The sequence below is a fragment of the Numenius arquata genome, chromosome 16, assembly GCF_964106895.1.
Source record: "Numenius arquata chromosome 16, bNumArq3.hap1.1, whole genome shotgun sequence".
Classification (NCBI taxonomy): domain Eukaryota; kingdom Metazoa; phylum Chordata; class Aves; order Charadriiformes; family Scolopacidae; genus Numenius; species Numenius arquata.
In genome coordinates, this window is record NC_133591.1 from 17385759 (window position 1) to 17453085 (window position 67327).

Sequence of the window (67327 nt, forward strand, 5' to 3'; positions counted from 1 at the left end):
GGGGGCGCAGGGGGGCTCTGCAGGCAGCGCTACACCCACGCTCGGGGGCTGCTGAAAGCTGCCGCGAAGGGCGGCGCCGGGACGGCCCCGCGGGGGAGCGTCCGGGTGCACCGTGGCCGCTCAAGGGGGCCAGGCCCGAGCTCCACGGCGCGGGCGGGCGGGCCTCCTGCGGCGGCTCCCCGCGGGGCGGGAGGGAGCCGGGCGCCCGGAGCCCGCGGCGCGGCGGCTGGGCTGGGCTCCGCGGGGCCGGGGCCGGACCGGGCACCGGGACCCCCTCTCGTGCCGCCTCGCGCGGGGGTGGGCGGGGTGGGGCCGGACCGCCCCGCCCGGCGCGAAGAGCCAATGACGGCGGCGGCGGGCGCGGGGGTGGGCGGGGCCGGGCGGCGGGAATCGGCGGGCGGCCGCGGCGCTGCGGGAGCTGGGACGGAGCGGGGGTCGAGCCGAGCCTGAGCGCGGGGACGCTCTGCCCCGGTCGTCTTTTGTTGTCTGAGTTCCCGCTGGCGGCGGCAGCGGGCTCCGGCCCCGGCGGGGCGGGCGGGATGTCCCAGGAGAATCTCCTCGGCATGGATGAGGGAGCGCTGCGGAAGCTGGTGAGTTCCCGCGGCGGGTTGGGCCGGGGCACGGAGTGCGCTGCCCGCAGCCGTTGCTCGCTGGTGGCGGCTCCTGGGGGGAGCAGGTCGGCGTGTGCCCGGTGGTGCCCCGGCTCCTTGCGCCCCGCCGAGGGCGGGGAGGTGGCGGCTCTCTGAGGCGCAGGCAGCCTGGCGACTTCTAGGCGCTGAGCGTGGGCCTGCCCGCACCTCCCTCCGCAGGCGGTGGGCCTGCCGCAGCCCCTCAGCTCGGGGAGTGAGCGGGGCCGCTGGCAAGGAGCTGTTGCGGTGCTTGGGGGCTGCCGGGTAGCAGCACCTCAGGGGCCCGAGCTGGCCTGGGTCGGCACAAGCCCTTGTCCTGCCTCAGTGACTCCAGAGACTCTGGCCCCGCTGCTTTGGCCACACTTGGCCCTTTGTGCTTAGGCTGTAGTGTCTGTCCCTTGACTCTATCTCTTTGGCTCCTGCCCGAGATGTGTACTGCCGCCGGACCTGCTCGCTGCTCTCCTGGTGCCGGCCACCATTTGGCCTGAGTCTCTGCTCCGGTGTGGCCTGGGGCTGGCTTGGTGCCAGGGGCTGCTCCCCAGACCCTGTGCCCGCACAGATGGGCATCCCCTCCTTTGTCCGAGTCACTTCCCTGCTCTGTTTGTTCCCCTGGGAACCAGAGGCGGAGGTGAGCCTTGGCCTTGTCGCGGATGAGCGCCTGGGTGTCCCAAAGGTTGAACTCTGGGTGTCAGGCTCTGACATGCTTGGCCAGGGCTGTTTTGGTGGGAAGCCCTACAAAAGTTCTACCTGACTATGGGCAGTCCCACCACCTCCCCTCCAGCCCTGGGGCACCACGAGCTTGGGGCTGGGGTTTGCTGGGTGCTCCAGGAGCTGAGCACAGAGTGGACCGGGCTAGCACTGGGGAATGGTTACAGCAGGAAGCTGAGTCAGCTGGGAAGGCATGTGTGCGTGACTAGGAAAGAGTCGGGGTGCCACGGCACCAGTGGGAAGCGGGAGCTGCGCTCTGCTGTGGGCAGGGGGTTGGCATGGGGCCCAGAGCCAGAGCCTCTTGATGTGCTATCCTTGGCCTGCTCTGGGTGACAACGCATAGACCTGCCTGTTGCTCCTGCACTGAGGAGCCCACTGGTCTTCATGGGATGGCGTCGAGGCCAACAAGGGGCCCTGGAGGTGTGGGGATGGGTGGTCTGGGTTTCTCCCCATCCCCCCAGTGCTCCAGCTCTGCCATGTCCCGGCTGAAGTCTCTGAGCTGAGATGGAGCCCCAGGAGCCATGATGGGGGTGTGTAGGGAGGTTGTGGTGTGGCAGGGTCTCCAGCCAGCTCGGGGAGGTGGATCTTACCCACGCAGCAAATGCTGCTTCTCCTGGGGTCTTCATCTTTAACCAGCTGGGGCTTTGTATCCCCAGAGTACCCTGCTTGTGGCGTGGGTCTCCCTGCGCCTCTGTGGCATGGGCTGGGGAAAGCCTGATGTGAGGCGGGGAAGGAATTATTTTTCTTTCTGGTTAGGTTTTGGCTCTGCTCAGCTGGAAGAGGATTAGCCCATATAAGGGAAAACTGCCTCTCCCACCGCTTCCTGCCTGCTCCTTTGCTCTCCCCAGCCCTCGGCTCTGGGCTGCTTCTCCTCCTCCTTTCTAGCAAGTAAGACCTTGGCAGCAGCATGTGACATCCCTAGGGGTCCTGGAAGAAGGAGGCTGAGGGACATGAGCAGGTCCCTGCAGCCCCCTCGCTGGGACTGTGGCTGGACTGGGAGCTGCTGGGGAGCCTCTGCCCCCCTGCCTCCTTCCCTTAGGTATCCATGTTGTTCCCTCCCCAGCTGCCTGCTGGTACCCTGGTCTTGGGGAGGCCAGCTGGGATGAACCCATGGTGCAGCGTGAAGATGGCAAAGGGCTTGGAGGAGCCTGGGGAGGGAGCTGCAGGGAATGGGGTGGGTGCTGCTGCAGGGTGGCCCTTACCTGGGTGTCTGGAAGCACATGGTGATTTGAGCACTTGGGGCTGTGCTGAGCTCCAGGCTGTGGTCAGCTGGCCCTAGGCTGGGGAATGCTCCCCTCTCCCACCCCCTCTATATCTCAGCCTGATTAATTAAACAGGCATGATGCAAATTCCTTTAAAGGCAGGGCAGGCTTGAGCTAGTAAAGTCATGGCCATGAGGTCCCCTTTGGCAAAGGCTTCAATGGCCCTGAGGAGCATTGCATCCCTGCCCTGTCCCCATCACCAAGCTGTTCTTCCTGCTTTCCTCTGCCTAGGAGGCAGCCACATTCTCCATGGCTCCTTCCAAAGGTGACAGCAAAGCCTGGGGCTGCAGGAAGTTCTTGATGTGCCTGGCCCCTTCCCCAGAGCGGTTTCCCTGTGGCTGGGCTCCAGCCTCCCAAATGCTCTGTGCTCAGCCGCTCCAGGGAGCCAGATGGATGCAGGGCTAATTACAGCCCTCCCAGAGGAGCCACTAGCCATGCTGGGGCTCTGAACACTGCTGTGCTTGGGCAGCATTGGGAAAGCAGCCCACGGGTGCCTTGCCAGCACCCTTTTCACAAAGCCACTTTGTGTGTGTGCTGAGGCGGGCGTTTGCTCGTAACCATTAATTTGCTGCCGACTGGGCAGGGCTGGTGGGGCCCTGGCATGTGCTGATCCCTGGGCCTGCCTGTGCTGGCAGGGTTGGGCCCCTCATCCCCTTCCCACCCCCTGGCTCCAGCTGTGGTTTCCGGCATGCTCTCCCTCGCTGCTGGCCATGGAGCCTCCAAAGCCACTTGTTTGCCTCATCCTGGCTTCCTGCTGATGTGGACTTGGGCTGAGGCTCTTTCTCCTGCCCCTGCTGCTGTTTCTCCTGTGGGGGAAGCCTTCCAGGATCCAGGTGCATGTCAGGTCCCAACTGGAGTCTCCTGGGCAGGGCAGACCCTGGAGCTGGGTGTCACACAGCATGTGGGTGCCAGGGTGACCCCTGCTCTGGGGTGTGCAGGGCTGGTGTCCTGTCATGTCCCACCCTTTCCAGCACTCTTGGCTCCTACAGCTGCTGCTCCCCTGTCGCCCTGAGCCACTGCTGGGACTGAGCCATGCACCGCCAGCAGCTTATTTAGGGAAGGGCCAGGGCTTCAGCCTCCTGGTGTGCAGCGCAGGAGTGTTTTTCTGTCCTCGAGGCCTTCGCACAGCTGCAGGGAGAGCCATGCTTGCCACGGAACCTCTGCCTTCAGCTCCTCGTTTTGCGCTGGACCAGGCTCCATCACTGCCATCCCACGCACAGCAGAACTGGGCTGCCTGGCCAGCCAGAGTGGCCACTGTGTCTGCTGGAGTGGCAGGGGAAAGGCCCCAACTCGGTACCTTTGTCCTGGCAGCCAGCGTCCCTGCCTGTGGGAGCATCCCCAGGGTGCAGAAGCTGCATGGGGCAGGCAGACAGGCATAGCGCAGACAGGAAATGGGAGGTCCATGTGGATGGAGGGACTGGTTTCCTCCCTGACATCACCCTGCCCCGGCAGCACAGCAGCTCTTACTCTTTCCTGCCCTTATGCTGGTGGGGGTGCTGGCTCTGGGTAAGAGCCCAGGGGGGCTGCAGGCTGCAGCTCCAGCCAGGAGGCAGATGCTTGTGTTGCTGTGGCATGTGATAAGCAGCTGCAGCATACTGTGAGGGATGGCACTGCCAGCCAGCATGGTGGGGGCTGCCAGGGTGGGAGGGAGCACACCAGCCTCAAGCAGCTGCCCCCAAGGTTGCACGCATTTTTAGTGCTGGGCTGGCTGGGGAGAGCTGTCTTAGGGGTCGGTTGTCCTGGCTGTTGAGAATCTTGCTGGGATCTTCCCATCTGGGAAAGGGTAATGTTCCTGGCTGGGCCTCGAGGCTGGCAGGGGCTGGAGGATCAGAATTTTGGCCACCACTGGGGTGGTTCGTGGGGGCTCTGTGCCTGCTGGCTTCACTGGGGTGGAAATATCCTCACCTAGTTCCCCAGTCCCTGAGGAGGGAGGGTGAAGTGTGATGGCTTTGCTGAGGTCTTGGTGCAGGGGGGTTTCTGCTTGCGGATGGTGGTTTGGCACCGTTGGCACTGCTCAGCCTGGGTCCTGCTGCGGGACTGACCATGGGTTCCCACTGCAGCGGAATTTGAGGAGCCTGGACGAGTGGCCTGGTGGTGGCCTGTGGGACTGGAAGGAAAGGGACTGATGCTCTTGTCCTGTGGCACAGCTGCAGCTGCTCCCTGCATGCTTGACGCTGACAGCAGCTGCTTTGGGTAACAGGGTTTATTTTTAGCGAGCTCCATGGGAAATCACCTCCTGGGTTCCCAGCACTGTGTTGGTCTTGATGTCTCACAGCAGGACAGTGGGAGGACAGTGGGGCCGTGCCTGCCCTGGCTGGCCTTTCTCCACAGATCCAGCGGCCTTCTGCGCCCCTTCAGTGTGGGTGGGCTGTGCATGGCCCCCTCAAAGCACTTGGGCCGGTGGCAGGGATGGGACTGTGGACCTTATCTGGAAAAGGGGAAGCAGTTCTGGGTGCCCATGCCAAGTCCTGGCGGGCAGCCTTGGGTGGGCTGAGGAGCACCCATGAGATGTTCATGGCAGGGCTGGGGTCATGGCCACACTTCCCACATACAGAGGGTTGGATTTTGATTAAGGACAGATTCCACTCATGGATTTGGCTCCAAGAGCTGGGTGAGGGTGGGGAGGGGTGTTGGGGGAGACCATTTCTTAGTGGGGTGCTGAGACCCTCCCAGTCAGCACCTTCTGGGGGCCACAGGGATTTCACTGAATTTCACTGAATTTTTTTAGAGTTGGAAGGGACCATATAGATCATCTAGTGGGATGGGAACAAACTCTGCTGCTGGAAGGGCTGGCATGGGTGGGAGATCTCGTCCCTGTGTGGGTGGCCATGGGGGGACAGGGCTGCAGGGAACCAACCCTTGGGGACTACATAGACAACCGAGGGGCGTTCATGCCATGTGCCCCTGTCTCCTTGCCCCTCACAAGCCTGGAGGTCTCAGTACCACTGTGGCAGCCCTTCCTTACCATGGCTGGTCCCAGCATCCTGCCCTTGGGGGGGCCATGTCTGCTCCCCGTGGGACCTGGCAGTGCCGGGCAGCATGTGCCGTGTGCGTGGGCCCTGCCAGACAGATGGTCCCATTGTACAGTGTGTGGGCAGCCCAGCGGAGGGTGGCACCAGGGATGAGCCAGGGGGCTGCAGTGGCCAGAGCTGGTGCTGAGCCCTGCCCTGTAACACCCAGCTGGAAGCAACGCTGGATCTGGCTGAGCGACGCCGCATTCGCTCGGCCATCAGGGAGCTGCAGCGGCAAGAGCTGGAGCGGGACGAGGAGGCGCTGGCATCCAAGCGCTTCCGCACAGAGCGTGGCAGCCTCCGGCAGGACGACAAGGAGAACTGGCCACGGTGAGTCTGGCGTGGGGCTGGGGTCCCGCTCACCCCCTGCCTCTGCCCCAGGGGATGGTGGCTTCGATGCCTGGCCCCACTGTGGCTTGGGCACATTTGGGTGGGTGTGAGAGTGGGAGCAGCCTGGTGTCAGACAGCTTGGCATGCGAGAGGGGCCCATTGCCTGAATTTACCGGCTGCCCACAAGGGGACTTTGCTCCCGAGCTCCCACGGCAGCTCCTGGCTGCCTTCTCTCCCCCCTGCGCAGGTCCCGGCGCCTGGAGGAGGAGCAGCAGGCAACCCTGGCTGCCTTGTCGAGGCAGCTCGAAGCCATCACTGATGTGGAGGAGCTGACAAAACTGGTGAGTGACCGTGTGCCGGGGCTGACCGTGTGCCGGGGCTGACCGTGTGCCGGGGCTGACCCTGCCTCTCTCCCGGTTCTTTCCCTCTTGCAGCTGCGGGCGGCGGGTGAGTATGAGGAGCGCAAGCTGATCCGAGCTGCCATCCGCAAGCTGCGGGCTGAGGAGATTGAAGGTTAGGCACTGTCCCCACATCCTGGGGGTGGCTACTCCAGAGAGCCCAGGATGTGGGCAGCTCCTTTCTAAACACTATCTTTGCTCCCATCCAGCTGCAACCCTGGCTGGAAACACACAGAGCAGACGGAAGGATGGCAATGAGCTCCCTGCTGCGCCCGGGGATGTGAAAAGCAGCCAGAGGGATGATGCTGAAACTCCAGCCCAGGCTGGGAGTGGGAAGAACAGCTCAAGAGGCGCTACTGAGCTGCCGGCCCTGACTGAGAGCGGAGAGAGCCATGGCGAGGGCAGCACTGAGCCCTTGGCCACAGCTACAGCTAGGAGTGAGGAGAGCAGCCAGCGGGATGATGCAGAGCAGCCAACGCTGGCTGTGCCAGGCGAGAGTGGCCATCGGGGGGCTGCAGAGCTGCTCTCTGCTCAGGAGCCAGAAAGCTCAGCGGTGAGTGCACAGGGCACTGCTGGGGGGACAGGACCACCAGAGACCTCCTTGCCCTTCCCTTGGGCTCCTGTGCCAGTCTGCCTGGAGCATAAGCCCCCAGGCAAGCTGGGTTCACCCACCTGAGGGGACAGGTGCAGGTGGAGATGGGGTCTCTGGGGACATGGGGGATGTAGCTGGGCTGTGCCAGTGTGGCCCTAGAAGTGGTGAGCTGGGGCTGGGACCTAAGGTCTGGGTGCCCTGGGCTTCTCCCTGAGGATGCAGCCTGGGCAGAAGTGCTGCAGGTGAGGGATCAGCGGTGCCCCTCCGACCGCTTGCTGCACCCCTCCCTGCTGTGACTCTGTGGGGATGGTGCTCTTGGGAGGTGATGAACGCTTGTCCTGTCTGCAGCAGCTGCTTGCATCAGTCCCCTTGTGCAGGCAGAAACCTTGATCCTCCCTGTGCTGATCGTTCCTGCTGGCCCTTGAGGGGCCGAGGCTCGCTCTAGAGTGATGCTGGTGCCCACCAGCCATGGTGGGGACTCTCTGGCTGGGGGAAAGATGAGCTGATGGGCAGGGCTGGAAGGAATGGGTGAAAGCCTGGGTTTCCTGCGGAGCAGTGGTGACCCCACAGGGGACAATGACTCTGGCAGTAGGAGGTCCCTGCAGAGACACTACGCAGGGTTGCCCTTTAGAGGAGAGGGTGGAGAAGGGAGTAGCAGCGGTTGTATCCACAGCTGTGTGGGAAGGTGTGGGTCCCCACATCCACTTCCATTCAGCCCAGTTTCCCCCTCTGACTGCCCCAGGGCCATGGCAAGAGTCTGTGGGGGTATGGGGGACATAGCCCTGTGCCACCTTTCAGCATTGTCTGCCTTCCCCATCTGGATGTGCTGGCACACTACCCCTGGTCCTGGCCGTGCTGGGACATCTTCCGAGCAGCCAGCAGGGCTCTCCCACTCTGGCTGGCTGATTATTCCAAACCCAAGGCCATTCCCCTTAAACAGCAGCTGCAGTGGCACCTGGGTTTGGATCCTGGTTCCCCTGTGCCCCCTCAGAGAGTCACACCAGCACCTGGAGCCCGTGGTGCTCCTAGAGGCACTGGCAAAGCCAGGACTGGCCCCCTGTGCTACTGGTCACACCAGAACACCCTGGCCCTTGTCAGGCCTGTGTCATGGACATATCTGTCACTTGCATGTCCTTGCCACTCTGATGTGAGTGTGTGGTCCTGCACCCAGATCATCCCATTGTTTGTCAAACAGAGCTGGTGGTGCTGTGGGCAGGGACAGGATGATGCAAAACTGGGTGCTTCCTGTCTCGCAGAGCCCTGAGGTGCCTGGGCTGGGGGGCAGGAGGGGGCAGGGGCACTGGGCAGGGGCTGTCCTCTCCTCCCACCTCCTGGCATCCATGCTGGACAAGGCTGTTGTACTCATGGCAGGGGCTACAGAGGAATGCAAGAGCCAGCTCCATGCCCTGGTGCTTATCAGCCCCATACAGAGGAGTGCCAGGAGCCCCAGAGGTGTGCGGGGTTTGCCCCCCCCCCCCCCCCCCCGCCTTCATTAGGCACAGCGTCCCCCTCCCTGCCCAGTGGAAGCAGCAGGGTGTGAGGACACTTGTCCCCCTGCCAGCCTTCTGCAGTGACCCCTGTGCAGGGGTGGTCTGTCCATCCCCAGCAGCATCAGGCAGGGACCTGAGTGTCATGGGAAACTGCAGCATGTCCCTGGCTGGGCAGCAGGGATGGGACAGGGTAACCCAGTCAGACACCGGGGCGGGGCTGGTGCTGCTCTCACCCCCTGCTCTCTGCAGGCCTATGAACAAGACGACGTGGTGGAGCAGGAGCACGTCCCAGCTGGGATGCAGGAGCTACGCAGTCAGCAGGCAGGAGACCCCCAGAAACCCAGTACCCAGGGTGAGTTCCCAAATGCCTGTGGCAAAGCCCATCCAAGAGTGTGCCTGGGGCCAGAGCAGGGCCATGGCCGGCTGTGGGCAGGGGTGGGAGGATGGAGAAGGCAGCATGGCATCTCCCAAAGGTGCAGACAGGGGAGCCAGGCGCCTGGTAGGGCTGCAGGAGCAGGGGTGCTCTGCAGGCAGCCTCAGTCTATGCCCTTGCAGAGCCTCTTCTCTCTCCCACAGCCATGGTCTCAGGGACTCTCGTGCTCCTGGAGCTGAAGCAGGCCCCGGAACCTGGTCTGGAGCTTGAAGATGGTGAGGAGCCAGAGCAGGTCCAGCTGTGCTCCCTGGGCGAGGCTCAGCCCAAGGGGCAGCACCAGGTGGCCTGGAAGGAAGGGAGCCCACGCAGCCCTGCCACTGCCCAGGAGCCCAGTGGAGGGCAAAGCCACTGGGTGGAGCAGTCCCCCATGGGCCATCCCAGTGCTGGCAGCCGGGGCAGCCAGGTACAGAAGTGGTGGCACAGGCTGGGGTCGCCCCTGCCCTCTTCACCAGAGGCTGGTGGTCCTGTGGGTGAAGGCAGCTTGATGGCGTAGGAGGGTGCGTGTGCCCCCCCAGCTTTGCCCCTTTCCCTCCCTGCAGCTTGGTGTCGGGGTGCGCAGCCAGGTGCCAGCACCGGCCAGGAGGCGTGGTGAGCCGCCATCGGGTAAGTGCAGCCCCATGGGGGGAGTGCTGGGGCTGTGCCCCCCCGCCCCCAGCTGGACAATGCCCTTTAGGGGGCCTCTACTGCGTCCCTGCCCTGCAGCACGTGCATCCCAGCAGCATGGGCAAGGGCATCAGCCCTGGGGATGTGACAAGTCCACAAGGGCTGGGGCAGGAATGTGAGGGCAGGACGTGGCCAGGCTAAGGTCATCCCCAGCTGGTGGCCATTTGCTGCCTGGCTGTGTGGTAACAGTGCCTGCCCCAGCTGGGTGCTAGGGAAGCAGGGTGCCTGGCGGGCTGTTTACCAGTCCCCCAGCTCCAGGCTGGGTGGCAGCACGGCCATGAAAGGGAAACGGTGCCTGCAGCAAACTCCAGCCTTTTGCATTCTTTGTCCCAATAAGGCCAGGAGCTGTGCGCTGGCTGGCCCTGACCTTCCTGAGGCTGCACTCGCTGGCCCAGCCAGGGCCCAGTACCCTCTGGGTCCTCCCTGTAGCCTTGAGGGATCACAGTTGCCAGCAGCTGCCTTCTTCCTAGTGCTGGGAAAACCATCCCTGAGGTTGTGGCTGTGCTGGGAGGAAACAGGGGTTAAGAAACCAGAGCAGTGCTCTGTCCCCAGGGTCAAGGTTCCCACTCAGGGCCACCCTTGCAGGCAGAGGCCCCTTTCCTCCAAGAAGCCCTGTGGGTCTGCTGGCTCCTGGGAAGGCAGAAACCCTGGGGAGATGCCATGGGATGGTGGGCTGCAGCACGACACGCCACCGGGGCGGAGGGAAGTGTGCAGGACCCAACCCACTTTGCCTCACCTGGGGGCTCAAACCTGGGTGCTGGGGAAAGGCTGAGCTGCCCTCCCGCTTGGGCATCAGCAACTCCGGCCCCATGCCAGAGTGCTGCCTGTTCAGTGCCTGCCTGCACCCATGTGCTCCCTGGGTGGGGGCTGAGCCACTGGGCCCCCTCACCCTCCTTTTCAGAGGCAATGCTGGGCTAGCCCTGCTCTGCCAGGCCTGGTGGGTGCAGGGGTGATCCCTATCTCTCTGCACAAACCCTGGGTACCACTCACTGTGCTGATGTGCTGATAGGGCACAGGTACTCCAATCTGTGCCTTGCCCTCCCTTACAGTGTGGTTTGGCACTGCAGGACACAGCCGGCATCCTGCAGGTGTTGATGGGTTTTGGCAATGTGCTCTGGGGACTGTGGGGTGACAGGGAGGGGGACCTCAGGGTGCTCTGCTTGGGAGGGGAAGGATGGCAACAGCACCCTGTGCTGCACTCATCCCCTGCTCCCTTGCCCCGTTCCTTGCATATCTGGCCTGTCCCTTCCCAAGTGGCAGTGCCTACCCAGGACCTAGTGGGGACCCCGACTCGCCTGAACACTCACCGGTGGGAGCAAGTGCCCTCCTCCCTATGCCCGACTGGCCGCACAGGTAAGGTCCTGGGCTGTGGCTGCCTCTGCTTTCGCCGCTTCCCAGTGGATGGAGATCTGCGATGTAGCAGCGCTCTGTGGTGGCAGGATGCTGCTGGCTGAGCAGGGCTGGCTGCCCACCTGCTTTACTGCCCCCTGCTCAGCACCCATCCCTCCCCACCCGTGTGCATGAGCAGCCAGACCCCAGCAGAAGTGGAGGGGCAGAAGCTTTGAAGGGCCGCAGGCACCTGGGGTGGGGGAGCATTATCCAGAGGGGTTGCGTGGGTGGTGGGGTGTCTGGGGGACAGCATGCGTTGTGGGGTGCTGCATGTGTGGCAGGGGACCGGGGGATGGGGGTGACGCACATCGTGGTGCATGCATGGTGGGGTGCCCTAGGGCAGGGGGCAGCATGCATTGTAGAGGGGATCCGGGTGGGGGGGGAGCATCATGATGCATCGTGTGGGGCTGGGGAGAGGGGTGCAGCATGCGTGGTGGGGACACCCGTGGGTCGCTGCAGTCCCGGTGACCCCGCCGCGCCTCTCCCCCGCAGAGCCGAGCCCCGCCGGGCCCCCGCCGCGGGCCGCCTCGGTGCGGGAGCGCGCCCAGCGCTTCACCCCGGTGGGCCCGGGGCCGGCCCTCGGCCCGACGGGGGCGGGCGGCTCGGGGGGGCGGGCCAGGCCCGGCCAATGGCAGCGGGGGCCCCGCACGGCCCCGCCGGGACCCGCTCAAAACGCGCGCGGCGGCGGCGGCGCAGAGCAGCGCCCGGCCACGCTCCCGGTCCCTGCTGGCCCCGGCCCCGGCCCCGCTCCCGGCCTCGACGGCATGAAGACCTACTTCACCATCGAGATCAAGGATGGGCGCGTGCAGCACCACGCACCCCGCGTTGTGGCCGCCCCCGGCAACCAGCGGGCAGGTGGGCACCGGGCAGGGAAGAGGGGCAGCGCGGGCAGGGCACCCATCGGGATGTGGGATGAGGAAGATGGGTAGTGCAGGCAGGTGGTGTCTGTCGGGAGACTGGGTAGGGAAGATGGCAGCTGGGCAGAATGGCCGTGAGTGGACATAAATCAGGGAGGTGGGACTGGGAAAGGTGGGGAGGTGGAGGTAAAGGGTTGCCAGCAGACAGGTAGGCACTGGCAGGACCATAAGCACAGTGAGACAGTGCTCCTGACTGGATGACATGCACAGTTGGGCAGTGGAGCAAGTGGGTGCCACTGGGCAGGTGGGTACTGAGAGGTTGGTGGGCACCAGTGAGCAAGTAGAAACCAGCAAGTGTGTGGGCAGCAGTGGGCAGGTGGGCAGTGATAGGCCAGCCAGGCACTGATGGGACATGTCAACAGTGGCATTTGGGTGCTGGTGACCTAGAGGCTGAGCGTGGGCACTGCCAGAAGAGCAGAGGCTGTGGGCAGGAGCATTCCTGGCAGCCCTCACCCTGTGGCAGGGATGCTCAGCCTGCTCAGGGCATCTCAGTACTGGGAGGCCATCTGGCCCTGCATCTGTCCCCATCCCCACCATCCTGTCACCTTTGTGCCCAGGGTCCTTCTCCATCCCCATGGCCCTGCCCCCTTGTCTGCCCCATGTTCATGCTCTGTCCCCACTGACCTGCTGGTCCAGGGGAGTCCACGCTGTCCTGCTCTGTCCCACCCCCACTGCATGGTATCTGATCCAGCCCTGCCTGCCCCCTGGCAGTTGTGGCTGGCTCGTGATGTTCCTGGGGCTGTCCCTCGCACCAGGGAGTCTTGGCTCCAGCTGGAGCACTGCGGAAAGTGCCCTTTCTTGGGGAGAAGGTCGAGCCGGCATGGCAAGAGGGGGCTGGCTTCCCCATCCCTTGGCTGTTCCCAGAGCCCTTCCCCTATGCCAGAGCTCAGTGTCTGCCACTGAGGCAGGATGCGTGCGGCAGCCAGGCAGCCCAGCCGGAGCCGATCCCCAGGCGCAGGGCTGAGCGTGCCAGGCTGGGGCTGGGGCAAACCCCGCATGCCTCTTGCTCCTCTTACAGAGGTGACCCTGGGGCTGCGGGGCACTCCCATCCACATCACCACCATCCCCAGCAGCGGTGGCGGTGTCTGCAGCGTCAGCAGTATCAGCAGTAATGTCACCAAGGTGAGTGCCCAGAGGGGCTGAGTGATGTGGGGCCATGGCTGACTTGGGCACCGGCTCAGGGGTGCTGGGCTTGGGAGCAGTGACCCAGGGTGGGGCGGGTGGGTGCTGACAGTACAGTCCAGAGGCTCTGACTGGTTCTTTACAGCCAGGGGAGACCCCAGGGTCTGTGTGTGGATGTACAGCCCCAGCCACGTGAACCCCCTGCACCCTGGATTGTGCTACCCTGCACTGTATGCCAACATGGGTTGGAAAGGGGGGGGAGGGAGCTTTTTGTGGATCCCCATCTGTTTAAAACACCTCTTAGGCTGGTGGCAGCTCAGGGAAAAGCTTATCACCACCCATTTCTGTTTTCCCTCCTGGGAGTGGACCTTGACCATGGCACTGGGGACCTAGTGTAAGGGGGAATCTTCCTGAAGGTCTCTGACTCACCCTCAAGCCACAGGCTGAGATCCTGGCCTCTCTTGCTTTGCAATCCCGAGCCAAGAGCAGAGCAGCAGCCCCAGCCTGCCTGGCTTGAGGGATTCTTGGGCCCCCTGGGTGCTGGGGGCAGGGGTGCTGGGTGTGCATAGGAGGCAGCCCCGTGCATGCAGCCCTTCGAGTGCTTTTATCTTCTCCTGCCCATCTAGGGTAATGCGAGGCGCTCGCACACGGGGCCTTGGCAGGAGCTGGGATGTCAGTCATGGTGCTGCCTCGCTCGTGGCCCTGCACGCGCCCAGCTGCCTTTGTGGGCACGGCACCGCCGGTGGCCATGGTGCTGCTGGCTCGCTCCGTCCTTGGTTCAGCCCCCGCCAGCATGAAGCAGGCAGTGCCTGCAGCCTGGCAGGGCTGCCCTCCAGTGCTGCCTGCGCTAGCTGGCGGGTCCCACTGCCCATGGGCAGCTCGCCGCATGAGAGGGGTGACTTCCCCACGCTAATGCGCTTGGGCAGGCTTGGCCCAAGCAGCCCGTCAGCTCTCATTAAGGTATTAGCGGCACTGCCTGGCGGGGTGGGGGGCTCAAGACCCATTGACTGCCTAGCGGGAGCCACGGCTGCCAGGTGTGTTTCCAGCGGGCAGGGAGGAGGAGGAGGAGGAAGCAGCAGCGGTGCTGGCAGCCCTGCCAGGTAGGGTCGATTGAGGGACTGGCAGGGTGTGGGGATGTGGGGACAGAGGTTACTGCATCATGGCCTCTTGCTGGTGGGGTGCTGCCTATGGCCATTGTGTGGGGACCTGGGGAATTCATTGGGCAACACAGGGGGACAGGGGCCCCCAAAAATCATAGCTGGTAGCTGAGGCCTTCACACCGGTGTCAGCCTGGGGCTGGAGATGTTGGTGTGTTGTGGGTGATGCTGGCCAGGAGCAGAAGGGCACTCGGATGAAAGGGTGTGTGGGTGGTCCCTGGCCCTGGAGTGCACTCGGCATGACGATGGTCTGGGGCTGCTCCCGCATGGGGGCTTTACCCCACCCGTTGTGCCCCACAGCCCCCCCAGGCTGGCTTCGAGGGCACTGGCAGGTGTCCAGAGCAGGGGGGGGCGCTCGGCAGGGCTCCCCCTCTCCAAGCCTCCTGGACCTGGAAGTGTTGCCAAGTGTCAGTGTCTGCCTCGGCACCCCTGTGCGGGACCCCCAGCTGCTGCGACAAGAATAGCCCAGTGGGCGCGGAGCCGTGCCGGGCCAGCCTCCAGCCGGGGGTGGTGCCCCCAGCACCCCTATAAAGGACAGAGGACAGCTGAGCGTGGCTCGCTGCAGTGCCTGCTGGCTCCAGCGCTGCCACCATGCCGGGGGTCAGCCTGGAGGGGCTGGTGCAGGCCGGGGCAGCTGAGCTGGTGGAGCTGCGGCGGGAGCTGGGGGCTTTCCGGGGGGTGGTGGATGGGCAACTGGAGCAGGCGTTGCGGCAGGTGCAGCCCCTGGTGCGAGCGCTGCGGGTGCTGGAGGAGGAGCACCTGGAGCTGCAGGCAGAGCTGGTGTGCCTGGGCCGCCACCTCGACCTGCTGACACTGCGGCTTGGGCCCCAGGAGCCCCCCAGGAAGGACCTCAGCACCCTCTTTCTGGAAGCACAGGACCCTTGCGCCCACTTTGAGGGCACTGAGGAATCCACTGGCCCTGTAGCCCATCCGCCCACTTTCTCCAGCACACGCCAGCAATCGACCCTGCATCTCTCCCGGAGCAACAGTGGTGTGAGTGTGGGCAGCCCTGCCCCACGGCAGCGCCTGGCGGGGGGGAAGGGAGGGTGGCACTGGCCCATGGGGCTCCTGGCAGCCCTGAGGGTGTCTGGAGCCAAGGTGAAGCCCCTGGCATGAGGTGGGACCATGGCTGCCATGCACAGGCAATGCAGCGTCTCTGGGATCTGCCACCATTTGGGCTCAGTGCTGCAGTGAACAAATGGTGTCTGCCTGCTCTGCATTGCTGGCATGCCAGCCAGGAGGGCAGGTGGGCTGCAGACAGCTGTCCTGCACCCCCTGTCTGACACAGCGGTGGTGAGGTGCAGGTGGTGGCATAGCTGCACATGGCCGGAGTCACCTCCTGCCAGTGGCTTTGACCCTGCACCTGGCCCATGGCAGGGCACCAGGACGCCAGACAGGGCCAGGTGTGTGGCAGAGCTGCTTCAGCCCAACGCCAGCACCTCCTGCCTGCTGCTCCCTGCCCTATTCCGGGCCTGGCCCGCTGCCTGCCGCACATTGCTGGGGGATCGTGCTGAAAGGGACTTGGCGTCCTGGCTTTGCTCTGGCGGGGGCCAAGCTGGCCCAGATCCTGAGTAGGGATGTGGGGGAGGCTCTTGATCTCCTGCACAAGCTCTTCTCTCTGTTAAGTCCCTTAATTCCCTGGAAATCCCTTGTGCTGCTAACGGTGTGCACTGGCCTTGCCAGCACCTTGCCCACTGCTGGGCAGCAGGCACTGCCCAGCCTGGAACATCCGGGCAGCTCCTGCCTGCTGGAGGGCCCCGTCAGCCTGCCGTGATGGGGGCTGGGGAATAATTGGGGCCATTTTGGCAGTGAGACTGGGAGCAGGTCAGCGACTGCTGGGCCCTCCCACGGCAGGGGTGCTGCAGGAGGTTGTTGCACTCCCCTGCCTGACTCGATCGCCATGGATGCCTGCACTGTCCCACCATCTGTGAGCTCTTGCGTCGCATGTGGCACGTCTTCTTCAGGGTCCCCACTGCCTGTGGCACTGGGCAAGTGTCAGGGCACTGGGGAACTTGGACCCTGAGCAGCATGGGGAGGAGTGGGAGGGTAGCCAAGCTGGCGGGGGCTCAGTCGCACTGTGCTGTCCTTGTAGATGGAGCCCAAGGTGGTGGAGCAGCCCCAGGCGCCGAGGTTGGAGGCAGAGCTGCCCAATGGTATGGAGAAGGTCCAAGTGAGGGAGCTGGAGAGAAGGAGCAAGCTGAACATCGAGGAACTGAGCAGGATCGAGGATGAAGATGTTCTGGATAAGATGGTACCCCTCTGCAGCCGGGGCTCCTGGGGAAAGGCGAGGGGAAGCCTGAGCTGGTGGCAGAGGGGTGATGCTGACCTCCAACTCCTCCTGCAGCTGGATCAGGCAACGGACTTTGAGGAGCGACGACTGATTCGAAATGCCATGCGGGAGCTGCGCCAGCGCAAGCGAGGTACTTGGGGATGGTGACCCCCACCCCGGGCAGGGGCTCTGGCGGAGGCGTTGCAGGTGGAGCTGGCAGGGTGCTGGGGTGGGGCCTGGCTGTGGTGAAGCAGGAGGGTGCGTTGGGTCTTCTGCTCCCCTGGCTGTGTCAGCCTGAGGACATCGTCCTTCCCACGAGCCAGTTCTGGACTGGCAGCAGCCAGCAGGGCCCCTGGCGTAGCAGGGACTGTGCCCACTGCCCCTGCCTCTTGCTGATGCCATCTCCCACCCGTGTTTGCAGACCAGCGGGAGAAGGAGCGGGACCAGCGGCTGCAGGAGACGAGGAGCCAGGCTACAGCAGGGAGACCTGGCCACACCACGGAGACCACCACCACTCAGAGCACCCAGTCGGCTGATGGCTCGGCACGCAGCACCGTCACCAAGACTGAGCGCCTCATCCAGTCTAGTATGGGCTGTGCTGGGGGGGCAGAGGGCTTCCTTGCCCTTTGTGGGGCTGTGCAGTGTCTTTCCCAGTACTCTGCCACTGTAGCTTCTCTCTGCTGCTCTTGACACTTGTCCTGGGTCTGGCTTGACAATGCTGGGAGCAGGACTCTGGTCCAGGGCTGAGTTTTACTGCATCTCCTCTGGCTTGCCCAGAGCCTGCCTGGGGATCTTTAAGGGATCTGCTCTGGCAACTTCCCACCTGATCCTCTGCCACATCAGAGTGGCAGGGGCCTTGTCTGCACCTTGGGCCTATCTCCTGTCCCCTATGCCTCTGCTCTCCCAGTCCTTGGGTGGCTCAAGTCAAGAGTCACTGCAGGGGGCTGAGGGATGCTCCAGCTCCTTGCTCCTTTGCACTGGCCTCTTTGCTCTGCCTGAGGGGCATGTGCCATCTGTCGCCCCTCTGCCACTGCTCTGGCTATGGCTCTACCACCTGGGACTTCTCCCTGTTGCGCTATATGGATTCAAGGGTGCTTGGCAGCAGTGAGTGCTGCTGCCCTCGGCCCCAGCTTATCCCCCATTGCCTTGACCCTGCAGGCGATGGCAGCAAGACCTCCCGTACCACAACCATGGAGTCGAGTTACATGAGGAGATCAGACAGTAAGAGCTTTCACTGCCCTTTCCCCGCAGCATCCTCTGGGCGTAACACCAGGGTTATTGCTGCTGTCAAGCCATCTCTGCCTCTGGCGTGGGCAGAGCCCCCCACCTGCCAGGCACTGCTTCCCTCAGCTCCTGCCCAAGGCCTCTCTCTTTCTCTCCCTGTGCAGATGGCAACAGCACATTCGTTCAAACGAAATCATCCTACAGCTCCTCTTCTAAGAAGACAGGCAGGTGAGCAGCGGTGCCTTCCTGGGGCCAGCCCCAAGGAGTCCCTGTCAGCCATCTGCTTGTACAAGCCCTCTCTGCCCAGCTTGCAGTGTCCTCATGCAGGGATGTCCCCAAAGTCTCCTGGTCGTTGGGGCACACTTGTTGTCTCCAGCAGTCCCCTTAGGTCCCTCCATGGGCATGGAGATGTCTCTGCTAGCTGGGGACCTTAAGCCACCCTGCTTCTGTCTCAGGGACATGGAGGTCTCCAAAGCACCAGGACTGGCAATGAGCTGAGGCCACCACGTGCCTTTCTCCAGGCTGCATGCGGCCCCCTTAGTCTTGTCTGTCTCTCTCCCAGCATCTTTGACCGTGAAGACGAGAGTGCCTCCAGGCAGAGCAGCCTGGCCGCGCTGGAGCGGCGCCAGGCTGAGAAGAAGAAGGAGCTGATGAAAGCTCAGAGCCTGCCCAAGACATCAACCTCGCAGGCTCGCAAGGCCATGATGGAGAAGCTGCAGAAGGAGGGTGGGAGGTGAGGCTGGGCCAGGGACAGGCTGGCTGGGGTGGTGAGTGCCACATGAATAACACCCTGTGTCTTCTGCTGCAGCTCGCCAAACCCTGCAGCAGCACACACTGCCGTGCAGCGCTCCTCCAGCTTTGGTGTGCCCAACGCCAACAGCATCAAGCAGATGTTGCTGGACTGGTGCAGAGCCAAGACCCGGGGCTATGAGGTGAGTGCCACCTCCTCTCCCCCTCCCCAGGGCCAGTCACTCTGCCCCTCGGTAACTATCCTGCCCTTGCAGCACGTGGACATCCAGAACTTCTCATCCAGCTGGAGTGACGGCATGGCCTTCTGTGCCTTGGTCCACAATTTCTTCCCTGAGGCATTTGATTACAGCCAGCTGACGCCCCAGAACCGCCGCCACAACTTCGAGGTGGCCTTCTCCTCCGCAGAGTACGTAGCTCCTATGCCATCACGTGGGCTTAGGGTGGCTCGGGGTGGTTCTCCTGCTCGCTGCCCAGGGTGAGGGGGGCAATGGCACTGGAGGCGGGTGTCCGTCAGCATAATTTCCTTCATGTCATGCAACAAGGTTTGGACACCAGGGGGAAAGCAGTGGCTGTGTGGACAGAGCCATGAGAGGCCAGCGCAGCCCAGTCTGGTGTGGCGAGGGTGGGCATGGGGATCTGTGCTTTCTGGGGGGGAGGCAGAGCACCCAAAGGCAGGGCAGCAGGCCTTCCTGGCCACAGGCAGTACATTCCATCCTGGTGTGCTGGATGCAGGACCACAGCCCCTGGGGAGTAGGGAGTGGGGTTTGTCTGTGCCAGGTGCCTCCTGTCACAGTCGTAGGAGCTCAAACACCATTGCAGCTTCTCCAGTCTCTTCCCTTCCCCTTTTGCTTCTAGTTTTCCTGGGTGCTGAGAGTCGGGAGTGCATCCAGCTGGAGGGCTGGCAGCCAGCCCCTCTCTCCTTCCTTCTGTCTCTCTCCCACCCGCTCCTCCTCCCCTCCAGCACCCTGCCCAGGGGCAGGGCTGGGTGGGTGGGGGTCCCATCCCAGCCAGTGCCCGGGGCGGTGGTGTGAGCTGGGAGCTCCCATGAGCTCCCTGGGTGCTGTGGTGCTGTTCGGTGGAGCGAGAAGGGAGCCATGTGCCTGGCTCTTGGTGCTCCTGATAATGGACTTTTTGCCTTAATTGGGGAACCGGTGCGTGGACTTGAGAGAGCCATCGATCTCTCCAGCCTGGAATCCAGGTGGCCTCTCGTCCTTCCTCCTCCTCCTCCAGCTCTTGTGAGCATCTTCTCCCGAGCTTCCTGCACCAGGACTGTGCCATGCGGTTCCAAGCGGAGCTGGGCAGGAGGGCTGGGCTTACCGCTCCCATCCTCCCGGCGGGTCTATATAGGGGCTATATAGAGCGCCGCTCCACTCTGGAACCCGCTCCCCGAGCACCTGGCGTGCCAGAACACCTCACTTCTCTTCTGTCTGTCCTCCCCTCTAGACCTCACGCCTCTCCACGCTGCTCACCTACCCTTCCCCTCCCTTGCTTATGCCCCCCCAGATCTCACTGAATGGCCTTGGCGCGGCGGTGCCTGGAGCCCTCCTGCCCCTGCATCGTGCATCTCCAAGAGCATGCGAGAGCAGAGCAGCATCTGCCCGGGGCGGGGGACGGGAACTGCATTGATCCATGTCTCTTGTTTTCTCTCTTCCTCCCCTCCCCAACTGGGCTGCGGTCACTGGCTTGCCCCTCTCTCTCCCTGCCCCCAGGAAGCACGCGGACTGTCCGCAGTTGCTGGACGTGGAGGACATGGTCCGGATGCGCGAGCCGGATTGGAAGTGTGTGTACACATACATTCAGGAATTCTATCGGTGCCTGGTCCAGAAGGGGCTGGTAAAAACCAAAAAGTCGTAGCCCATTTTCACCCCCCCGGGAGCGATGGTGAGAACCTTCCCCTCCAAATACCTGCCGGTGCCCCACCACCACCCCTTGGCCAAAGGGCCGGGGAGTGGCCACCACAGCTGGGGTAGAGGCTGGGGGATGCCAGTGGGTGAGGGGCGAGTCCTGGTATTGTTGGCTGGTGGGGCCAGGAGAGGGGTGGAGGTGGCCGGCTGGCCTCTGGCCTTCCAGAATAGCACCCATGGGGTTTGGGGAGGAGGGGACTGTCACCCTGGGGGGCTGTTTGCTTTCCAGCCACAGGGATGGCACTAGCGGGAACAGAGCTGTCGCAGCTCTTCCCTCCCTGCTGGCAGGGGCTGACCCAGGGGATCAGCTGCTGGGGACGCCACTCTGGGTGCTCTGCAGCAGCATGAGCCTCAGCAGTGCTGCCTGGGTGGGGGTGAGTCCCCCCGGGATGCCCCAGCATCAGTGCTTACACTTGCCCCCTCTCAGTCCTTCCCCCTCCCCTGGGGTATGCGGGGACTGCCGGCTGCAACTGGAGGGGAGCTGCAGCCACTGCTGCAGGGCCAGGCGTGGGCAATGGTGCCCTGCCTGTAAGGCGCTGCCTGCTCATATATGGGCAAGAGTGGGGAGCCTGGAAAGTGTGAGTCAAGGCTTGGGTCCTGTCTCGTCTTGCAGTATTTGTGTCTGTCTTCAGGGGCATCCCAGCTGGCGCTGGAGCCCTTGCTCCCCCAGGCTCCACCCAGCACCAGCACACCGGGACCCAAACAATGGCTTTATAAGGGCAGAGCTGCTTTCCTTGTGCTGCTGCTGCTTTGCCATCACCCCCTGAGCTGGGGCTGGTGGTGGTGGTGGGCCTCTGGAGCTCAGGTAGGGGCTTTCCCAAGGCCCCCCTCTCCCAAGGGTGACCAAATCATGAGGTGGGGGCCGGTGCCTGCCAGGCTGTGGGCTCAGAGCTCATTGCTTCCATTGACTCCAGTGCAGCAGAGGCCCCGTGGGGAGAGCTGGTGGGGTAGGGTGCAGGAGCAAGGTCCTGGCAGAGCTGTGGGCCGGGTGGCTCTCCTTGGCCCTGCTGTTCCCCAGGGGGCTGGGATGGGCTGTGCTGCGGGTCTGAGGTGTGCAGTAGGGTTACTGCAGCCTGGGGAGATGGGGAGAGGGCCTGGGGTGGGGTTGGTGGTGGTGTGATGGTGGTGGGCAGACCCTCCTTGTACTCTGAGCTGCCCAGTGCACCCTGTCATTGGGGCAGAGCCCCTGCTGGAGGGTGGCCCTGAGGCCAGAGCAGCTGGGCTAGCCATGGCATCAGCGGAGGATGCTGGTGCGTGCCAAGCAGCCCCTTGGTTCTGGTGCAGCCCCTGTCCTGGGCACTTATGGCTACATCAGCCACTATTGGCAGCAGCAGCCTGGGGTGCTCTGGCACCATCTCTCCCCTGCCCAAGGGGCTGCAGGGACCCAAGCAGGGCTGAGGAGTGGCAGCAGAGGTAGAGTTGTTTCTGTACCTCATCCACCACCCCCCAGCAGAAAGGCAAGAGGATGCAGGTGGCCAAGTCCCCTCTGTGCCCTGGCTGTCATGACTACCCAAACGGTGCTGGCAGCCCCCTCAAGCTGGAGTCCCCCTGGCTGCCCAGGGAGCCTCAGCTTAGGGGGAGAGAGAGAACACCTGCAGCCCAGGGAGCTGGATGATGAGGGCAGGGCTGCCATCTCACAGAAGGGGCAGCAGCAGAAACCAGAGGCTGCAGGGATCAGGGGGACAGCTGTGGCTGCTCTGCCAGGGCCCCCCAAGATTGACAGCTGTTGGGGCAGGCCCTGCACAGACCCCAGCATGGCACCGGTGCCCAGGCTGGGAGGTGGTAGGCATAGGCCAGTGCTGAGCTGGTTGAAGCTGGATGATGCCCACCCCACCAGCGGTACTGTGCTGTGCCTGGGCTCCAGTCTGGGACCAGAGCGGGAACTGGGCTGGCACAGCTGATGCGGGGCAGTGGAGCAGGGTCAGGGCTTGTGGCAGGAGCAATGGACAGCGTGTGACCAGGACTGCCCTGTACTGGCCCTGGACCTGCTGGGAGGGAGCAGGGGAGGGCAGGAGCACGGCACAGACACATATGGGCAGGCAGGTCTCTCCCTACAATGTACCAGCATCAGCTGGAGGAGAAGGAGGGTGGGACAGCCTAAGCAGTGGATGACTGCCAACACCAAGAGCTGCAGCAGAGAGCACCAGGATGGCAAGGGGTGCAGGTGGGCAGCCCCCATTGCAGGCAGCATGTGCTCTTCCCAGTGCCAGGAGGGGCAAGACTGGGGGTGCTGAGGGGTGGGCCAGAGCTGAGCGAGGGTAAGGGCAGCAGTGCCTAGTGTTAACAGGTCCAGGGTGCTGTGGGACCCTGTCCCAGCCCCCATGGTGGGGCAGCCCAACTACACTGTGCTGAAGGCTGTGTCTCTGCAGGATGCTGGCGGACTGCGTGCCTCTGGTGGAGGTGGAAGACATGATGATTATGGGGAAGAAGCCAGACGCCAAGTGTGTCTTCACCTACGTGCAGTCCCTCTACAACCACCTGCGTCGCCACGAGTTGCGCATGCGGCAGAAAGAGTGCTAGAGCCTGCCCTGCCTGCCACCCTGCTGCCCCCTGCTCTCAGGGCTGCTGGTGCACAGGGGAGCTGCCTGCCCCAGGAGGGTCCAGGGGGACCACTGTCCCCCAGCCACACTGGGGACAGGGGGCTCCGCCACTGGGGCATGGCTCTGCCTCACTGGAGTTCCCTCTGCCCTGGCGGGCTGCGGGCTGAACCCTGTGGGCAGGGCCAGGCAGGTGCTGGCAGGGATGCTCCCCAGCTTGGCTCGCCTCCCGTGCTCCAGTGTGTTAAGTTATTTGTTCTTCAGGAGTTGTTTGTCCTATGGGAAGCACCCCTGTGTCCCTGGGGAGGCCTGGGCATGGCTGCACCCTTAGGCCCAGGGCTGGCAGGGGTCAGCAGCTGAGCAGGGTCATGCAGCCCAGCTGGGTCGTGGTATATCCCACAGGCATTGTACCCTTAAGTGGTTCTCCTTGCCACCCTGCAAGGAGGCCCCTCTACCCCCTGCAGGCCCTGCTTGGTGCCACCTCCCTTGTGACAGCTCCATGGCCCTGTGCTGACACCCTGCTTCCCGCTGCACATATGCATCCTGGGGCAATTCCACACCGTGGGGGCTGCAGCACCCGTGTGCCGGGGAGTGGGCGGGGAGGCAAGGGGTCCCAGGGGAGTGAGGGGCCCAAGGAGCCAGGACAGCAGACCCCACTCTCCTCCCCAGCTTGGGGCACCACGTGCTCAGCGCTGCTTGCCCCTCCATCACAGCCTCTACACCCACGTTGACACGTGTACCAACACCAGCCAGACAATAAAGGTTTATTCTATAGGGTGATGCCTCTGCCTTGGGTCCTCCTCCCTGGCTGTACCACTGCTTTGTGCCACCAGTGCAGGGCACAATACAGCACCCGGGGAAGGGATGGCAGCCAGCCCCTCTGTCTGCAGGCCCACTGCTCACCCAGCCCAGGGAGGGAACACAGGGCATATGCTGCTCTTCCTGCTCAGGGACAATGCCCGGAGCTGAGGGGCACCATCCACATCCCGCCCTGACCAAAGGCTCTTGGTTTGCTGCCTCCCCCTCCCCCCCCAGGGCTGGCATAGGGAGAAGATCCCACGTTGTCACTAAGGCTGTGCAGAGCCAGGTCTGCAGATGGTGCAGCCATGTCCCGCTCCCTTCCCTAGCTGAGGGCCAAATGTCCCCACTGGGCCACCAGTCACTGGGCTGTGGCTCACCACTGCAGGACCTATTTGTGGGGTCACACCTATGCCCCTGCACCCCAGTAAGGACAGCTCATCCCAAGCTGTGGTGCTCATCCATCCATCAGGAAAGGGGTGGCACAGAACAGCAAGGCTAGGCCATGGGACACAGTTTGTCAGCTCACCAGTGGTGGCTGTGCACCCAGGGTAACTCTGCCATCCCCTCCCACCACTGTGAGGGGCTCTGGGGCACCCAGCTCCTCCTGACACCCAGTACAGAACAGTGCAGGATGTGCCCCACAGAGCCCCCCGCCCCCACTGGAAAGACAACATAGTGCAGCCCATCGTATGCAAGGGCTTTACTGGGAGCTGGATACAAGACAACCCCGCTGGGGTGTAAAGCCATACCCCCGGGGGGCAGCTCTCCCACCTCCAGGACTCAGCACATCTACCCTCAGCACCTGGGGCTTTCTGCTGAGGGTTTCATCCTGTCCCATGCAGGTAGGATACCACTGCCCAGCACCAGGAGTCAGCTAAGCCTCAGGGCATGGCAAGGGAGCATGAAGAACGCTGCTCCTCCAGACCGACCGGGCTGCAGGGGAGGGAGGACAGCAACAGGCATACAGGACCCCTGGGATGTCCTCAATGCCCAGGGAGTCCCTGCCCAAGGCTAGAGCCACCCAGGGCAACCTCAGGGCAGAGGCTACACAGCCAAGAAACAGCAGGGGCAACTTTGCCACTCCAGGGCACTGTCCCCAGCTGCTGTAATGCCCTCATCCCTGCGCAGTGAGGACTGGCTGCAGGATCCTCTCCCAAGTGTGGCACCCCCTGCTAGAGGTCTGGGTGTTCTCCCTCATCACGTTCAGGTGGGATCTTGCTGTCAGCAGTGGGAGCTTGAGGGGGCAGCAGGATAGAGGGAGGCTTGGCAGGGGCAAACTGGAACTCCTCAGGCACAGGGGCATCAGGTGTCTCCTTGCGGTAGAAGCCCAGCTCCTGTACCAGCTGGTTGATCTCCTCACGGGTCATGTCACTCAGGGGGATTCTCTGCACGCAGACAGGGATTGCAGCCTGGTGCCTGTGGGACACCAACCACCCCAGACCCTCCAGTGGCAGCGGGTGACATGCTGCACACTCACCTCCAGCTCCTCGTATCGGTGGCTGAGGAGCACGAGCTCGGGGTCAGCGCCGGGCAGGTGCTTCATCTCCAGGTTATGGCTGGGTGGTGTGTTAAGGAGCAGACAGTGCTGGACAGGCCCACGTAGCCCCCCATTGCATCCTCTGTCACATCCTATTCCCTCCCATCCCATCCTGTTCTCCATCCAATCATGTTCTGACCTCATCCCATCCCAATCTGTCCTATCCCATCTCATCTCATCTCATCCTCCAGCTCATCCCATTTCATCCTGTTCCGCAAACACCCCATCCTCTACCCCTCATCCAAACCCGTCCTCCAACTCATCCTGTCCCTCATCCCATACCATCCTCTGTCCCATCCCATCCCTTCCCAGTCCTCATCCAGTCTCACTCTGTCCTCCACTGCATCCTGTCCTGTCCCCCATCCCGGCCCGCCCCCATCCCGTTCCCACCGCCCATCCCGGCAGCGCCCCCACCCCGAGCGCTGCTCACGGCTCAGGGCTGTCGCGGCCACCGGCGGGTACTAGAGGGGAATGTCCTGGGTGACGAAGGCCTTCACCTGCGGGTAGAGCGGGCAGCCGGGCCCGGCTCAGCGGCGGGGCGGCCCCGGCGCTGCCCGCCCCCCTCCCCCGCGCCGGTCCCGCGGCACCTACCTCCCTCAGGCGGTTCAGCCGTCACCCGCCGCAGCTCTGGGGGAAGAGAGACCCCGTCACCCCGACGGCGCCCGCGCCGACCCCCCCGGCCCCCCCGTGCTCACCTCCACCTTGCCCCGCGCCAGGTCCCGCAGCTCGGCCCCGCGGGGCCGGGGGGGTCCCGGGCCGTCCCCCGCCGCCAGCGCCGCCACCAGCAGCGACAGCGACAGCGACAGCGGCAGCATTCCGGCCGCCACGTCACGGGCGCGCGCGCGCGGGCTGCCCCGCCCGGGCCGGGCACGCACACGCGCACGCGGGCGTGCGCGTGCCCGGGCCGGGCGGGGCAGCCCGCGCGCGCGCGGAGGCCCGTGCACGCGCAGAGACACGCACACACGCCCTGCGCTCGCTCACGCGCTGTGCATTTACACACACGCTCCCCCCCGCCCCGGCACTCACACACACACACTTTGCACGCCCCGCCTTGCACGCACACCCCCTTGCACACTCACACCCCTCCTTGCACACTCACACCCCCTTGCACGCTTGGCGCTCACACACGCACATACCGTGAACACCCCGTGAACACACTGAAGCCCCGCCCACGCAGGGAGAAGGCAGAGAAAGGAAGGGAGAGGGACCAGTGGGCTGAAAAGAAACCGAATCTACTTTAATGAAATATTAATAGTAATATAAAAAAGTAGTAATATAATTAAGAAAATAATAAAATATATACAATATATACAAACCCAGTATCAAGCTCCTAGGATGACAATTGCACTGGGAAAATCCTGAACTGGATCTGCTGACAACGCTCCTGATGCAGCCCAGGACACACTGAACCAATTGGCCAATTCGATGTCCACCAGAAAACCCAGGGCTTTTTCTGCAGAGCTCATTTCCAGCCAGGTGGCCACCAGCATGTCCCGGTGCCTGCGGTTGTTCCTTCCCATGGGCAGGACTTTGCACTTTCCCTGGCTGACCTTCCTAAGGTTCCTGCCAGCCCATTTCTTCAGCCTGTCCAGGTGCCTCTGGATGGATGCAGAACCCCCTGCTTTATCAGCCCCCCTCTCAGTTTGGTGGCATCTGCAAACTTGCTGAGCGTGCACTCTGCCCCATCATCCAGGTCAGTAATGAAGACGTTAAACAGGACGTGACCCAGTATTGGCCTCTGGGACATACCACCAGTTACTGGCCTCCAACTAGACCTTGTGTCACTGACAACGGCCCTCTGAATCCAGCCATTCAGTCAGTTTTCAATCTACCTCATCATCTGCCCATCCAGCCCATACATCAACAGCTTCTCTAGTAGAATCTGATGGGAGACTGTGTCAAAGGCCTTCCTGAAGCCCAGGTAGACAGTGTCCACCGTTCTACCTGCTTCTGCCAGGCCAGTCATCACAGATCATCACAGAAGGTGGTCAGGTTGGCTAAGCAGAACTTCGCCTTGGTGAAGCCGTGCTGACTTCTCCCAATGACTTCCTTGTTGTTCGTGTGCCTGGCAATGGTTCTGAGGACCAGCTGCTCCATCACCTTCCCCGGGGATGGAGATGAGGCTGAGCAGCCTCTAGTCCCCTGGGTCCTCCTTTGTGTCCTTCCTGAAGTGACATTTGCTCTTGTCCAGTCCTTTCCCAGTTGCTATGATTGATCATAGATTATTGAGAGTGGCCTTGCGGTGACACGAGCCAGCTCCCTCAGCATTCACGGATCCATTTCCTAAGGGTCCATGGATTAGATCCTCTTCCACCAAGTTCCTCTTCCCATTGTGCTCCAGCCTTCCCCAGGTTCTGGGTCTCCTGAAGGCTGGTGTTACTGGTACAGACTGAGGTGTAGGAGGTGTTCAGGACCTCTGCCTGCTCCATGACCTTTGTTGCCAGGTCCCCTGATCCTTGAGGCACACACAAGTGTGGATGCACCTGAAGTGCACCAATGTAACGCCTTCACACCTGCCTGTACAAACAGCTGCACATCAGCACAGCCACATCACCACACACGAGTGCAGCACACACACACTCAGCTGCACGTGTGGCACCACACAAGTCTGCCCCAAGCGTACATGGGCACTGCCAGCTGCAAACACACCCACCACAGAGCAGACAGCCATGGGTGTGCAAACACACAGCAGTCACACAGGTGTGCACACAGTCTCACACACAAAAATGCACACAGAAATATACGCACACAAACACACACGTACACATATGCACGCACACACATGCAGGCACACATTCACGTGTGACTATGTTTCCAGGAGTTTCCTCCTGGAATCTCTGCTAAGACACATGGAAAATAAGGAGGTGATTGGTGACAGCCAACACGGCTTCACCAAGGGCAAGTCATGCCTGACAAATTGGTGGCCTACTGCAACGATGTCACAGCATTGGTGGATAAGGGAAGAGCAACTGACATCATCTACCTGGACTTGCGCAAAGCATTTGACAGTGTCCCACATGACATCCGGGTCTCTGAATCGGACCACTCAATGGATAAGGAACTGGCTGGATGGCCACACTCAAAGGGTTGCAGTCAACAGCTGGATGTCTCAGTGGCAACCACTGATGAGTGGTGTTCCTCAGGGGGTAGGTACTGGGACTAGTGCTGTTTCACATCTTTGTCGGAGACATGGACAGTGGGATCAAGGGCACCCTCAGTAAGTTTGCCGATGACACCAAGCTGTGTGGAGTGGTCAACACGCTGGAGGGAAGGGATGACATCTAGAGGGACCTGGACAGGCTGGAGTGGTGGGCCCGTGCAAACCTCATGGAGTTCAACAAAGCCAAAAGTGCAAGGTCCTGCACCTTGGTCATGGCAACCCCCAGCACAAATCCAAGCTGGGCAGAGAATGGCTGGAGAGCAGCCCTGAGGGGAAGGGCTTGGGGACATTGGTGGATGAGATGCTCAACACGAGCCAGCAATGTGTGCTGGCAGCCCAGAAACCCTCCACACCCTGGACTGCATCCTCAGCAGCACAGCCAGCAGGGTGGGAGGGGGAGATCTGCCCCCCTGCTCTGCTCTGCGGAGACACACACCCCCCCCCCCCCCCCCCCAGTACTGCCTCCAGCTCTGGGGCCTCAGCAGAGGAGAGACATGGTGCTGTTGGAGCAGGGCCACAGGAAGCCATGGACATGCTACAAGGGCTGGAGCCCCTCTGCTGTGAGGACAGGCTGAGAGAGTTGGGGGGGTTCAGCCTGGAGAAGAGAAGGCTCCGGGGAGACCTTAAGAGCCCCTTCCAGTCCCTAAAGGGGCTCCAGGAAAGCTGGGGAGGGACTCTGGATGAGGGAGGGGAGCCATAGGAGGAGGGGGAAGGGTTTGACACTGAAAGAGGGGAGATGGAGCTGAGATGTGGGGAAGAACTTCTTTGCTGTGAGGGTGGTGAGAGCCTGGCCCAGGTTGCCCAGAGAAGCTGTGGCTGGTCCATCCCTGGAGGGGTTCAAGGCCAGGTTGGATGTGGCTTTGAGCAACCTGGTTTGGCGGGAGGTGTCCCTGCCCAGGGCAGGGGGTGGCACTGGGTGGGCTTTAAGGTCCCTTCCAACCCAAACCATTCTGTGACTCTGTGATATGCACACACAGAATCACAGAATGATATGGGGTTGGAAGGGACCTCCAGAGATCCTCTAGTCCAACCCCCTGCCAAAGCAGGTCCACCTAGAGGAGGTTGCCATGTCCACGGTTTGAATGTCTCCAGAGAAGGAGACTCCACCACCTCCTTGGGCAGCCTGTTCCAGTGCTCTGCCACCCTCAAAGTAAAGAAGTTCCTCCTCATGTTTAGGTGGAACTTCCCATGTTCAAGTTTGTGCCCATTTCCTCTTGTCCAATCGCTGGGCACCACTGAAAAAAGACTGGCCCCATCCTCCTGACACCCCCCCTTTAAGTATTTATAGGTGTTGATCAGATCCCCCCTCAGCCTTCTCTTCTCCAGACTAAAAAGACCCAAGTCCCTCAGCCTCTTCTCGTAAGAGATGCTCCAGGCCGCTAATCATCTTTGTAGCCCTCTGCTGTACCCTCTCCAGCAGTTCCCTGTCCTTCTGGAACTGGGGAGCCCAGAACTGGACACAGTGCTCCAGATGGGCCTCACCAGAGCAGAGGGGGAGGATGACCTCCCTCCACCTGCTGGTCACACTCTTCCTGATGCACCCCAGGATGCCATTGGCCTTCTTGGCCACAAGGGCACATTGTTGGCTCATGGTCATCCTGCTGTCCACCAGGACTCCCAGGTCTTTCTCCTCAGAGCTGCTCTCCAGCAGGTCAGCCCCAACCTGTCCTGGTGCAGGGGGTTATTCCTCCCCAGGTGCAGCCCCCTACACTTGCCCTGGTTGAATTTAATCAGGTTTTTCTCCACCCAACTCTCCAGCCCGTCCAGGTCTCGCTGGATGGTGGCACAGCCTTCTGCTGTGTCAGCCACCCCTCCTGGTTCTGTATCGTCAGCAAACTCGCTGAGGGTACATTCCATCCCTTCATCCAGGTCATTGATGAATATATTGAACAGGACTGGACTCAGGACTGACCCGCGCACGCGCAAGGGTAGATGTGCACGAGCACGGGAGACCCCGCACGCGTGGCGGGCGCGCGCTCAGGTCCTCGCGCTGGTGAGGGGGTGTCGGGCGCGGGCGGATAGAGAAGGAGGCGGGGCAGCAGCCGTCACGTGAGTGGGGCGGGGCGGCGGCAGGTGCGCACCGGGGAGGGCAGGGCGGCGGCGGGGCGGCTCCTGCCGCTCCTGCGCCTTTAAGGCGCCGGGCAGGTGGCGGGCGGCGCTGACATCACGGTGCGCGGGGCCGGGCCGGGCAGCGAGGTGAGGGTCGGGCCGGGCCGGGCGGTCGCTCGGGTCTCCCGCGCATGGAGCTGGCCCGGCGCGGCAGCGCTGACCAGGGCTCGGCCGCCGCATCGGGGCTGCGGCCTGGCCCCGCGCGGGGCCCCGCGCCCACCGTCTGCCCCGCACGGCCGGTGCCCTTCGGCCCCGGGGGCTTGGCCCGGCCCCAGCCCGACGGTGGAGCCCCGGCGGCGCCTTTCCTCGGTGGCGGCGTCCCGGGCGCCCGCAGGAGCTCCCGGTCGGACGCTGCCTGCGACCTCTTCCCCTACGGCTGCCCGCAGCCCGGGGAGGCGCAGCGTGGCGGGTCCGAGGAGCGGGCCGCGGGCCGGGCTGCCCAGCCCCTGCCGCTGGAGGTCGGCCGGGCCCAACCGGAGGGGGCCGGCGGGCCCCACGCCTTCCCGCTGCCGGCCCTGCTGCCTCCCAGCCCGGGCGTCCCCCCGGCCCGCCCCGCCGTGTTGTCCCCGGTGGTGCCGGGCCGGCCTGCCTTCCCCGAGCTCGGTCCCCTGGAGCATGCCACCCCCGGGAAGCCACTGCCCGCCGAGCGGAGGGAGATGCTCCCCAAGGCAGAGTCCAGTGACCACATCTCGGCCTGGGCTGGCTCCTCGCCCAGGGCCACCGGCCTGCCCAAAGCTGTCTCCAGCGAGTTTATCGCTGGTGGACGGGTGGGCCTGTCCAAGCCTACAGCCCTCTCCAAACCGGAGCCAGAGGAGCTCTCCCTCTTCAGTAGGTCCCTCGGCCTGCCAAGCCCTAGCGACTCCTGTGACGCACTACTCGGCTGCTCGGGAAGGGTCCCAGAGGATGGCTCCTTCTGGTGAGTGGTATTGCTGTGGGGGGAGTGATGCTGGGTTGAAGCTGCCGTTGCTGTGAAGCCTCTTGTGAGCTGGAGTTGCCCCTTTCTTCCTGTGGTGTTCGGCTGGAGGAGATTTGGGCTGAGGGGCTATGGATGAGCAGGGTTCACGGGAGGGGGGAAGGATGCCCAGTGCCCGATGTCAGTGCCGCACAGGTAGTGTTCAGGGGAGCGGGTAGTGTGTGGGGTGGTGAGGCAGAGGCACAGGCTGTGGAGCAGGTGCCATCTGCCCCTGAGCTCTGGAAATGATGTGGCACCCTTGCTGCTGAAACGTGTACCCTGTGACTGAGACTTGTCCTAGCACTGCTGAAAGAGCCTGCGGGCTGCTGGCGCATGCTGTGTAATGGCATTAATGTGCCATCAGTGTTGTGACTGATGGTGGCTTTGTACTGGTGAAGGACACTGCTGCGGGGCTTGCAGTGCTGCTGTGACATCGCATGCCCTGACCTTTGGGGCTGGCTGTGCTCTGGGGCAGGGTCTGGGGGGCTGAGATCTGGATTTTTTTCATCAGCAGCCCGAGGGATGCATGATTCCTGGGGAAGGGAGAGGAAGCAGTTTTCTGGGGACGCCCTGTCTTGTAGGCTGCCTGCTGTGCCAGCCTGCCTGTGTCAGTTGGTGGTGAGGGGTCTTTGTGCTGGCTTCTAGAATTTCACTGGGGCTTGGGTTACAGTAGGACTTGCCATGTGCCACAGTGCAGACCCTGGGGGTATTTAGACACCAGGACCCATTTCCCTCACACAGGAGTTAAGGACCTGGTGTACCCTAGCTGAGCTTCAGCTCTGTCCACTTCTGTTGCAGACAGAAAGCTTCCTTGGGGGTGGGTGGGGAAGACCTCTGAGCCCCCATATTAGCCTGTTCTTCCTCTGTCCTCCCAAGCATCACAGTGGTCACCTGGAATGTGGGCACAGCCATGCCCCCGAATGATGTGACATCCCTGCTGCACCTCAACACGGGCGAGACAAATGATGTGGACATGATCGCCATTGGGTAAGAGGGTGAGGTGCAAGGCCCCCTCCCCTGCCCTGCCACATCCCTTTTTGGGATCCTCATAGCCTTGGAGGGTGGGGAATGGAAGAGCTGCAGCCCAAGCCTCCCCTGGGCCATGGTGAGCAGGGAGGGGTGTGCATCGCAAGCAGTAAAATACCAGAAAAGGTGATGGAGAATCAGCCCCTAGTAAAATGGGAGTCCTAAGAGGAACTGAAACACTTGAACCCTCTAAGAGCCTGTAGCTGGCTGTGCTGTGCAGAGCTGGGCCTTGGCGAGTGCTGCTCTTGCCATGAGTCCTGGTGTCAGGTCTGTAGAGGCATTTAACTTGCCTGATGGAGTCCTCTGGGAGCATTTTCCTCATCTCAGGTTTTCCCCATGGTATGCATGCCTCACAGGCACAAATCTGCTGTTCTCTCACAGCTGGGTTGGCTTTGTGCCCCTGGCAATACTTAACTGCTGGCAAGGCAGCGCTGTGTTGGTGTGGTAAGGCTTTATTGGTGTGGCTGGCAAGGCAGGCTCTGCCAGAGTCTAAGGGCAAACTGGTCCCTTGAGGTTTGCTGTGGTATGTGTGGATTCCAGGTAAGACCAGGGACGTGCTGCCTTTGTACAGGGAGTGAGAACAGCCTCTGCCCGTGGGCATAGGGTAGAGGAGCTGGATCTGCCTCCAGGATGCTCCCAGGGACTCTCCCAGTGCTCCTCTCCCTGCGGAGAGAGTGGTGTAAGGCTGAGCCTGCCCAAGCTGCAATGCTCTGTTGGAGACATCCACTCATCCTCCAGACATGTGCTCAGCCTGCTCAACCGGCAGGATGAGACTGTCTGGGGCTGTGGAGGTAGACTCAAGTCTGGATGGATGGTGCAAGGGGTGTAGCTGACAGCAAGGGGCTTGCTGGGACTGTGTCCCATGACACCCCCATGATGTCCTGCTGTTCCCCACCTCCTGGGCGTCTCTGCCTGGCTACATCCTCCCTCTAACAGTCTAGTGTCTTTGTGCCCTGAGCACTTGATATTTTTGGGCAAGACACTTCCTGATTCTGCTGTTCTCTGTGGATATTATGCTTCCCTCTCTTTACTAATTTCTGAGCCAGGAGGAGCACTATTAACCTTCTGTTTGTTGCTGCTCTGAGGCTGGTGGCTAGGATGCATCTGGACATCCTGAGCTGAAGTACTGATGAGACCTGGCCTCTCTGTAGAGACCAGTGCAGCTGAAATGCCCTGTAAGCCCCTCGTGCACCTAGAGGTAGAGTGCTGCTCAGCCCTGTGCAGCTGAACTGCTCCTGCGTTAAAAAGGGCCAAGGCCTCGTGGGTTCAGGGCCACTTGTGCCTTCTGCTAGCTCATGGCCTGATACCGCTGGAGAAACAGTATGGCTGGTTTGTGCTCTAAACCCAGGGTCGTCCCTTGAACTGCCGTTCCTGCCCTGGTCCAGCTCCCCAGCATTGTGCTTTGGGCCTTCTCCCAAGGAGCTCCTGCTAGCTGGGATCCAGACACCTCTCTTGTGTGGCTGAGGGACCTGTCCCTTTCCTCGCAGGCTGCAAGAGGTGAACTCTAAGATAAACAAGCGCCTGAAGGATGCCCTCTTCACAGATCAATGGAGTGAGCTCTTCATGGATGCACTCAGTCCCTTCCACTTCGTACTGGTAAGGAGGTCCCAAAGGGGCTGGGCAGCTGGTGTTCCCTCTCTGCCTGCCAGGCAGGTGGACTATGGGGAGGGAGAATTGGACTGCAAGGGTGGAGGGAGGAGGTGTGGTGGGAGAGCCAGCTGGAGGGACAACTGGCTGGAGGGACAGCCTGCAGCCATCCAAGCAGCGTGTAGGGCCTGACCCAAGGGCTACCAGTGCATCTCACCAGTGTGCCATCCTGCTCCCTTTCCTGTGCTTTAGGCTTCCCTTGTGGTGCTTTGGGGACACTTCTTGTTGCCCTCTGCATCGCACCAACGCGAGGAGGTGGATGTGGGAACAAGTCTATGCTTCTGGCAGCAGCCTGCTGGTACCAGAGCACTTGCCCCAGAGCGTACATGAGCCTTAACATTGCTGGGCTTCTCTCAGCTGTCAGTATTCAGGAGGGTGTGCCTAGATCTCTGAACTAAATGTGCTTAGTGATCTGCAAGATGAGGGACATCCAAAGGATGGAGGTGCTGCCCCTATGGCCTGGAGGTGGGGGAAGCTGTCCCTGTCCCTACAGGCTCTGCGGTGGCTACCATCCTGCTTCAGCCCCTGCTCTCATTCCAGGTCAGCACAGTGCGGATGCAAGGTGTGATCCTACTGGTATTTGCCAAGTACTACCACCTCCCCTTCCTGCAGGACATCCAGACAGACTGCACGAGGACAGGGCTAGGAGGCTACTGGGTGAGTGCGGCCCCGGGGGAGGTGGTGAGGGGCTGGTTTCCTGAGGAGTCATGGGATTCTCTCGGTGCAGGGCAACAAGGGTGGGGTGAGCATTCGTCTCTCCATCTTTGGCCACATGGTTTGCTTCCTAAACTGCCACCTGCCAGCACACCTGGAGAAGGCAGAGCAGCGCAAGGAGGACTTTGCCACCATACTGCACATGCAGCAGTTCGAGGGGCACGCAGCCAGTGGCATCCTGGACCACGAGTACGTACCACACCACTTTGCTCCCCAATCTGGGCCAGGGCTCTAGTGCCAGCCCCCATCCTTGACTGCTTCCAGATAGGGTCTGGGGTCTGTCCCCTGAATCCCAGCACAGCTTGGAGATGGGGTTTTGTCTGCAGAGTTGCGAGATTGTCCTGTGGCCCAGTGGGGACCCAGCATGATGGGGTAGGTGTTAAGAGGGGTTCTTGGTCTCCCCTGGAGCACGTCCAGGCCTGCTGCAGCTCCTGTCATACTGGCGCTGTTGGGTTTTGGGAATGCTGAAGTGGGGGGGCCCGGCTCTGCCCCATTGTCTTGGCTGTGCAGTCTGACTGGTAGGTGTCTTATGGTGGAAGTTTCCACCCACAATTTCTGACTGGGAAAGTCAGGCTGGTTAGGTTAATGGTGCATGGTCCTATTTGAGGAATCCTGGCAGGGCTGGCAGCTGGCCAGGCTGTTGGCTGAGTGCTGACCTTCACTGGTGCTCGAGGGTGCCTGTGCTGCAGGCTGAGGATGTTTTTCCCCTGGCTGTGCTGCCTGGCTCCAGTAGCCTTGGCCCTTCCATCCCGTCGCCCTCCCTCCCACCTACAGCCTTGTGTTCTGGTTTGGGGATCTCAACTTCCGCATCGAGAGCCTTGACATCCGCTTTGTGAAGTATGCTATCGACAGCAACATCCTGAGCCAGCTCTGGGAGAAGGACCAGGTGAGAGGGGTGTGCATGCTGCTTGAGCCTTAGTGGGGCTCTGAGTGGCATTCAGCTCTTGCCAAAACTGCACATGCAGCTGTGGGACAGGGCATGTTCCCTTGCTGTCCATGGGGTGCAAAGGGCCCTGGCTCTCCTGACTCTGTGGGGAAAGGGCAGCACAGTCCCAGGATAGTCTGTGTGGAAGCTGAGCACATGCTTCCTTTATCAATGTGCTAGGAGAAGCTGGGCCATTGGGTCTACGGACTTGCTGCTTGCATGGCATGGGCAAACCCCAAGAGGTCTGTGGAGCTGGCAGCAGTGGGGCAGGGTTGACTGTGTGTTGGGGATTAAGAGATCTGGGGGGGGGCTTGCAGAGAGGTCTGGCCATGGGGTCTGGTGAGCTCCCCAACCTGTTTTCTTTCCCACAGCTGAACATTGCCAAGAGCACCTGGTCTGTCCTCAGTGGCTTTCAGGAGGGACCCCTGAACTTCCCACCCACATTCAAGTTCGATGTGGGCACCAACAAGTATGACAGCAGGTAGGAGAGCAGAGTTCAAGCGTGTGCTGGGCCTGGGAGCTGGTGGCATGGCCAGAGGATGCAAGAGTGGTGGGGCTCAGAGCCAGGGCAGTGGCTAGTGCCAGTGTGGATGAATGGGGAAGCCATGCTGGGGCAGGCACAGGCTGTTCTTCGGATGGCAGGCTGGAACACCACTGTTGTTCTGGTGCCAGCACAGGTCTGGCCCTGCAGCCACACTGAACTGTGTGCTGAGGTGAACCACATTCCCTGCCTGTGGGTGCTGTGGTACTAGGGGGAGGCAGTTTGGGGTGGAGCCCACTGCCCCCTGCCAGGCAAGAGATGCCCCTCTGTGCCCTGCAGTGCCAAGAAGCGAAAACCTGCCTGGACTGACCGCATCCTCTGGAAGATCAAATCTCCCAGTGTCGGTCTTGGTGCGGGTGGGCGCCGGCCCAGCCGGGGTGTTCTGTCAGTGAGCCAGCTCTGCTACTGCAGCCACATGGAGTACACCGTCAGTGACCACAAGCCGGTAGCTGCCATCTTTGCGGTGCAGGTGAGCACTGCCCATTGCCACAGGGCACACAGGCAGGAGCTACAGGGGTGAGAAGCCCTGCTAGTATGTGATGGGGTGCGTGGGATTTTTTTTTTTTTTTTTTTTGCTAAGCTTGGCTGTTTTGCCACTGTGGCTGGGGCTGCTGTTGGTGTTATGCATGAGGGCCCAGTCCTAGATGGGTGCCCTGGGCAGCAGGGGCAGTTCTCTTTGGCATGCCCTTGCTCACCATGTACATGTCTCTGACAGTTTGCTTCCAAGGCAGACAAGCCTCCAGTTGAGATTTATGTGGCTGATGAATGGAGCAGGCCTGAGCAAGCAGTTGTCAGGTACAAGATGGCTGCTGGCTTCCACCGGAGCTCCTGGGACTGGATAGGACTCTACCGGGTAGGGGCTTGGGGGCTGGAGGGGGTGGGGAGTACCGCACAGCACTGTGGGGTCCCTTCTGAGCTATCCCCTGCCAGTGGACACAGGTGCATGGCACAGACCTGTGCTCTGCATTCTCCTGTCCACTGGGAGCAGCAGGATTTTGGCCCTGCTTTAGGAGGCTCAGATCCAGCAGTTTCCTCTTGCTTTGTAGGCCCCACAGGGTTCAAAGCCTGGCACTCCCAGGGGCTGGGGGCCAGGGCACCCACGGAGTGGGTGTGAGGCAGCTCTTGGTGCCCTTGTGCAAGAAGAGGGGGCTGAGCGAGAGGAGAGCAAAGGCCAGGTGTGGCTGATGGCACTGAGCAGGGCTGATGTTCCCCCATTCACCTGTGTTCTCTCTCCCATGTACATGCATATAGGTGGGTTTTCGACATCCTAAAGACTATGTGTCCTATGTCTGGGCCAGGACTGATGATGGAGAGCGCTGTCTGGAGAAGCAAATGTGTGCACAGGTGAACTGGGGCTAGCCCTGCTGTCTCACTGGGCGTGTGCCCCATGGTGGGGGTCAGTGGCCCCTTTGTGCCCCTGATGGGGCAGGAGGGCAGTTCCTTATTGCTTTGTCATGAGCCTTGGGTAGGCCCACTGTGCTGGCATCAGGGATTTCTGCTCTCAGCTGGGGCTGGGGGGGCACCCCTGTGCTCAGCCCTGGTGCCCATCAGCTGTCTCTGGGCTGCAGGTGATGTTCTCAGAGGAGGCACTGCCCAAGGAGAAGGGCGAGTACATCCTTGGATACTACAGCAACACCTCCAGCAGCATCGCTGGCGTGACCGAGCCCTTCCAGGTCAGCATGGCTAAGGGTGAGGGTCTGAGGGAGGCAGGGTGTAGGGGTGTCCCACAGCCCCCTGTGTGGATCAGCCAGCAGTGCTGATGCTGGGGTGCAGATCTCCCTGCCCAGGTCGGAGGAGGGCAGCAGTCCCACGGACAGCTCAGGCACCAGCTCAGAAGAGGAGGATGACAGCACACTTGTCCTGCTGGCCCCCAAATCTCGTAGCCCCAGCCCAGGCAAGATGAAACGGCACCGAAGCCGAAGCCCCAGCCTGGCCAAGTTCCAGGGCCTCATCCTGCGGCCATCAAGCAGGGATAGGGGTATGAGCCGCAGCCCTTCACCCCAGAGCCGCCGAGGCCTCCCCGGGGACATTCCCACCATCCACCTGCCCCAGGAGGAGCTGGGGTGCCGTGCAGCCAAAGCCAAGGAGCCAGGGCGGGCAGCTGACAGCCAGGAGGGCAGCTCCTTCTACCAGACTGTGCGGGAGTGGGGTGGCCCCAAGCGTGTCTCTGCTGACAACCCCTTGGCCAGTGCTGACCCCAGGAATCTGGGCCTCCTGCCTGCACTCCGTCTGGAGATGATTGACCAGGCTCTGGGCCGGCGGAGGGAGAGCACAGACCAGGGCTACCCCTGCAGGAGGATGAGCCCCACCAGCCCCCCAGGCTGCAGCACCTCCCCAAAGGAGGGGAGCAGCCCACAGGAGCTGGACACCCATAGCTGTGCCATGGGCAACTGATACAGTGGCCCTCTTCCCTGTAGCACCCTTGCTGTGCACTTTCCTCTGCCACTTTCCTGCTGAGATGCCCCTCCCTTATTTATTGCAGTGACTCCTCACCCCTGTTGTGTGCCTGGCAGGTAGGGGCCTCCCACTGCTCCCCCCCGGCCTGAGATGCTGCCCTGGCTGGGCTGGGAAGTGGCATGGCGGGGGGGGCAAGGCTGGTCTAGTGTGGTGGTGGGGAGCCCATTGTGAAATTCAAAGTGTAAGACCCTTCAGTCCTATGGGAGAAATGCTGGCCTTGCACCCAAGGTGGGACAGGAGGCCAGGGCAGGGTTCTGTTGGCAATGGTGATGAGCATAGAGTGAGGACCACCCCAGGGTACCCTTGAGATCAAAGCTTGCTCCTTCCCTGCTGCCTCCATTGTGCCTCAGCCTTGGATGTAGTGCAAATGACAAAATAAACCATCCTGGCCCACCCCAGCTGCACTGTGCTTACTGCAGGGGGGACAGGATCAGCCCCTGGCGTGGGGGCTGCAGGGTGAACAGGGGCAGCAGGCTTAGCCCTGGCACTACACACCGTGCTCAGACCACCCTTTATTCATTTTCTGCTGCACATGGAGCCCTAGGCCTTCCCCCAGCTGCTGCCCCCTACCTTGCTCTAGGGCTGGGAGCCAGTGCAGACCCCAGCCCTCCCTGCACCCCCTCCCACCCTGCCTGGGGAAGGGGGCCAGGATCACACCACAAGGCTCCCCTCCCCTCCACCCCCCAGCTGAAAAGGCACAAATCCAGGGGTGGGGGGAGGTCTTGCCATCCCCTCCTGGCACAACAGGTAAGGAAGATCCTGGGTTTCTCCTTTCTCAAGCCCTCCTGTTCCTTTCCCCTTGCTTTGGTGCTCATGGGTGGCAGCCATAGCCATCCCCTGTAGCTGCAGTGCCTTGAGAGGCTCCTCAGCCTCTCTGCCTGCCCCTGCTCCAGCTGTGAACCCCAGCTCCATGCAGTCATGTTAGCAGCTATGCTCAGTGCTATCCTTTGTCTCAAGGACCAGAAATCAAGCAGCCCCAGTTTGTGGCTGCTGTACAGCATGTCTTCCTCCCCATGCAAGGCAGTGCTTCTTGGGCATCATCGGGGCACCACAAGGTGCTGAGCTGCTGGCTTCTGCTCCAAGACCAGCCGCAGGCATCGCTCATAGAGGGTATTACCACTGTCCTGTGTCTTCCAGTCTGGAAGCTTGGCCTCAGAGGTTGCACGTGGAAGACCCCAGTGCCTCAGGGTCTTTTTGAGATGCCGTGCAGGTACTAGCAGGGCCCGGGTTGTTGCATTACAGCTGCAAGAGAAGCAAAGCTATGAGTATCAGTGTAACACTGCAGACTGATATCCATTGCCTTCCACCCCAGTGCTGCTCAGGATACAGCAGCACAGGTGATAATGCTTGCACTGCCAGCTTCATGCCAAGCCTGCAGGACAGCACCTAACCCCACCAGGCATCCCTCCTGCCCACACAGGGTAGGAAGCCCCATGCAGGCCGTGTTCCCTTGACCCTTTGCACTTACTTGTGCTGTGGCTCATTGCCTGGGCTGCAGTCAGTGGGCGGCTCCAGAACAAAGCAGTCTGTGGTGATGTGGACAGCCAGGACAGCCACCTCCACATCACTGAGGTTCCTTGCCCTGTGCAGGGACCGTGCCAGCCTGTGGGTGCAGGAAAGCAGTAGTCAGCAGCTGCTGCCCAGGGTGGGCATCCCACTGGGGCCCACCTCATCTGACCCCGAACTGTCCACACACAGTGCACTGTCCACATACTCTGCAGTGGTGGGAAAAACCCTGCTTTTTCCTCCCAGACACATACCTGCGAGTGCAGTTGCAGTGGAATAGCATCTGAGTGCCTGCGTTGTGCAGCTGGTACTTCACCTCATTGGGGGCAATCTGGTGCTCGCACTTATCCAGGTGCTTGTAGTACCTGCACACCCTGCGAGGGCCTGAGGACAGTGGGGTGGTGAGGGGCTCTGCCAGCACGCAGCCCCATTGGGCTGAGGCCTTGGGACACCCCAGCAGCAGCAGCACATGCTCTGCCTCAGCACCAACTCACCATGCTGCCTGTGCCCCTCCACAGCAGGCACAGGGGTGGCTCCACAGGGCTCTGGGGCCAGGCTGGATCTGATGCTGCCATCCTGAGTGCAGGCAGGGTGTGCTGAGCCCCCAGCCCTGTGCTGTGTTCCTCCAGGCACTCGCTTTCCTCCAGCAAGGTCCTGTTCCAACATGGTCATTTCTGTTGGGGGGCCAGGCTTCAGCCCCCACTGTGCTGCTGGGTGCCTGGTTGTGGGCTCAGCCTTGTCCCTGATGGATGCAAGGGACAAGGTACCTTGGCCCCGTGGCTGCTGGGCTGTCGCAGGTCTCTGTGCCTGGCGGAGCCTGGGGTTTTGCCCCAGTCCTTGTCGAAGCCGTTTGTGCCCTGCTCTAGAAGACGTCTTTCCTTTGCCTGGGGGCTGCACAGCAGGGCTGCCCACCTCCTGCGTGGGCAGGCTGTAGTGGTACTGATTCTGCTGCACCATCCTGGCCAGGGGTACTACACCATAACGCTCACACCTGAGGACACCATGGACCATGAAGCCCTGCACACCAGCCCCAGCTGTGCTCTGTTGCAGCCGGCAGGGCAGCCAGGCAGGGCGTGCTGAGGGGCCACAGCAGGGGACCGAGATGGGGGCATCCACGGGGCACTCACCCTCCCCACCAGTGCCACTGGATGCACTCCTCACTCTCCTCCAGCACGAAGCACGGCACCTCCAGCAGGTTGAAGAAGGTGACGCCGATGATGTTGGAGATGGTGTCGTTGAGGGCCAGCAGGCACTGCCGGAACCTGCGGGGCAGACGGGGGCGGTGAGAGGCCTGGCGGCCCCTGGTGCGCCCACACGCTCTCGGCCTGGCCCCCGGCGCACCTGGCGTCGCAGTCGCAGTGGGAGACGGTGTGCAGGCGGTAGTTGCGGATACCGTAGTTGAACTGCAGCGCCGTGATCTGCGCCGAGCACTGGTCGTGCTCCCGGCAGCACCGGTCGGGGCCGCGGAAGAGACCTGCGGGCGGCAGCCGGTGAGCGCGGCCCCGCCGGGAGCGTGGGGTGTGCGCGCCCACCGCCCCCGCCCGCCCCCGTACCCAGCTCGCTGGCGTCCCCCGCCGAGTCGCCGGCGCCGCACCACAGCGTGCCCGGCAGCGTCCAGCCCCGCCGGCGGCGTCCTGCGGGCGGCGCGGGGTCGGCGCAGGCGGCGCGGCGCCGCCAGAGCGCGGCCAGGTCCCGCCGCAGCGCGGCGCCGGGGGCGGCGGGCGGGCGGCGGGCGCAGGCGGCGCGGAAGGCGCGGGCCAGGCGCGGGTCGCGGCGGGCCCAGCAGGCGCGCAGGCGGCCGCGCCCGGCCCAGGCGCTCTCCACCACCCCGGCCGGGCCGGGGCCGCCGCCGCTCAGGAACGCCATGTAGCGCGCACCGCCCGCGCCCGCCGCCCGCCGCGCGCACACGGCGCCGCCGGGCCAGGCGCGCGCGCACGCACACACCGCGGCACAGGCCAGCACCGCGCGCGCCCACATCCCGCGGCACCGCCCGTCCCCTCTCGCGCCCGGCTTTAAGTCCGCGCCGGGCGGCGGATCCAGCGCTGATTGGGCCGCACCGGACCGCCCCGCCCCGCCCCGCCCCGGGGAAGGCCGGCGGGGTGCAGCCGGTAAGCCCCCCGCCCCCCGCGCGGGCACCCCCACCCTGTGCCGTACGCCCCCCTTCCCCTCCTGGGTGCCTTCGTGTCAGACTCCCGCCCCGGCCGTGCACGTCCAGTCCCGGGCACCCTCTGCCCGTGCCCTTCCTCCCTGGGCGCCCCGGGACCGTCCCCCCATCAGGTGCAGCTCCGTGGGGCAGCCCCAGCCCCTGCCGGTGCAGAACCCCCGCCTCACGCACGTGTGTACCCTCCGGGGAGGGTGTGCACAGGTGCCCATCTCCCCTGCATGCCCGACCGCGTGCATTCGCCTGCACGGGGTTTAGGCCCGTGTGTGCACATGGGCGCTGTATGCAGTACAGGCAACACAGCCGTCACCCTCTCCAACCCCTGCTGAAGCTGCCTCACGGTCCAGCACCGTCTGGCCGCGTGTTGAGTGTCTCAAAGGAGGGAGACTCTGCAGCCTCCCTGGGCACTCTGTGCTAGTGCTTGAACGTCACAGTACAAAAGTGCTTCCTGCTGCTCAAAAGGAACATCCTGTGCTCCAGTTTGTGCCCATTGCACTAGTGTCACTGGGCACCACTGGGAGGAGCCAGGCTCTCTGCTTTTTGCACCCTCCCTGCAGGATACATTAATAGGATCACCCCATACTTCCTCTGCTGAGTGGACCCAGCTCTCGCAGCCTCTCCTCCTAGGACAGATGCTCCAGTCCTTTCACCACCATCATGGACCTTTGCTGGAGTCACCCCAGCAAGCCCATGCCTTGCATGGGTGAGCCCAGGCTGGAGAGGACACAGCAACGTGTCTTTCACCCCCCGGGCTGGTACTCCCCTCCTCTGCTCTGGCAGTGCTCTGCCCATGGCAGCCAGGGCCACTGGTGGCTTCTGCTGCGAGGACACATCCCTGGCTCCTGTTCAGCCCAGCAGGATCCCAAGGTCCAGCCCACAGAGCTGCTTTCCAACTGGTGGCCCAGCCTGCGTTGGCACATTTCCCAACTGTGAACCAGGATGTCTCTCCCCTGGAAATACCCTGGGAGTGTGGCTGGGCTGTGGGGCAGTGCTCACCTCCCCTAACCCCCTTTGTCCCCACTACCCTGGCCCATTAGAGCCCCTGTGCCCTGGGGCAACCTTGCTGAGGGTGGCTGGTGGGGCTGAGAACACCCCCACTCTGCAGCATCACCGCTGCATCCCAGAGGGATGGTTGCCTGGCCCTGGAGAAGTGACCCACCAGGGGTCATCTTCACTTCTTTCTGCCAAGAGGGGCTAGAAAGGGCAAGGAAGGAAGCTGAGCTGGCCACTATTATTCCTCTGGTGCAGCTTGTGCTTCCAGATCCAGCCTGGGGTTTATTTACTTGCCTGGGATGATGCTGTGCCCTACTGGGGTTCTGCATGCTGAGGGATCAGGTGTGTGTATGTCTGTTTGCAGAGCCCCATGTGCCCGGGAGTGCTGCAGGGCAGCCAGGGGCTGGCAGCCAGGGTTTGGCAGTGGAGCCTTATCTCACCTTATCATCATTTCCCCAACAGCACAGACAGAGGCCAACGCTACAGACAGTGCAGAGTCCACTCTGCAGCTGTGATATGGCTGCTGTGTGCCACCCATGACATCGCCTGAGGTGTCACAAAGGTCTCCCAGCTGCTGTGTCATCTGGCGAGGCCACCTCTAGACTCACGTGGCCCCTGTCCTGTGGAAGGATATTTCCACCCTGGAGGCTGTGTTCACCAAGTGGGATGAGGGGTGGCATGCTGGTGTCAGGGAAGGGCTTTGCTGGGGGATGCCCTGGCCCCAGGGGAATGAGCCTTCAGCCACCCCACTGGGAGTTGCAGAGCCCTCCTGCTGTGGGCTCCACCACAATGTGTTGTGCTTCTGTCCCCTGCACGCCTAGCACACCCAGGGCTACCCCATGCTAGGGCTGTGCCCTGCACCCCCAGTGCACCTGGGACCACCCCATGCCAGCCTGCAAGGCCCCTATGGGGAGAGCCTCAAGCTGGCAGCACGGTGCAGCCTTGGCTTGCCAAGTGTGTGAGCACGTCAGGGACTCAGGACCCAGTTTGGTTTTGTCTGGAAGATAATGGAGGATAAGGAGGGACGTCTGATGCTCTGGCTTTCACCCATCAAGCAGCCGGTGGGGGAGGATGGCTGGCCCCACGGCGCAGAGCACCCCACTGCCTTACCAGATGGCTGCTGCCCTGCTGGCAGGGTGAGGTTGGGGTCTGGCTGGCCGGGGCGTGGGTCTGACCCTGGGCTGGCTGCCCCGACAGGCAGCACCGTGCAGACCTGCGCCTGGTGCTGCTGACGTGGCTCAAGGCCACGGGCAAGGCTGGCACGGGGCTGAGACGCCAAGGGCTCTCTCTGCCTGCAGTGCTGGCGCTGCCACAGCACTCAGGGCACCACTGAGCCAGCAGTGGGGGAGCGTTGGGCTCTGGCAGAGATGCCAGCAGCTGTGGTCATGAGTGGTGAAGGTGGCTAGCAGGTCCCAGACTGGGTCGGCAGGAGTGCAGGGATGGGCTGGTGAAGGAATTCTAACCCCCTGCTCTGTGCACCACGTCCCATTTAGGGCTCCCCAGCACAAGAAAGACATCTTATACTGGAACGAGGCTGGTGCAAGCTACCGAGCTGTTCGGGGCTGCTGGAGCTGGACTTCCTTGGGCTGGAGGAAGGTAGGAGAAGTTGGGCTTTATGTGCCCTGAACTTGAGGTCATGGCAAGTCTCGTTCCTTCTTCTTTTGCACCTCCAGGCCAGCACGGGCATTGGGGTGATGCTTCCTACAGGGAGATCCTGTGGCAGTAGCTGGAGAACTGGACTCTGCGGGTGACTGCAGACCTGGGCCTTGTCTGTGTTCCAGACCTGACACATCCCCGGCTGCCCCCTTGTCCAGCCTTGCCCTTTGCCCTCACTGGCCGGCAGCACTGGCTCCCTGCAGGTGTGCAAGTGTATTTATCGTGCATGCTGCCAGTTGTGTCCTGCTCATGTCCCCGCAGGAGAGGCATCAGTGGATGGCAGGGCACGGCGCTCCCTTCTCTGGAGAAGGAGCTGTTGCCCTGCCCAGGACAGAGCCAGAGGAAACTGAGCTTTTTTCTAATATTATTATAATTCTAATATATAATTCTAATATATTGAGCTATATTTTCTAATATAGGTTTATGGGGGAAGGGATTAAAAAGGGGGAATTGTTGTCTCTCTTGCACTTGCCAGACTCTCAGCACAGAAGCTGGGCTGGATTCATCAGCTATTTTCAGTGCAAGTCTTGGCTGTGGAAATGATGGGGAGTCAAATCAGGCTCTATGGTCATCCGCAGGTCCTCCGACTCACTGCAGTCCTCTCCTGTCCCAGGTCCTCAGCAGGGAGTGCAGCCCCCTCAAGGTCTTTTCCAAGGATCACAGAGGACCCTGAAGGTCCTAAGCAGCGTGGTCTAGGTGACTCTGCTTGAGCTAGGGACTAGACGATTTCCACCCTCAGCAAGGCAGGCCTGTACCAGGCTTCTGGAGTGGCTTCCAGCAATAACCAACCATGGTGTCTGTTAAGCAGCCATTCCTGTAAGAAAATACAGAGGCCCAAGATAAGAAAAACAAAAATTAAAACTACCCCAAACCTCCCCAAGACACATAGGTTCCTTGTAAGAGGTCAGATCCTGATGCTGGAGGAAATTCCCACCATTTTCTACTTTCCCTTAGCGCTTAGACAATTCTCAGTGCTGTTGTATACTTGGGAGGTGCCTGGTTTTACTGCCCTCGTGAATGCCTTCCTTTAAATTGTGGGAACTACCTAGAAGGAAGCAGCTCTGCGAGCATAAGCTAGTACCTGGCTGATACATATGACTGCACTTCCAGGTGAAGGTCAGGTAAGTGATAACTAAGCAGGACCCGGGTTGACCTACAGCATGAGGAACAGCAGCTCAGAAGAAGGGATCCACTTGTCAGCATGTGTCGAGGCTTGGTAGAAATCATGTGGGCTGGCAAGCTGGAGTGCAGAAAAGGTCACAGGGTTGGAGTATTTCTGAAAAGCACAGCCTCCTTTCTTTTGGTGTCCAAGATAAGTCACGTGACGTGCTGGTATTTTCATCTCTTTGGAAATGGGATGAAGGGACCAAAGCAGCTTGACAGGAAAAAAAAATTCCCGCATGATTTCCATTTGCTTAGCATTGTGTATGTTGGCTCTGACTGTGACCTTCTACAATTGATGGGGAGGTTTTAATGCCTACAGCAGAAGTGTTGTATTGTGCTAGGCGAATCATTAACCTGCAGAATAAAGCTAACAGGTCACAGCATGGTCTGCATTACAGTAGGTCTGCATTACTCCTAGCGTGCGTAGAGTCAGGGCTGGCCGGGCAGCCAGCTCCACCTGGAGCACAGCAGCCCCATGGGGTCCTTCTGCTGGCCTGGCTGCAGCCCATCTGCCCTGGACCACAGCCAGCCACATCATGTTGACATCGTCACATACAAGCAAAGAAGAGGACTAAAAGCTTGAGGTTTCCTCCTTGAACCTCACGCATCTGCTGATAAAGCCATTTTCCCCAGTTTTGGTAAAGGAAATAGCCAAATTCAGTGGGCCTTGCGCCCTAGGGGATTTATCCTTTCTGCTAGAGCTGAGTCTTGTGCCACCAGACCCTGGGCTTCTCCTGCTCAGTCCAATGAAATGGTTGTTTTTTTTCCCATTTGTAGGTCCAGCCTAGAAACAAGGTAGATACACACAGGCATGCAATTTCTATGGCAGTTTCTACAGAGGGCGAGTCTGAGGAACAGCTGCACCACCAAGATTCCAGAGAAGCTGCAGATGTTTACCAGCAGCAGGATGAGGCCAACTGTGTCCAAGGGTGTTAAAGGGTGTCAGTAGTGACAGAGCAAGGTAGTAACACAGAGCAGTGACTCATGGAGCGAGCTCCAGAGCCCAGAGCCAAGGCAATGATGCCGACACAAGGGATTGCATGAAGGGAACCAGGACTCAGGAGCTGCCTTGACCCTGGCCAAAGACCATGTCCTGTGCCTGTACCACTGTCAGGGATAGTGACTCTGCAGTAGCACCAAATTTTCATGAGCAGCAACAGGAGCCCAAGGATGAGGAGTGAACCTGGCATAGAAAATGACTGAGCTAATTAGCAAATTCAGCTGCTCTTCCAGAAATCTGCTATTAGAGTATCCCAGAAGTGCTGGTCAGAAGGTGGCTTGTTTTTATTTTGGATACTGCAATGGATACTCCATTGTTGCTTTAACTCATCCTGGTTCATGTCAGTCAACTTGGAGGGTGAGGGCAGCTTCACAAGCTCTCAAGCCTTGGCACCTCCTCTACCAGTGCAGCCACACCACATATACAGTCACTCTGTAACCTGCCACCCTCTTGAGCCAACAGTCACCTCTTCTGCGCTATGTGCGAGAGATTCTCTCACCAGGTGATCACCAGAGATTTCACTTTCACCAGGCCCAGGTTCAAAAATTGGAAACATCCAGTGATTGCTCTCACATGAAAGGTGCCAAGACAGAAAGCTACTGCTTTTTTGCCAGCGGGGGGAGAGGGGAAGCGTGAGGTGGAGAAAGGATGCAGGGGGAAGAGTCAGGCAGAGGGGAGAAAATGGCTAGGATTCGTACCCAAATTATAAAGGGTGAAAAACATCTGCTTAAGAGAGCAAGGTGCCAGCTATGTCCCTTCTCTAGCCAATCCTTCTGCATCTGTGTTAAAACACTAGTAGCCTCCCACTATTTTTTCAGAAGTTGACAGTATTATTTTAATACACACTATCCCATCTGCATTGGCTGTATCTGTACTAAGAGAATAAACCAAACTTTGAACATGCTTTAAGTCCATATTCTTATGGCACTTAGCTATTCTCGACAACTAGGTAATCAGCCTTGGAAATACCTATGGCTATGACACATACATGAGAAAACAAAACTCATATCAATGCATCCAGGGGGTTATGTCTTAAATGGGATGATCTTTCTTGTGTTTTCTGTTGTTTTTTTTGGGATTGTTTTTTTTTTTCAGGGGGTTTATAATTCTTAGTATTTCAAGCATCAGGGAAGACAAAACTGACAGGTCTAGGAGCAGCAAGTTCACTTTAATGATCAGTAATATCTTAACTTGTGTGACCAATTCCTCTGTCATGACCTTGAGAAGGGTTCTCAAACTTTTAAGCCTACCTTGAAAAGGTAAGCTGGAATGTTCTCAGGAGTGAGGGGAACTGTAATTGAAATAAGAGCAGTGTTTGTTCCAGAGTGATGTTCCACTTATCAATATCCAGCCCTGATAAAAGAGTTCAAGAGGTTTTCTTCTTAAGGTGGATATTTGATAGCTTTGTATGATGTTGTTCACTATCTTTGTTTCTGTACAAGCCACATGTGAATCCCAAATGAAAATACTGTTGGCATGGAAATAGCTGCAAAGCATTTACAAGACCTCAAGGGACTCTATCAATTAGACTACTAATTATTCTTACCGCTGCAAGGCTGCTTCTTTCTGCAAATTCCAACTGCTGTTGCATTAGCAAAAGCCTGGAATGCTGAGACCCTTGGCCTTGGTTTCTGTCTCTGGGGAGTAGAATATGAGTCATCTGAGAAACTCAGCTCTTCATATTTTCTTGTAGTTCAAACAAAGATTGTTAGGAGCATAGTAATTAATTTGTCTACTTTATTTTCTTCTGGTCCTATAAATGCAGTGGAATATAAAAAGGAAATGTTGAAAGAGGGAGGGTGAAACAATTTAACTAGGTCAGAAGAGAGCCAGCAGACAAAAAAATTGTTCTTTCCATGCCTCTTCCATCCTCATAAATTTTGGAATTTCCAGGACAGGCCAGCTAGTACTACTCCATACATGTAGTAACATACTTTCAAAATGTCAAGCACATCTCCACATGTTTCATCTTAAAAATGAACAAGCTAAAAATTCTGTTACCCGGATCCCTGCAGAAGACTTTGGGCACTGAGGCTACATGCAAATCTATCAGCCCTACAATCTTCCTGTATCTGTACTTCATGGCAAGTCTCCATGCTGTGGCTCCAGTGTTCTGAGATCTGCCTTCACTCCCTTTACAAAAAAACATGTTTAAGTTGTACATAACAGAAGACACTATATACAAAAATTCAAGTGAGCCAAAGAATTGCCTTAGTTCCTCCAAACCCATCAGAAATACAGGCTCACATTTGATAGACAGTTCAAGATACTCTTAATACCTTGTGGCCTTTCTAGTTATCTACAGTCTCTTCAGTCCCTGAACACCAAGTAGCCCAAGTATATGGCACTTGTGCATTGCCACAGGCAACTACTTTGTCTTGTCTGAAAAATGTTTTGCGTTGCTGCCTCCTTCTGGAAGTAAGCTGGACCAGTTAAATGGCATATTAAAAATGAATTGTTTAACATCAAGAGACATGCGTGCTCATAAGCTTTTGGAGGTAGAAGACACCCACTAGCCCAAGCATGAAATTCTGTAAACAATATGGAGAGTACTGCATTATCCATTTTCTAATTCAGACCTAATTAAGTTAAATCGGGACAATCAGATGTCACTGGTGGCCAAGGGGACCTCGCTGGTGGCCACAGAGACTTCGCTGTTGGACATGTGTTGTGGGCGGAATTATTAACTTCACTCATAAGAGAGAAGTAGTGAAACATTTATTAAGGTGAAACAGTGATTTAGCAATATCAGTAGTAAATGTGATGATAGTGTTTTATGAGATTCGATGTCAAGGCACACTCTATTATTTACTGCCCAGAGGACAGGGTCAGACAAACTGTCAGGGAGACCCTCCCGTTGAGTCACGAGGTTCAGAAAGGACCCCCTTGCGTTCTAAACTCCTTCTCAGAGAGGCGTCTAGGTGTGGCTGGATCCAATCCTAGTCCCAGACTTGGTCAATGGTTTATGTCTAAAGTATTATATATGCACAATCAACCCTTTATATTACTTAGCTAAGATTTCAAAGTTCAGTCACTTACCAAGAATCTGTTACAGCGAGGAATCTCTCAGCCTCAAGGAGTACAACCTTAAGCAAGCGTCCCTACTCAAGGGGAGATCCTAGCGTGCAGCTGCTGCCATACAGGAGAGCTCCAAGGGCTCTTGGGCTGTCCACTATTTATACAGTAAGATAATTGACCTACAGTCATATTCTCATGGGAACAAAATATCTAGGTCCCCACTCCAGACAGTGTTTTGACTACTGTTGCCAGCCATCCCCCAAAGTCCAGGTGCAACTCATCCCAACTCCCACTGATGTTTATGGCTTGAGCAGGAGCTGGTGGGGAAGAGAGGTAAAAATGGGGAGAGCACACTGCCACAAAACGGGAATATCATTGGTGGAAACCAGGTCCTCAGTGGTGGCCACGGAGACCTTCAGGTGGCCACAGGGATGTCACCTTCCTTCTGGCAGCAAGCTCCAGATGATCGTAAGTTTTGAGGTCGACCCTGAAGACAGCTAAACCAGCAATGTAGGTGGTGCTAAGGAATCAGTTTCCAGAGACCAAGAGAACAAGTACCACGTTTTCTTCCTAGAGCATACCGTGTCAGACCTGGCTCCAGACTGTTTCTTTTTCTGATCCCAGCCTTAGGGAGAGTGAGAACCTCAAGATATGTGGTGATATGAAAGCAGTTGTTAGAGAAAGTGAGAAAAGGTTGCCCCTGGGACATCACTGGTGGCCACAGGGACCTCACTGGTTGCGATGGGGACCTCGCTGTTGGCCACTGGGACATCAGTGGTGGCCTCAGGGTCATCACTGGTGTCCACCAAGACCTCACTTGTGGCCATTGGAACCCATGGGTGGCCACAGGGACCTCACTGGTGGCCATGGGGAACTCACTGGTGGCCACAGAGACATCACTGGTAGCCATAGGGATGTCACTTGTGGCCAAGGAGACTTTGCTGGTGGACACAGGAAATTTGCTGGTAGAAACGTGCACCTCACTAGTGGCCATGGTGACATCATAAATGGACTCAGGCACCTTGCTGGTGGCCACAAGGACACTCAGGTGACCACAGGGACCTGGCTGTTGGCCTATGGGACCCACTAGTGCCCATGGTTGGCCCCCATGGTTGCCACGGGGACCCTAAGGTGGTGATGGGGACCTCAATTGTTGCCAAGGGTTCCTCACTTGTGGCCCCTGGGACCTCACTTGTGGGCACAATAACTACACTAGTTGCCACGAGGACATCCCTGATGTCAACCAGAACCTCACTGGTGGCCACAGTGACGTCACTGGTTGCCACAGGGACATCACTGGTATCCACAGGTACCTCGCTGGTGATCCACAGGCACCTGACTGGTGGCCATCAAAACCTCACTGGTTCCTAGGGTGACATCAGAGGTGGCCATGGCAACCTGATTTTGATGCCGAGAAACCATGGGTAGCAACATGGACCTCATTTGTGGCAACGGGGACTTCGCTGGTTGCACAGAGACATCTCAGTTTTTCATGAGGACCTCACTGGTGGCCATGGGGAGTCACGGGTTGCCACAGAGATCTCACTGGTGGCCACAAGGACCTTGCTGGTGGCCATGGAGACGTTGCTGGTATCCACGGAAACATCACTGGTGGCCACGGGGACCTGGGGGTGGCCATTGGGAGTCACGAGTGGCCACAGGGACCTCACTGGTGCCATGGGAAACTCACTGGTAGCCACAGAGACATCAGTGGTGGCCACAAGGATATCGCTGGTGGCAACCGGAACCTCATTTGTTGCCGGAAACTGAGTGGTGGCCACAGAGACATCACTGGTGGCCACAGGGATGTCCAGGTTGCAACAAGGACCTTGCTGGTCACCACTGGGACCTCACTGGTGGCCACGAGGACCTCGCTGGTTTTCCCTGGGACATGTTTCATTGCCACGGGGACCTCACTGGTAACTATAGTGATGTTGGTGGTGGCCACAGAGACTTTGGTGTGGCCATGGGGACCCACGGGTGGCCACAGGGACCTTACTGGTGGCCCCAGGGAACTCACTGTTGGCCACGGAGACATCACTCACTGGTGGCAACGAGGACTACACTTGTTGCCACAGGGACATCCCTGGTGCCACGTAGAACCTCACAGGTGACCACAGCTACCTCAAGGGTAACCACAGGGACATCGCTCGTTGCCATGGGGATGCACGGGTGACACAGGGACCTTGGTGGTGGCAACAGAGACCTCACTGGTAGCTATGGGGATGTCCATGTTGCCATGGGGACCTCGCTGGTCACCACTGGGACCTCATTTGTGGCCACGGGGAAATAACTGGTGGCAATGAAAACATCACTGGTGACCAGGTAGACATCACTGTTGGCAACAGAACTTTCACTGGTTTCCACGGGGACCTCACTGGTAAAGAGGCAGAACTCACTGGTGGCCACGGGAAACTAACTGGTGGCCATAGGGACCTCGGTGGTGGCCACGGAGACATCACTGGTGGCCATGGGGATCTCAGTTGTGACCACCTGAACCTTATTTTTGGCCACAGGGATGTCGCTGGTGGCTTTGTAGGCTTCACTTATAACAACAGGAAGGTCACAGGTGGCCACATAGATAGCAATAGTGGCCACAGAGACCTCACAGATTACCATGGGGACTTCTGTTGTGGCCACCGAAACATCACTGTTGGCCCAGAAACCTAATTTGTGGCCATGGGGACCTGGCTGGTAGCTTTGGGGACTTCACTTGTTGCAACTGGAACCTCACTGGTAGTCATGGACACATCAGTGGTGGCCACAGGGACCTCACTGGTGACCATGGAGACATCACTGTTGGCCACAGAGATTTCACTGGTTTCCACGGGGACCTCACTGATAACAACGCGAATTCACTCGTGGCCATGGGGACATAAATGGCGGCCACAGAAACATCATTGGTGGCCATGGGGACATCAATGGTGGCCATTGGTGCCCACGAGCTGCCACAGGGACCTCACTGGTTGCCAGGGAAACCTTGCTGGTGTGCACATGGACCTCACTGATCGCCACTGGGACATTGCTTGTGGCCACAGTGACATCACTGGTTGCCACCAGGGTACCCGGGCCACGACTACAGCTTCCAGCAGGTCCCTGGAGCCAACATGGCCACAGGGGGCCCTGGGCTTGGAATAGAACTTCCAGCAGGTCCAGCAGCAAACATGGCCACCAGGTCCCCTGGGCCAGGACTACAGCTCCCAGCAGACCCTGGCAGCCAAGATGGCTGCCAGGTGCCCCAGGTTTGGACTACAACTCCCAGCAGGCTCCAGGAGCCAAGATGGCCACTGGGCAACTGGGCCAGGACTACAGCTCCCAGTAGGCCTTGGGAGGCAGCAAGTCTTCCGTGGCCCTGGGCCAGGACTACAGCTCCCAGCAGGCCCTGGCAGCAAATATGGCCACTGAGGGACCCGGGCCAGGACTACTGATCCCAGCAGGGCCTTGCAGCAAATATGGCCACCGGGGGCACCTGGCAAGACTAGAGCTCTTAGCAGGCTCCAGGAACCCACAAGGCTGCTGGGGGCCCTGGGCCTGGACTACAGCTCCCAGAAGGCACTGGGAGCCCACACGGCCACTGAGGACCCAGCTCCCAGCAGGGCCTGGCAACCAACATGGCAGCTGAGGGCCCCAAGCTGGGACTACAGATCCCAGAAGGACCCGGCAGCCACGATGGCTATGGGGTCCCCAGGCCGGGACTAGAGCTATCTACAGGCCTCAGGTGCCCACATGGCTGCTGGTGTCCCCGACCATCTGGCCTCCCACAGCCTCCTGGAAGCCGGAGTCCCTACCAGGGACCCCGGTGGCCATCTGGCCTCCCCGCCCAAGACCCCCGGCTGTCAACTGGCCTTCTGGGGCTCACCTGGAACCAGGGATCCTACCCGGGGCCCAGGATGGCCATCTGGCATCACGTAGCCTGCTGGGAGCCTGGCTCCACACCCAGTGTCACCGGCGGCTATCTGGTCTCCTGGGGTCAGCTGGAACCTGGAATTTCTGCATGTGACCCCTTGGCAACCATCTGGCATTCCTGGGCCTGCCAGCAGCCGGGGTCCCTGCCTGCAGCCCCCGGCGGCCACCTGGACTCCTGAGACCTGTTGGGAGCCACGGTCCCTACCCAGGGCCTCAGCAGCCATCTGGCCTCCAGGGGCCCGTCAGGACTCTAGGTCCCTGCCCGTGGCCCCTGGCAGCATTTTGGCCTCCTGGGGCCTGTTGGGAGCTGGGGTTCCTGCCCAGGGCCCAGGATGGCCATCTGGTGTCCTGTAGCCCGCTGGGAGCTGTGGTCCCCGCCTAATGCCACTGGCGGCCATATAGCCTTCCTTGGCCCACTGGCAGCTGGGGTTCCAGCCTGGGACCCCCAGCAGCCGTCTGGCCTCTCATGGCCTGCCGGGACCCAGGGTTCCCACCCGGGGCCTGGGACAGCCATCTGGCCTCCCAGAGCCTGCCACAAGCCGGGGTCCCCGCCCAGGGCCTCTGGCCGCCATCTGGCCTCCTGGGGTTTGCTGGGAGCCGGGGTCTCCACCTGTGACCACCGGCATACACTGGGAACCACGGTCCCAACCCTGGGCCACCGGTGGCTATCTGGCCTTCCAGGGCCTGCTGGGAACGGTGTTACCTGCCGGGGGCCTCCAGTGGCCATCTGGCCTCCCCAGGTCCGCTGGAAGCCAGAGTCCCTGCCTGGGGCCTCCGGTGGTCATCTGGCCTGCCGGGGCGTGCAAAGAGATGAAGTCCCCACCCAGGGCTTAGGAGTGCCATCTGGACTCCCGGGGCCTCTGGGGTGCCTGGCTCCCAGGCTTGGGCTCCCAGCAGCCATCTGACCTCCTGGGGCCCGCCAAGAGCTGTGGTCTCCGCCCAGGGCCACCAGCGGCCACGTGGCCTCCTTGGGTCCCCAAGGAGCCGGGGTCCCCACCCGGGGCTCCCAGTGGCTATCTGGCCTTCCGGGGCCCGCCACGAGCCAGGGTTCCCACCTGCGTCCCCAGTGGCCATCTGGCCTCCCGGGGCCTACCAGGAGCCTAAGTCCCCCCTTGGGGCCTCCAGCGGCCATCTTGCCTCCTGGGACCTCCTGGGAGCTGGAGTCCCCGCCCAAGCCTCTTGGTGGTCATCTGGCCTCCGGTAGCCTTTGGGATGTTGGGGTCACCTGTCTGGGTCCCCCGGTGGCCATTTGGCCACCTAGGGTTTGCCGGGAGCCAGAGTACCTGGCTGGGGCCCAGAATGGCCATCTAGCCTCCTGAGACCTGCCAGGAGCCGGGGTTCCTGCCCTGGGTCCAGGATAGCCTTCTGGTCTCCCGTAGCTCACTGGGAGCCAGAGTCCCTTCCTAAGGCCTCCAGCGGCCATCTTTTCTCCCAGGACCTGAAAGGAGCGGTAATCACGGCCTGAAGTCTCTGGCAGCCATGTTGGCTCCCAGGGCCTGCTGGGATCCAGGGTCCCAGCCTGGAACCTCCAGCAGCGCTCCGGTCTCCTGGGGCCAGCTAGGAGCTGTACTCACAGGCTGGGGTGCCCAGCAGCCATCTTGCCTCCAGGGACCTGCTGGGAGCTGTAGTCCCAGCCCAGGGCCCCTGGCATCCATCTTTGCTCCCAGGACCTGCTAGGAGCACTAGTCCGGGCCCAGGACACGCATCAGCCATGTTGGCTCCAGGGGTCTGCTGGGAGTGGTAGTCCAGGCCCAAGGCACCCAGCAGCCATCTTGGCTCTCAGGGCTAGCTGGGAGTGGTAGTCTCAGCCCAGGGCCTCTGGCAACCATTGTGCTCCTGGTGCCTGCTGGGAGCAGTAGTCCCTTCCTGGGGAGCCTGGCAGCCATCTTGGCTCCTGGGGCCAGCTGGAAGCTGTAGTCCCAGCCTGGGGGCCTGCGGCAGCTATTGGTGCTCCTGGCAGCCATCTTACCTCCTGAGATCTATAGTCACGGCCTGGGGCACCCGTCGGACATTTCCAGGGACATCTCCAGGGACAGAAGCACCAACCTTGCTAAGGCATAAGGGAAACCTCGAATCCACTTTCCCCACTGTCTGAAGTCCTTCTGCTGCAGTTTATGCCAACTACTACTTCCCAGTCCCAGCACAGATTCTTATTCTAGCTCTCTTGGCAGCAGCCTTTCATATATTTGAAGACTGCAACCATGAGAGCAAACTACAGAAATATGCATTAAGCTTTTTCAAGGTAATTTTGAGTCAACACAGGGACGTAAATTGCAAACAAGTAACTACAAGCTCTACAGCTTCTGTATGAAACATTGATTTTATTTTGTTTTATAGAGTTGTGCATGGTTCTACAATGTATGTATAGGATGAGGGAAAACAAAACATATCAGACCCAATTTCCTAAGTGTTATTGGGTCAAGGAAATCTCTGAAAAGAGGCATGGAAACCCTGAGGGCTGTGTGGGTGGCTGCTCAGGACTGGTGACTGAGAGGAGGGACCTGCTCGACCATCCCTAAAGGCTGTGGGGCTTATTTGGCAGACAGGGCTCCTTGTTCTCTTCCTGACATGGCCCCTGCCTTCCTGGAGCACCCTAGGCAGAAGTCCCTGGCCCCGAAGGGCTGCTCCTTGCCTGGTGGTGGGCATTGCCCACCCTGAGCTCATGTCTGAGTGGAAGAGCTGAAGGTGCTTGTGGGCTGTGCGCAGTTGCGTTCGGAGATGTGACACAGGGAAACTGGACCCTGCCGGGGAGACACCAGGGCCCACACTGAGCCTCTGAGACTTCTGAGGAGCACAGCACTGTGTCCTCCCTGGTGTGGCAATCCGCTGCCAGTTTCCTCTGGGAGTGGGTCACACCCTGGAGAGCTGCACCTGAAAGGAAAGGAGCCCTCTTGGAGGTAGGCTGAAGTGTCCTTTGGCTCTTGCCAGGCTCTGGAGAGACCATCTGAAATGCTTGTGGTAGAAATGCATTGGTCCTTGGACAGGAGTGGCCTGAAGGGTTTTGAGGTTGCTGCTTCAGAGCATGATGTGTCTTTCTCTTGTTTTTCCAGAGTTCGCTAAGATTTGGGACAGCACATCACATTACCTCAGCCAACAGCTGGCTCTCCACCAGGTGGGACTTACTTCCCTCTCTTCCCCCCACATCTTGATGAAGGCTGACGAAGTCCTGACAGCCCTTTCCCATGGAATGCGATTGTTCTTCCCCTCCTTTGAAAGCAGGATCAGTGCCCCAGCACAACACTGCAATCCACAGATTTGCAATGGACCACATCCTCTGTCCATTCAGATGTATTCAGGTCCAGGCCCAGTGTCGGAAAAAGGGTTGGACTTTTTCTGGGGCTTCTGGAGTCCCCACAGCCAGAGTTGCCTGACAAAACTTGGAAGCCTGGGATGCTTTGGGGTTTATTCCAAGGATGGGAACCCCTCTCTGCCCCCCACCCCCTGCCTTTTATCTTCTTGAACCAAAGGATTTTTGTCAGCTTTTCCTGAACTATCTTGTTCTTTGTGGGTGAAGGGGAATGAGGGAAAAGCGCAGACCCTGTTTGTCTTCTCCCAAGTTTCCAAAGAGTCCATCTTGCTCCTTTGTACCTCAGGCCTGGGCAGGGCACTAAGCACCATCACCATTCTCCTGACAAGTCATGCGTCTGTCCCTCCAAGGCTTCTTCTGATCCACCATCTCATCTGTTTCAGGCTGTCCACTTTCCTGGACTTGGGACTTTTGCAGTTGTCAAAAAGTGAGTCGGCAGCAAGGAGAAGGATCTGGTGGTTGTGGAGAGACCCGTGTTTTATCTTGCAAAATCTACTGCGTGAGATCATGACCTCCGATATGCTTGCACAGACATTCCTGGTAAGCAGACAGACTGAAAGCGGTGCTTGCCCTTGAGCAGGGTGGGGAGGTGTGCTCTGCTGTCCAGAGGTGACTGCATAACCAAACTCCTGCCGCATTCCTGAGAACAGCTTCAGCTCAACAAAGCCAGCCTGCTGCAAGAAGGACCCTGCCTGTTTTAAAGAATCACTAGGGGACACTACAGCAAAACAGCACACTCTTTGGCCTGCTTCAGCAACAGGTTTCCTTCCAGTTGTATTGGTGCTGCGTCTTCTCGTTCCATCATGTTTCAGCTCTCGCTCCCCCGGTTTGCTGCACTAGACCTCGTACAGGCAAATGCCAGGGCTCTTCCTGACTCTCACAGCCTCTTTGCAAGGGGGAAAAGCAGGGGAAACCCGTGGGAAACACAGTTTGTTCCAAAAACCAGTGCCCATGATGCCTGTGCTTTCTAGCTGCTGCTGCCATTGCAGCAGCTCTCTTAGGGCCCTGAGGGGCACCAGGAGCTTGGGTCTGTGTTTGGGGTGGGTTTCGCTCTAATGACAAAGAGAGCACTGAGTGCAGACATGGCCCCAGCAGCCTGGCACCCTCCAGCTTAGCATGGCACCTAGCACCTTTCTCCCTGCCTTGTCCTGCAATCGTGGCTCTTCTTCCTGCTGAGCACATAAGACTCTTTCTTTCCCTTTCTGTATCAGAGAAACCATAGCTGTCCACTCCACACCTCACTTCCCACTTCTAACAGGAAGGAATGACCCAAGCTTCTCCTCAGAGGCGTCGTACCAGCTAGACAACTCAGTAGCAATGTATTGCCTGAGGACCTGGAAGCTGGAGAGCCTTGATTGTAGTCTGCTTAGCAGCTCTGGGAGTTCATGTGTTGCTCTTCTCTTGTTTTGCAGGTCACCAGCATTGTGAGCAACTGCCGTACGCTCAGATAGCCTCAGACAACGCTGTCTCTGAGGGCACGGTGCAGCTTTGCATGCAAAGGACCACAAGTCTTTTCCATGTCTGCCTGGAGAACAGGAAGAACGTTGTCCTCGTTTGGAGGGACATAGGCATGCTGACCATCCAGAGAAAAGATGTAAAAATGACATTTTACGTAGACTTTTTGAAAAGACTGAATGGGACTGAGAAGATGTTGCAAGCTGTTCTAGAGGTAGGATTTTCATTTCCCAAGCGCCACTCCTGGTTCTTCTGAAATTCCTTCTGGGGGCTGGGGGACTGCTTTCTCCTGGCTTGCCATGCCACTTGTGCTCCTCGCGGTCTACAGTACAGCAGGCTCCATGTAGAGCCCTTCCCTTGCATGCAATGGCCTGGCTTTGCAAAAGAGACACCCAGAGGGGCCTTGCTTTGTGACAGAAGGCCAGCGTTGGTGGTGGGGAGCACTGCTTGCCCCACTCTTGAGGTAGGGAACAGAGGCAAAAGCAGAGCAAGGCTTGCTGAGGCCAGAGCCTTTTGGCTGCTCTGGTTCTTTGCTTGCTTCGGTCTAAGGTGGACTGGGCAGCTAGCCCTTCCCAGTGTCCCCTTCTCCGTCATCCATCTCCGTCCTCCTTGCAGATGCCAGAGATGAGGGACTTGGTCATCTCACGCCAGGACACTGCTGCTTCCCAGACCTCCTCTGGACGTGTTACCATCCTGCCAGGGTATGTTTGCTCTTGCAGCCCTTGGCTGAACCAGCAAGCAGCTTCTCGGCTCATGTGTGGGAGTGCTGCCTTGCCAGGCGCTGAGAACTGGTTTTGTGAGGGCATCAAGGTGTGAGTGTTTCAGGGGCCTTGCTGGCAGGGAACTCCCTGCTTGCCCTTGTTCAGTTTGACTTCATGTGGAGGAACATGGGACAGGCACAATGCTTTATGCATCCGTCCTACTGTGGCCCTCTTGAAGCATTAAGGCAACATTTTCCAGCAGGTTTCTCCTGCTCTTTTTCCTTCCTGTGCATGAGACTGCCTTCTGCTTGGGGCCAAGGGGTTCCCTCTTTACCAGCCAGGTGCTCTTTGAAATATCAGAGCCTTTGCTGTGCTCTGCCCCCAGTCTGGCACAGGTCTAGCCTGCAGCTCCCATGCACCCCCTCTTCGTTGTTCCACAGCAGCTGCCCCAGGCTGAGCAGGCCCAAGGAGGTGAAGGTGGCAGAAAGCTTGCACAGCCCTGGAGCTGTCTTTTGGAGATGATGTCATCCCAGTGACTGGGGTCTTAGCGAATGTGCTTCCCTGTTGAGACGAGTCATGGTAACACCGAGCTGAGGACACAGGAAAGGGTGTGAGTGGAAGAGTTTCACGGGCAGCACCAGCGAGGGTAACTCAGGCTGTAGCCCTCGCTCCTGCTGACAGCACGCTGCTCTGCCTGCGGGGCCCACACTCCTGCTGGATAGCTGACACCAGCAAAGCCCAGACCACTTGGATTATGTTTGCTTCTCAAGTGGCAAAGCATTTTCCTCGCAGAACCAGAAGACAGCAGGCTGATGCTTCTGCTCCCCACCACTCCCACAGGGCCTCTTTTCCTGGCTGGTGCTGGCCTGCTACTGTGCTTATGCACCAGGCAACACCTGCAAGGAATGCTCAGCATCTTGATTTTGTTGAAGAGCAGCTTTCTGGTGAGCAGTATTTCTTTCTAACCGCTGAGGGTTTAGTCAGCTATGTGCTCCAGCAACTAAGAACAAACCACTCAGAGAAAACAGGAGTTTGGGCCTCCCCCTTGAACTAGACTGCCCTGGGCATGACCAGGAGCTTGCTGTGTTCCAGGAAAGCAGGAAGACCCAGGAAGGCCATGGCCAAAAGAGGTTCAAGCCCTGGCAGGATTTCCTTTGTGAAGGGAACACTGGTCCCATGGTAGGGATGCTCCCTGTGTATTTTTGGGATGTCACCTCTGAACTACTCTGGCTGCCCTGTCCTCACTGCAGCTCCCCACAGTAGAGCCCAGCACACACTGCGTTGCTGCTGACTGGGTCCATAAGGCACAGAGGCTTGGTCCCAAAGCTCCTTCTCACCCCTCCCATACTCCTGCCCTGCTCACTAGGCTGATGGGGATTCCATGGGTCTGTGGCCGCTGGGCTGGGTTTGTCTGTTTACAGCTGCTTACAAAAATCTGTTAAAATCTGTTTACAGCTTCAACCCTTCAGAACTCTCAAATTAAGGCCTCTGGTTCTCCCAGCACTATTTGAATAAAGTACGAAGTATCAGGTTAAGTGCCAAGGTCGTTAAAGTGCCACGCTGCCTGCAAAACTGTGTTAAAATACCGTTATACACCAAATTTGCTAAGATATCACATTAGGTTCCAAATTGGTTAAGATATCAAGATTATGTTTGGAACTTTCTGGTTAGTTTGAACTGAAAACTGAGATAACAGTACTTTAATTGCAGTCTGTCTAAAACAATCCGTAAATACCTGATGGCATCAAGGTATACTTAGCTCAATATAATAATCCTAATATATTAGCACGCTCCTAAACACATCACTGTGAGCAACATCTGCTTCCACAGAACTGTCACAACAGTATTGAGCTAGATGCCTGCCAAAATAAGCTACGGAGCTAATGACACTGCTATGTAAAATCTGAAAAATTAACAAATCCATACAAGTAACTGTACACAGCAATATGATTATGTGCAGAAAATCCCGTAGCCAGAGGTTGATGTTCACGAAGGAGAGAGAGGAGTCCTGCAAAGACTTTATTCGAATAAAGGGAGAGTCCACTGGGACATTCCCCTATGGGGTGTCTTGATTTTTCAGAGGAAGCAGCCTCCACTTTATCCTAATCCCCCAGCCGGATGTAACCCTCTTCCTTTCCGCATTGGCTGAGGTACTTGGAAGGTACAGACTTCTCGATCCGCCTATTACATAAAAGTTTAACTTTTGCGGTTTTATAATTGTTTAACGTTTGCATTTTCAGTTAATTCCCCTATTTTTCGTTTATCTCAGTCCTGCAGTTTCAATTAACTCTCCTGTTTGTGGAGACACTCACATCCGTAATTTATCACCTGTTTGTGGAGACACTCTTATCCCTATCTTATCAATCCCTCTTCTTTTTATTTTAATATTTGTCTTCACAAAGTTTAGTCACCATTAATTGGATCTTTTCTTATTGACTTATTTTTGGTTTTGGAACTATTTGCAGAGACATCGTCCTTGGTCCCCTTGTAGCTAATTCTGGGTCACTGGGCACAGCTACTACTTGCATCCTTCTGACTCCATGCTGAATGAGCTGCATAAAACAAAGTATCATACATGGTACCAAAGTCAGAGCCGCCACTGCACAAAGAGAGAAAACCAACATGCATTTAATCCATGGTCCACCAGGCAACCACAAGAACATGTCTAATTCCCATTCTTTCCAGGTTTGAACTGGCACATGAGCTAGTTTTCTCATTCCTTTTATCTGTTTTACTACCTTCCCGTGATCATTGATTTATAAGCAACAGTTGGATTCGTTTTCCACAAACTCCCCCTTCTTCTGCTAGCAAATAATCTAGGACCATTCGGTGTTGGAAAATTGCATTCCTCATTTGAGTAGATTGATCTGCAAGAAGGTCAAGAGCCTCAGGTATCTGCTTATTTATAATTTCAAAAATGTCTTGTAATCTTAAATAAGATAATTATCCTACTCAATTAATTAAATAGGGTAATTTTATTAATAATTTTATAACAATAATTTTATTAATTAATAAATAATAATTTTATAATAATTATCCTATTTAAATTATAAATGGTGTTTCTTGCTCCAGAAATCACCTTGTGGGGATTCCATGTTGCTGGTCCATAATACTGTATAATTCGTTCAGGTGGCCATTCATTTTTTCCCAATGATTGGGAACTACCTTCAGTTAGGGATTTATCCTAGTTAAGGATAAATCCCTGACTTTATTCTAGTTTAATCAGGGATCGTCGTTCTCTTATCAAATCGTCATACACATTAACCCCTAACTTGTCTCCTTGAACTTGTGGTAATAGGAAAAATAATGGTCTAATATATCCTATATAACTTATCCATGACCAAATTGGAGGTAACCTTCGGTAGGCATGTTACCCACAAATCCAGTAATGGCCCTTCAAAGCCCAAGTCCCGGTAGCAAATGGGCCTTCCCATGTTTCATTATCATGTGGTGTTTCATAGTATAGAGTATCTTTTGATCCCAATGGTCCTCATGCTATACCTAAATCACCATAGGAATCGCAATAACCACATTCAAAGTCTCCCGCATCTCGGTGCCATTTACAGTTAGATCCCCTACCATTCTTAGTTCGATTTGTAGCCAACCAAAGTTTTCTAAAATAGGTCCTAGTTTTTAATGGATAACTGAGGAAGATTTGTTGCTGATCAAATCTTAGGATTATCCATTTCTGTTGTACATAGTGTGAGAAAGTCCTGACTTACACAAACTGCAATGCTATCAAAATGTGTCCATGTAAGCGAATGTTTATCTTTGTATTAACCAAATGCATGTAAGAGATGGCACAAGCTAATTATGCCACCACCACCTGCAAAACTCCCCTGAAGCTGGATTGTAATGTATTGTGGCAGTCTTGAGAACTCCCTAACAAGAAGAGACGTCCACAATATTATATTACTAAACCGTATAGGAATGTCCTGTTTTTACAAGATAAGCTTAACCCCAATGTTATCCCTGTTTTGACTTTGTAATTAATCAATCGTGCAGAAGGGGAAGGGTGTAAACTAATTTACAACCAACATTGCCTTGAAACCGCTTTGAAGTAAGACAGACCAGATGGAGTAAAGATAACGGAAGAAGCAGAGGGGCGTACTGAAGATGTCGAACCCGATCTCTGTGAGGATAAAAAGAGATGTTCAGTTTGCTTGAATGTGCGAGCCTTTGGTGGAGCTGTGACTCCCCGGCCGCCCAGCGCTGTTTTTGCTTTCCTACCTTAATAAATATTTAGTGAATCTATTTCGGACTTAGTCTTTTTTATTTTAAACTATAACAAATTTGGTGCCGTGACTCGGATCCAGACAGTTGACTCGGAATTCAACTCTGGGAGGGCGCCCCATCTTCGGATGGTCCCGGAGGAGATTCCGACCTAGCTCACTTGGATTTTTCTGAACTGAGATAGGAAAGCAAAAAGAAAGAGAAAGGAGATACTGCAGTTCCCCGTAATTTTTATGCACGAAGAGCCGGACGAAGACTCGGGAGTGAATGAGTATATTGCGGTTCTGTTCGGTCGGGGATTGGGTACCTGGGGTGTGAGTGACTGAGACGTCCGGGCTTAGTAGCCCACCGGGCAAAGTGAGTGTGGTCCTCCTAATAGTGCGGTTCCCATTGTCCGCGAGGATGTGGGCCATGAACGGAGGGAAGCGAGTGAAATTTGAGTGAAAGAAGGCATTCTCGGAAGATGGGCCAGAAGAAAAGTAAGGCTCCTGGTTCCATGCAGGAGATACGGGGCGGGGGTGGGCTCCCTGATATACCCCAAGACAGCCCGCTAGGATTGATGATTCAATATTGGGATAATTCCCCGTGTCAGAAAGGAAAATCTAAGGAGAAAATGGTCCATTATTGTATGGAAAAATGGGGAGGATGAAAAAAAAAAGAAAACAAGAGTTGTTTGGGCTGCCACCTTTGCTGTGGGAGTCAGCTCCGGATGTTCGGCATATTGGAGGCCGGAGCTGGGAAATATTCAAAAAGGTGCTTTTGAGGATAGAGTGGCCAGGAAAGCCCACAGCCCCAAAGTCTGGGTGGCAATGCAAGTAGTTCCCAGAGTCGTTGAAAGAAAACAAGAGTTGTTCTGGCTGCCACCTTGGCTGTGGGAGCCAGGCCAGGATGTTCGGAATATTGGAGGCCGGTGCTGGGATAAAGTGAAAAAAAAGGTGCTTTTGAGGATAGAGTGGCCAGGAAAGCCCGCAGCCCCAAAGTCTGGGTGGCAATGCAAGTAGTTCCCAGAGTCCTTGAAAGAAAACAAGAGTTGTTCTGGCTGCCACCTTGTCTGTGGGAGCCAGGCCAGGATGTTCGGAATATTGGAGGCCGGAGCTGGGATAAAGTGAAAAAAGGTGCTTTTGAGGATAGAGTGGCCAGGAAAGCCCGCAGCCCCAAAGTCTGGGTGGCAATGCAAGTAGTTCCCAGAGTCCTTGAAAGAAAACAAGAGTTGTTCGGGCTGCCACCTTGGCTGTGGGAGTCAGCTCCGGATGTTCGGCATATTGGAGGCCGGAGCTGGGAAATAGGAAAAAAGGTGCTTTTGAGGATAGAGTGGCCAGGAAAGCCCGCAGCCCCAAAGTCTGGGTGGCAATGCAAGTAGTTCCCAGAGTCCTTGAAAGAAAACAAGAGTTGTTCTGGCTGCCACCTTGGCTGTGGGAGTCAGCTCCGGATGTTCGGCATATTGGAGGCCGGAGGTGGGAAATATGAAAAAAGGTGCTTTTGAGGATAGAGTGGCCAGGAAAGCCCGCAGCCCCAAAGTCTGGGTGGCAATGCAAGTAGTTCCCAGAGGTGTTCATAAAAAGCAAGAGTTGTTCTGGCTGCCACCTTGGCTGTGGGAGTCAGCTCCGGATGTTCGGCATATTGGAGGCCGGTGCTGGGATAAAGTGAAAAAAAATGTGCTTTTGAGGATAGAGTGGCCAGGAAAGCCCACAGCCCCAAAGTCTGGGTGGCAATGCAAGTAGTTCCCAGAGTCGTTGAAAGAAAACAAGAGTTGTTCTGGCTGCCACCTTGGCTGTGGGAGTCAGCTCCGGATGTTCGGAATACTGGAGGCCGGAGCTGGGAAATATGAAAAATAGGTGCTTTTGAGGATAGAGTGGCCAGGAAAGCCCGCAGCCCCAAAGTCTGGGTGGCAATGCAAGTAGTTCCCAGAGTCGTTGAAAGAAAACAAGAGTTGTTCGGGCTGCCACCTTGGCTGTGGGAGTCAGCTCCGGATGTTCGGAATATTGGAGGCCGGAGCTGGGAAATAGGAAAAAAGGTGCTTTTGAGGATAGAGTGGCCAGGAAAGCCCGCAGCCCCAAAGTCTGGGTGGCAATGCAAGTAGTTCCCAGAGGTGTTCATAAAAAGCAAGAGTTGTTCTGGCTGCCACCTTGTCTGTGGGAGCCAGGCCAGGATGTTCGGAATATTGGAGGCCGGAGCTGGGATAAAGTGAAAAAATAGGTGCTTTTGAGGATAGAGTGGCCAGGAAAGCCCGCAGCCCCAAAGTCTGGGTGGCAATGCAAGTAGTTCCCAGAGTCCTTGAAAGAAAACAAGAGTTGTTCTGGCTGCCACCTTGGCTGTGGGAGTCAGCTCCGGATGTTCGGCATATTGGAGGCCGGAGGTGGGAAATATGAAAAAAGGTGCTTTTGAGGATAGAGTGGCCAGGAAAGCCCGCAGCCCCAAAGTCTGGGTGGCAATGCAAGTAGTTCCCAGAGTCCTTGAAAGAAAACAAGAGTTGTTCTGGCTGCCACCTTGGCTGTGGGAGCCAGGCCAGGATGTTCGGAATATTGGAGGCCGGAGCTGGGAAATATGAAAAAAGGTGCTTTTGAGGATAGAGTGGCCAGGAAAGCCCGCAGCCCCAAAGTCTGGGTGGCAATGCAAGTAGTTCCCAGAGTCCTTGAAAGAAAACAAGAGTTGTTCTGGCTGCCACCTTGGCTGTGGGAGTCAGCTCCGGATGTTCGGCATATTGGAGGCCGGAGCTGGGAAATAGGAAAAAAGGTGCTTTTGAGGATAGAGGGCCAGGAAAGCCCACAGCCCCAAAGTCTGGGTGGCAATGCAAGTAGTTCCCAGAGTCGTTGAAAGAAAACAAGAGTTGTTCTGGCTGCCACCTTGGCTGTGGGAGCCAGGCCAGGATGTTCGGAATATTGGAGGCCGGAGGTGGGAAATATGAAAAAAGGTGCTTTTGAGGATAGAGTGGCCAGGAAAGCCCGCAGCCCCAAAGTCTGGGTGGCAATGCAAGTAGTTCCCAGAGTCCTTGAAAGAAAACAAGAGTTGTTCTGGCTGCCACCTTGGCTGTGGGAGTCAGCTCCGGATGTTCGGCATATTGGAGGCCGGAGGTGGGAAATATGAAAAAAGGTGCTTTTGAGGATAGAGTGGCCAGGAAAGCCCGCAGCCCCAAAGTCTGGGTGGCAATGCAAGTAGTTCCCAGAGGTGTTCATAAAAAGCAAGAGTTGTTCTGGCTGCCACCTTGGCTGTGGGAGTCAGCTCCGGATGTTCGGCATATTGGAGGCCGGTGCTGGGATAAAGTGAAAAAAAAGGTGCTTTTGAGGATAGAGTGGCCAGGAAAGCCCGCAGCCCCAAAGTCTGGGTGGCAATGCAAGTAGTTCCCAGAGGCGTTCATAAAAAGCAAGGGTTCTTTGGGCTACCACCTTTGCTGTGGGAGTCAGCTCCGGATGTTCGGAATATTGGAGGCCAGAGCTGGGAAATATGAAAAAAGGTACTTTTGAGGATAGAGTGGCCAGGAAAGCCCGCAGCCTCAAAGTCTGGGTGGCAATGCAAGTAGTTCCCAGAGTCCTTGAAAGAAAACAAGAGTTGTTCTGGCTGCCACCTTGGCTGTGG

At 58.7% G+C, this 67327-nt stretch overlaps 4 protein-coding genes across 5 annotated transcripts; 2 read left to right on the forward strand and 2 right to left on the reverse strand.

Moving 5' to 3' along the window:
- The first annotated feature begins 419 nt into the window (after window positions 1-419).
- SMTN (smoothelin) lies at window positions 420-23560 on the forward strand. Its single transcript, XM_074159872.1, has 21 exons — window positions 420-590; window positions 5780-5940; window positions 6188-6281; window positions 6375-6453; window positions 6548-6891; window positions 8670-8772; window positions 8997-9256; window positions 9393-9456; window positions 10771-10869; window positions 11398-11760; window positions 12841-12944; window positions 14978-15094; window positions 16194-16352; window positions 16446-16521; window positions 16792-16956; window positions 17529-17591; window positions 17759-17822; window positions 18157-18327; window positions 18403-18526; window positions 18599-18750; window positions 22618-23560. Exons 1-21 carry the CDS (start codon window positions 540-542, stop codon window positions 22766-22768), a joined length of 2964 nt encoding a protein of 987 aa, XP_074015973.1. The 5' UTR covers window positions 420-539; the 3' UTR covers window positions 22769-23560.
- On the reverse strand, window positions 23534-25942 carry SELENOM (selenoprotein M). The gene is made up of 5 exons (XM_074159873.1): window positions 25819-25942; window positions 25715-25750; window positions 25586-25620; window positions 25064-25142; window positions 23534-24971 (listed from the first exon to the last, which is right to left on the reverse strand). Exons 1-5 carry the CDS (start codon window positions 25936-25938, stop codon window positions 24759-24761), a joined length of 483 nt encoding a protein of 160 aa, XP_074015974.1. The 5' UTR covers window positions 25939-25942; the 3' UTR covers window positions 23534-24758.
- A 5100-nt stretch (window positions 25943-31042) lies between these two features.
- INPP5J (inositol polyphosphate-5-phosphatase J) lies at window positions 31043-39046 on the forward strand. Of its 2 annotated transcripts, XM_074159387.1 has the most exons (12): window positions 31043-31308; window positions 32221-32331; window positions 33858-33966; window positions 34558-34674; window positions 34745-34920; window positions 35506-35617; window positions 36028-36137; window positions 36477-36666; window positions 36913-37050; window positions 37449-37515; window positions 37749-37870; window positions 37971-39046. In XM_074159387.1, exons 1-12 carry the CDS (start codon window positions 31049-31051, stop codon window positions 38589-38591), a joined length of 2133 nt encoding a protein of 710 aa, XP_074015488.1. In that variant the 5' UTR covers window positions 31043-31048; the 3' UTR covers window positions 38592-39046. The 2 variants fall into 2 exon arrangements, with proteins under 2 accessions (XP_074015488.1, XP_074015487.1); XM_074159386.1 differs by lacking the exons at window positions 31043-31308; window positions 34558-34674 and having other exon boundaries at window positions 32255-32331.
- Window positions 39047-39691: 645 nt separating this feature from the next.
- PLA2G3 (phospholipase A2 group III) lies at window positions 39692-42137 on the reverse strand. Its single transcript, XM_074159783.1, has 7 exons — window positions 41714-42137; window positions 41502-41634; window positions 41288-41422; window positions 40655-41151; window positions 40415-40544; window positions 40123-40257; window positions 39692-39896 (listed from the first exon to the last, which is right to left on the reverse strand). Exons 1-7 carry the CDS (start codon window positions 42135-42137, stop codon window positions 39692-39694), a joined length of 1659 nt encoding a protein of 552 aa, XP_074015884.1.
- Between the last annotated feature and the right edge of the window lie 25190 nt (window positions 42138-67327).

What these genes read in the sequence shown, in the direction of transcription:
- SMTN (XM_074159872.1), top strand. Translation starts at nt 540, where the DNA reads ATGTCCCAGGAGAATCTCCTCGGCATGGATGAGGGAGCGCTGCGGAAG. An exon ending in GCGTGGTGAGCCGCCATCGG is followed by an intron (nt 9,457 to 10,770) that starts GTAAGTGCAGCC and finishes TCCCTTCCCAAG; the next exon opens with TGGCAGTGCCTACCCAGGAC. An exon ending in GTGGCCTTCTCCTCCGCAGA is followed by an intron (nt 18,751 to 22,617) that starts GTACGTAGCTCC and finishes GTGTCTCTGCAG; the next exon opens with GATGCTGGCGGACTGCGTGC.
- INPP5J (XM_074159387.1), top strand. Translation starts at nt 31,049, where the DNA reads ATGCTCCCCAAGGCAGAGTCCAGTGACCACATCTCGGCCTGGGCTGGC. An exon ending in CCAGAGGATGGCTCCTTCTG is followed by an intron (nt 31,309 to 32,220) that starts GTGAGTGGTATT and finishes TGTCCTCCCAAG; the next exon opens with CATCACAGTGGTCACCTGGA. An exon ending in AGCTCTGGGAGAAGGACCAG is followed by an intron (nt 35,618 to 36,027) that starts GTGAGAGGGGTG and finishes TCTTTCCCACAG; the next exon opens with CTGAACATTGCCAAGAGCAC.
- PLA2G3 (XM_074159783.1), bottom strand. Translation starts at nt 42,137, where the DNA reads ATGTGGGCGCGCGCGGTGCTGGCCTGTGCCGCGGTGTGTGCGTGCGCG. An exon ending in CAGTGGCACTGGTGGGGAGG is followed by an intron (nt 41,152 to 41,287) that starts GTGAGTGCCCCG and finishes TGGTGTCCTCAG; the next exon opens with GTGTGAGCGTTATGGTGTAG. An exon ending in GGCAATGAGCCACAGCACAA is followed by an intron (nt 39,897 to 40,122) that starts GTAAGTGCAAAG and finishes CTTCTCTTGCAG; the next exon opens with CTGTAATGCAACAACCCGGG.